Genomic DNA, 72089 nt, shown 5'->3' with positions numbered 1-72089 from the left:
GAGAGGAAGCAAGCAAAGGTATTGAAAGCTGAAATCCCTCTCTTTTCTTGCAATACATAAAATTCACCTCTATCCTATAGGCCATAATAAGTCCATTATTGTGTCTGTGATTACAAAGATGTTTATTTAAGTAATTAATACTGCCCACTGGTTCTGGTCAATTCATCATGGAAATAATACATAGAGAGGGACAATCATGGCAGTGTAATTATTAATACTATGGTAAACGAAACTGAACTAAACCCATGGAATGGTAGAATGTCCACTGGGTCATACAGACCTAGCAGATTCGTATTCTTTTTTGGTTGGTACATTATTATTAGATAAGAAAAAGAAAAAGGCCACCAAACTTTAAAAAAATGGGATTAGGATAAAGGATTGGCTAACAGACATTGTTTCTTTCCAATGATGATAATGATATATGATTGAGGAAGCTAACCAAAGCTTTTACGGCCGCCATTGACATTTGTAGTGTTTGATAAGGTGGATGAGTTGTATTCTATGCTTGATTCATGTCCATGCGGGTAACTTGTGTACTAAGTTAATGTATCTTCTTCCATACGACCCTTACCCCAGAATCAAGTTAGATAAGTCGGTTGGAATGGTTAGATTGGAAACTGGTAAGGAATAAAGAGTTTCTGGTTGAACCACGAACATATTGAACTGTGCGATTGAATTGGGCTTTTATTTTTTTACAGATTTTTTACTTAGTTAATAATTTATTCAATTGAATAAGACAAACTAGTTAGACTAGGAATAGGTGGTATAATTGGTTCAACCATCAATCTAGTTATGAAAATCTTATATTTAATCATAATTTAAACTAAATTATGTTGCACTGAAAATGTGAGTGAGAAAAATTATGTACTAAATATCTTCTATTGAAATAGTAAAATTAAAGGTTGAAAATTCATTGAGGGTATTTTAATCATTTTTCAACTAATTTAATTTGGTACTTGGTTGATTTACGTTATTAATTTAATTAGGAATTAAAATATAATATACATTTACGCTTCATATCATCAAAATGTTTTTAAATATGAAAATTTTCTATTAAAGTTTTAATTTAATAGTTCTAATTATTAGACTTGTTGATATTATTAAACTCTTTCAAATAATTTATTTCTTAATAGCAAATCTATAGTACAATTTTTAATAGTTTGATATTAAAATATTATGTTAAAATATTTTTCTATTAAATTATTTTTTCAATTTTAATTGGTACATCACCTATCGACCATATGCAATTCATGCATTTTGAGGAAGTGGTCAAGCTAATATATTCAATTATTCACTAATAACAGGAAACATTTTTATCATATTTAATATAAAATATAGTTTTACTTAATATAGTTAATATAAAGTGTTGTGCCTAAGGTATAATTCTTTGAGATTCAAGGCCAACACCTTGAAGGTCACTCGAACACCATTCCTCGAAGATTAGAACCCATCCTTTGGAGTAACCACATGCCTCAGAAAAGCTCCTCACGTGTCACCCCTCGGAACATCGAATAAGTGAAACTTTTCGACAGACCATATTATAAGAACACTTGAAACTAGACATATATGTACATAAGGCATGTGAGGGCCCTACTTAGTTGCCATTTATGACAACAATCGTCAGACATCAATCCCATTTGACATGATTGACAACCTATCCATTTGCCACCTAGTAATCACACCTAAGCTTAAGCCTGTCACAACTAGTCAGTTTATATAATCACCCCTGCTCACTAATAATGCTAGGGCATGTGGCACCTCAGGATTACAACTTGCTATATATAAATTAATATCAACTTCCATATTAGGAGACCGAATCTCTCTCTCTCTCTCTCTCTCTCTCTCTCTCTCTCTCTCTCTCACAATTTTACAATCACCTTTATCACTAACCTTTTTCTAACCATCGTTCACAATGGCTCTCTGCCTCGCCTTAAGCTAGGTGAATCGTCAATTATCGTCGTATGTTGGACCCCTGCATCAACAATCCATCATCACTGCCCTAAACACTAGTACCCCTCACCGTTCTCTTTTTACCAACTAAGAAGAGGATAATTGACAAAGAAACTTACCAAAATTAGAAGATCGTTTGGCTTTAGGAAAAATGAAGTAACATTCACTCAAGAGAAAGAAAGAAACAAAAATCAAACCAAAGAAACAAGAAGCAGGAAATTCGACTCAAAAACTACAACGGTAATAAAATATCCTTGGGGAAAAAAACAAAGACTTTATAAAGGTTTTTCAATCAAGGAAGCTTCTAGAATAAGCGGTAAAGCTTAACCAACCAACCACGGATACGTGTCTAACGAAACAACACATTGCAATAGAAACAGACTTTGTCAATTCCTGAGAATGACTTGTACCCCATGGCAATCAATGCAAGTGCATGCAAGCATAGATGGAGAAAAAATGTAGACCACACGTGTATTACATGCACCAAAGCCAAGACAATTCAAATTTAAGAATCTCAACGAGCACCCTAAACATGTTCAGCATGTGGCAATGTCTCAAGGAAGGTCACTTTATAACCTTCCTCAAAATTAGGGGGCAATTGTTATACCCTTAACCCCTTGGGCATAACTCCTCGAGAATCAGGACCAACACCTTGAGGAAGGCCCCTCGAACACCACTCATTGGAGACTAGGACCCACCATTTGAAGTAGCCACATGCCTAAAAAAACCCCTCACATGTCACCTTTCGAAGCATCGAATATGCAAAACTTCTTGCCAAATTCTTCGCTAGACCATGTCATGCGAACTTCTTGGGAACTCTTCGAACTAGACATATTTGTATATAGGGCATGTAAGAGCCCCACTTAACCGCCATTTATGACAACAGTCACTAGACACCTATCTTGTTTGACATGATTGACAGCCTACCCAAGCATCACTTTAGCAGTCATGTAATACCCCTACCCGTATTCATTGCCGGAATAGGGTACGAAGTATTACTGGAGTTTACGAATTAAATTTTTTTTTAACTCAATATAACCCCTTTATAGATATCTAACCTTCCCTGAAATTTTAAACCAAAAACAATCCACATCAACCAATCCAATTCAACATATTTTCAAGATAAATTCATGCATATTTTTAAAATAACGCCATCACATACCCAAAACCAGGTTTGTTAACCAAACTAATGGCTAACTTTACATTCATTTCACGTTAACATTTACTTTATTAGCTTATACATGCCATTGATTTCCAAAATAAAGTTTCTTTATATACCGAAATCCTGAGGTTGATAGTGTGATGTGTCTCCGACCAAATTCGACCTCCGAGCTCTTAACACTACAAAACAAGGGAAAATGAAACAGAGTAAGCACTTTGTGCTTAGTAAGCTCATGCAACAAGAATTATACTTACATAATATTTTCAATACAATACAATAAACATTCCTATATCCATTCAATGCATTATTACCCTAACATGCATAAACTCAACATTCAAGTTAGTACAATAATTTCCATGTACCAATAATATATATTATAATTGATGAGCTCATCAATACATGATTTCCATTTCCTTATATTTTTTTTTCATATTTATCCCGTTGAATTTCTTGGAATATTCGATGGATTTTCGAGGTACACTTTTAGTGTACATTCCGTCCGCTCAATTCACATTCATGTGCGACATTTCCATTTCGTAGAGCACACTCCATGAACCTCATCCTTACAAAGGGATTACCACCAAAGCTAAATCCTCAGAATATAAACTCATAGAGTATTGTCGGGATTACCACCAGGCTAAATCCTCGCAACGACAATTACTCTAATGAGCTTGGATCCAATTACTGCCTAGGCTAAATTCACCCTAATTTGAATTACCCGTCCGGCTAAATCTATTTTACACATATTCTTCTGGAAGGCTATATCAGATAGGATCACCCGTCCGGCTAGATCCTTTTACCATCAATTCCTTTTCGAGATCCATCAAATTTTCCTTTCATTCAAACGGATTTCTTCCCATTTTATCAAATATATCAATGTTTCATTAATTTTCATACAATGAACATTCAAATCATATTCACATCAATAACATACAATCTCAAGTAATTTAAGAATATAATTCAAGTTACACGAACTTACCTTGATACTTGTTTGTGTACAAAAATCTACTAATCCTGAACTTTTTCCTTTCCTCGATCTAGCTTCGTATTTGAATCTTCTAGATCTAAATAAATAAATTTAATTATCAATTTAATACATTTCATGTTCATATGCAACAATTTCTATAATTTTATTATTATTATTTCTAGTTTATTCAAAGTTGTTTATTTGAGTCATAGTCACTAAATTATTTATAACTCGAGCTACAGAACTCCAAACTAAGATCCGTTAATTTTACCTGAAACTAGACTCATATATCTTCTTACCATAAAATTTTCAGAATTTTTTGGTTTAGCCAATAAGTACAGTTTATTCTTTAAAGTCACCCCTGTTCTGCTGTCTGACAGTTCTGACCCTTCTTCACTAAAAATTAATTATCTCTTTATACAGAATTTGGATGATGTTCCCGTTTGTTTTTCTTGAAAATAGACTCATTCAGGATTCTAGAAATATAAATTTAAGCCCCTAATTATTCAATTTTTTATGATTTTTCAAAGTTAGAACAGGGGAACCCGAATTCATTCTGACCTTATCTCACAAAATTCATTATATCTCAAAATTTACAAATTCATTGGTTACACTATTTCTTCTATGAGAAACTAGACTCAATAAGCTTTAATTCCATATTTTGTTCATCTTCTAATTCGATTTATACAATTTAAGGTGATTTTTTAAAGTTAGTCTACTGCTGCTGTCCAAACTGTTTTAGTGCAAGCTGTTTATTACCATTTTTCCCCTAAGCTTTTAATAAATGATAATTTCGTCCCTACTCAATTAGCCTCTCAATTGAGCTGATTTTTCTCAATTAACATTTTATTCTATCACCTTAAACTAGTTTAAAACCTTTAGGAATCATAATTTCAGCAATAGACTTTAATTCCAAGCATTTTCACAATTAGGTCCTAAAAATCAATTTCTATTGAAATTACCTAATAAAATCATCTCATAAACAAATTAAAGCTTTAATTTCATTCTATTTCATCATAAACTTACAGCACTCAACCATGGTGACTTTCAATTTCATCCATGAAATCAAAAACTAATGAATTTAATAGTAGGAGCTAGTTGTAAAAGTATTAGAAACACAAAAATTACAAGAAAAAGGCAAGGATTAACTCACTTGGTGCAAAAATTATGAAATATCAGCTTAGAGAACCCTCCTATTGCATTTTTAGCTGCTGGAATTGAAGAGAAATGAAGAGAAATCTAGATATTTCCTATTTAGTCCTAGCTTTATTTAGTTAATTTTGCAATATTCCAATTTTGCCCTTAATTTATCAATTTTCCTGCTGATTTCATGCCCTTGACGTCGAGTCATAATAAATTTTGGGTCTAATTGCCTTTTAAATCCTTTCTCATTAGACTCTTAAGCTATTTAATCATTCTAGCAACTTTTACACCTATTACAATTTAGTCCTTTTCATTTAATTAACTACCCAAACATTAAAATTTCCTAACGAAATTTTAATACCACATTACTAACATTTCAAAAATATTTATAAAATTATTTTCAACTCGGTTTTACTAGATAGAGGTCCCGATACCTTGTTTTTATCCAATTTCTTTAATAATTTCTTTTTCTAACTAACCACTAAATCGGTAAAATTTTTCTATCAATATTTTCATACGATTTTCCTATCATATCAATTTTCATGAAATAATATTGAAATAAATTTCTCTTTAAATAGGATTTGTGATTACGAAACCACTGTTCCGATAACTTTGAATTTAGGCCATTACAAGTCACACCCAAGCCTATGCTTGTCATGCTAGGCTAGTTGATGTAATCACCCTCGATCACCAATAACGCCAAGGCACGTGGCACTTTGGGATTAAAACTCATTATATATAAACCGATATCAACTCCTATATCAGGGGATCGAATCTCTCTTTCTCTCTCTCTTACAATCACCACCATCATCAACTCCCATCAATACAAAGCAACATTATTCAAAATAATAATTAATAAAATAAATAACATATATCAATTATTTAAAATGATATATTATAAATTAAATTCTTCCTCTTCATTTATTCTTAACAAATTTTATTATTTGGAAATTTATATATGAAACACAAAGCTCTCTATTATATCAATAATTAAAACTTATTATTTAAAATCAATTCTTTTCTTTTTTCCTTTTGTTAATGGAAAATAATAATTTAAATACAAATTAATCCAACATAAATTTTTATTTATTATATAAATTCATTTAATAAAAATCACTTAGTTGAATCAAAATTTTATTTATGATAAACAATTTTATCAAGTAAATTTATTTAATCGAATATAAAATTCTTATTTATAAATGTGATAAAACTTATAAATAATAAAAATGTTTAAATAGAATATTTAGTAATACAATCAACAAACAATGACTATATTGACCGGTTTAATAGTTTTTTCAAATTCATATAATGACTATATTGACCGGTTTAATAGTATTTTCAAATTCATACTTTTATATATATTATAGAAAAGAAAATAATCATACAAGTATTTTAAATTTTTCTAAAAAATTATGGCACATGATGCTGGTGAAAATAATTATGTAACAAAGATATTTATTAAAAATTAATGTTATGATTAAATGAGGCCTTTGTTGAAATGATAAAATTAAGACTAGAAAATTGTGGTGTATTTCTGGGTTCAAACCCCATCAAGTGCATTTTTCTAGAAATTACATGATTTAAAATGATAAAAATACCCTCATAACAATATTTATTTTTTATAGAAGAAAGAAATTTTAGTAATTGCTCAATTGAATTAGGATTCGATTAATTTGTGATACTAACTTAATTACTCTTTTAAATATAGTATAGATAAGTATCTAACTAACAATGTTATAACTTCCACGTTCATTGTTCAAATATGGAGAGGGATCTACTTACACCCATGTAACTACATTTTTTCGTATCATTTTGTAAGATTAATAGTTTTAATTATCCAATTGTCATATTTCATATTCCATTAGTATAGAATATGCATTTTAAATTTGAAATAAATTAAAATATTTTAATTATGTATTTTATGTAAAAATAACTTTCAACCATTCAATAAACATTAATATACAGAACCATGCCAGGTGTTATCTTCTCAAAGGAATATATATATATATAGAAAGAGAAATAATTGTTTGAAACTGTGATTCCACGTTATTTTTATCTCTTTCCAATGGAATTATGATAAATCAGGAGGAAAAATCTAATTTATCACCCTCTCATTGAAAAAGAATAAGGATGACGTGGAATTACAATTTTATACAATCTCTTGTATATGTATATATATTTCATGTGTCATCTATGAAAGGAGTAAATTTTGATAACTTTGGTGGTTTCCACATTAGTGGTTTGCTTGTTATAGTGCGAGACAAAGTAGTCCTTCTAATTTACTGAGTCAATAAAAAGAGAGTATAATTGGTTAGGTTATGGAATTAAATGTGAAAAGGAAAGCTCTATCTTTCTTTTGCCCACTGTTACCAATTTTGTAGATTTGAAATTATACCATGGAAAGTGGATACAGATGGTTGAATATTTATTACCATTTGAGTAAACAGTAACATGGTAAAAATACTATAGAGAATCTCGTATTAAGAGTTAAATTTTATTTTACTCCATTTAAAAAAAGAAATAAATTAGTCTTTGTACATCAGATCAAAGAGCAAATCAGACTTTTTTATTAAAAATTTCATCTATTTTTACTGTTAAAAACTAGTGTAGCTAATGGAATAATCAGATAGTTACACGTGACCATGTGTACTTCATTCTGACGTATAGGAACTAGTTTTTAACAATAAAAATGGATAAAAATTTTAGTAAAAAGACTAATTTACTCTTTGATCTGATATATAAAAATTAAATTACTAATTTTTTTAATAAAAGAGACAAAATACAACCGAAACTCTCAATACTTTTACTGCACCACTAATATATTTTGTCTTATTTAATGGGTGATTTATTAGTACCACTTTCGATCTTTTACGAAGCTTGTGACATGTTCTTGGACGGAGATAACCTCATTCCCTTTATCCAAATCCGGGTAACATTGGTTCCTAGTTGTGTAATTGCAAGAGATGAGTATTGCTTCGGGTGTCATGTACTGTAGAACAGTGTTGGATAACTTTCATACTGGTAAACAAAACTCTTAAAATCAAATCATATTTTTAGATCCCCATAAATAAAATTTTTTAGCTTTTTGGTTTGAAATTATTTTATTATTTTCAATTAAAAAATCTAATATATTTTTACTTTGTAACATTATTTCTAAAATTGATGTTTTTTTTAAAAGCATATTTTGACAATAATAATAAATGCTGTCAAATTTTTAAAATTTTTGAACCTTGTTCAAAAATATTTTTCTATCTTAATGATAAACTAAGCGGTAAAAGTACCATGGAGGCTTCTGTACTATAAGTTAGATTATATTTTGTTCTCTTTACTAAAAAAATAGACAATATGTTAGATTAATGAGCAAATTGGTCTTATTCTATTAAAATTTTTATACATTTGTACTATTAAAAACTAGCGTGGGTAACAAAAAACTAGGCAGTGACACGTGATATGCCACATATATCTTATACTAATATACAATGACCAATTTTTAACAAAAAAAATTATTCTTTAATCTAAGGTACAAGAGTAACTTATCCATTTTCTGAGTAGTGAAAATAAAATGTAATCTAAATTCTAATATAAAAGCCTTCGTGATACTTCCATCCCACTAAAATTTGAATCTCAGCAGTAGAGCCATTTAGTGGATGTTCTGTTAGTTACCACTTTTAGTCCTCTATAAAGCCAGTGAAATAGATTGAGATAGCCTCCTCCCCTTGTATCCAAATCCAGGTAACATGGGTTCCTAGTTTTGTAATTGCAGGAGATAACAATGATTATTACCTGGGGTCTCAACAACTGCAGAACAATGTTGGATACTTGTATAGGTAGTTGGAACTTGGAGCTGGCAAGTAATATAGCCCATCAGCCAGTTCACATCCAAGGGACCCGGCAGGTTCGAAGTTGGTTGGACTCTTTAACATAAAAGCCAACCATGAAAGTAACATATTACTATTGTTGCTAAGCCTACAGTTTCAATTTTCAAGGAAAGATACCCCTGCAAAAATAGGTTCTTTTTTTGCTAGACACAGTTAATGGGTGGGACCATGATTTTGTAGTACAAAACAGTGAAATTTAGTGTTATATTGAAATTGTAACCTTGTCTATAGCGTTACAAGCAACTTAATCCACTGCCATACTTACCAACCAACCGCCATTACTCTCCTCAACACAAAGTCAAGCCAACACATGTGCTGAAAACAAAAATTTCATACAAATTTCCTTTGTCTAGGTACTTATAGTTAGCTCAATTCTAAAGTACAAATTATAGAAAATATAAAGGGACTAATATAATAACTTAAAGTTTTTTATCACTAATTGACCAAAGTGGTTCTACAATGCAGGCAAAGAGGAAGTATGAACAAGGGTTGAACCACGTAGGTCATTGTCTAGTCTTGGACTGCTTCCAGCACTGCTGTTAGAAACAGAACCGAAGGTAGTCTTTGTTAAGCTGCCGAGGACTATTGTTCCAATCATCGCATGTAATAAGGTTAAGTGCTGATGAGTTGGTGCTGTGCAATACCTCACCAAGGGGGCCACCCATGGAATTCTTCCAAGAGATGGGTATCCAATTTGCCTGCTTATGGTTTGGTTCATTAATAACACTGCCTACACCTAGTCCCATGTGCATAGGGTCAAATTCACGAGATAATCTGAGAGGTGATGAAGACAGTTTTTCATTGCTGGGAGAAGAAGTTGAGGACATGAAATCAGAGGCAGTCATTGGTATTGATATGGAAAGTTGAGTCATGTCTGATTGAACATCAACTTCAGGCCAGGAAATGGTTGATCGATCGGACTGGCTTTTAGGCCAATCATCCATGAACTCTCGAAGGGAATGTTGGGATACAGTTGCTTGACAAATAAGGTCTTGAGATGAACCAAAAGTTCTGCAGTTAATCAAGGAAGAGTCCTTATGGGAAGGGTTAAGGAGTGAGTCGGAAAAAACAACTCCGAACTCATTTCTCAAGTTTTCTTCATACGTGACCAGTTGCTGCATCGGCATCAAGAAAGGGTTTTCTTTGGATTTTAGATCCAGTGTACTTTCATGTAATCTTTCACCCAAAGTTTCTTTGTTCACAAGCAACCTGCAAAACGACAACAATCATGGAATGAGATAAGTAAATTCTACAATTACTATAAGTTATAAAGGAAAGCAGATGATTCCTATCACCTATTAACAGGAGCTGTCACTGGCTGCAAATTCTTAAACTGCTGCTGAGCAACAGTAAGGCTGTTGGACTCGCTGCAGCCACTGATTGGCGCTACCACTGACGCCAAAGTCGATGAGACAGTAGACATCACCTTGGTGGTAGTGGTGCTAGTGGCTCCAGCTGAATGGCCTGATTGACCTTCCACAGGCTTTCTTGAACGATGGCGGCCCCTATTCATGTGCCGCTCACAATACTTCTGGTCGGCAACTGCATCTCTCGAGCACCGCCATTTCTTTCCATCTGTTCTACGACACCGTCCGGGTTCAGGATCAGTGTTGTTCGAGAACCCAAGACGAAAAGCTCCCCATCCCACTATTAGAACATAAAAAACAAAAGTGAAAAATGAATGCCAAAGCACTTTCCTGTTAGATAATTTGTACATGGTACAAAATATTTAACTTTCTGCTTTAATTTTGGATGCTTATCTTGATAAAAACACATTGTTTGTTATACTTTAAAAAGGCTGAGACAAGTTGCCTCAACCATTGTAGGGACCAAAACAAAAGTGGCAATGTGCTAAAGTTAAAATTTTAAGTGGCATGATATTGATGCTTTTGTTTGAAACAGATTATGAAGCAAACAAGGCCTGTTTGGGATACTGTCTCACTCAACTCAACATTTGGTAAATGTACTAGGAACTGTATTGCATTTTGCCTCCTCTACTTAAAAAATGGGCAAATTAATTTTTACATATTAGATCAAAAAGCAAACTGGTCTTTCTAAAAATTTCACTTACTTTTGCTGTTAAAAACTAACTTCTGTACCATAGCATGAGGAATACATGGCATGTAGCGTATCTAAGTTTCTGATTATTCTACAAATGGAAGAAACATTTAATAGAAATGATCAATTTGCAATTTTATCCAACATATAGAGATTAACTAACCCATTTTTTGAGGGGTAAAATGCAATCAGACTCTTAGTACTTATTAGCCAATAAGAGAGAAAAATTAAAGCATAATCTCATTATCCGTGGAATGCAGCAAGAACACTGTTTGCTGCAACTTTAGCATCAACCATGGAAGTTTCATATAGACATTTTAAGTTAGAAAAAAAGAAGTGGGTCTTTTCTTGTTAGTCTAAGAAAAGACAACTTACATGTATTGGTTCTTAGGGGACCACCAGAAAAGCTAGAGAAATCAGTAGAACCAAGGGCTTTTCTTATAGGAATAAGAAGATTAGATGGTATAGGCACATTTGAATTTATGTATTTGTAGATCAAAGCTTGGTGTTCAAGTTCCATCCATTGAGATGGTGTAAATGGTCCTCTATCTCCTCCTAATACCCCATGCATGTTTTCACCATTGAATCCACCATTGTTGTAACCTTAAAAACATACAAAACCAAGACAAAAAGAAAAAAAAACAGATAAGGTTAAAAGAAGGCAAAGAAATTGAAGCCATAAAAGGGTTTGTAATAAAAAAGGGGAAAAAAGGGTTGTGGCAGTAACACAGAAACCATAACCTGTCTGCAACATTTAAGGTAGCTACAAGAATCATGGATCTGTTGTCTTTTGATACAACAACAAAACAAACACACACACACACATATAGTCACTGTTTGATCATTACCAAAAATGTTTCTCACCTAAAACAGGAAGTGATAAAATTTAAGAGGAAGAAAAAAATGGGAAACATAATGCATTGACAAGACATAAAAAACATTCCAAAATATGGAATTAAACCAAAGAACCAATAATAAAAACAAGTCTAATCCATACTACAAAACTCACAAGCATGACTTTAAACCAACAAACTACAGCCATTTTTTACAAAGTTAATGTCTTTCCTCCATGGCAAAAATGTTAGGACCTTAACATTCCTTCACACACACACACACACACACACACACACATGTATATATACCTGTATTTCTAGTAGAAGCAGGTGATGTGAGGTGGAAGTAAGGGAAAGTGACATTTTGGGAGCTTTTATCCAGTGAAAGAGCTCGGGATTTAGGTGCAGAAGAAAAGCTCAGCATTGCCTGAGAGGCTGAAACCCCATCAGAGAAGACAGAGGTAGCAGCATTAGCATTAGATCTCAATAAACTATTCTTGTGGTGGAGCAACAACGGCATTGCCTCGGAGGCTGAAACCCCCTCCGTTTTGGCCAGTTTTGAACTCCTCCACAACAACACATCTTCATTATTACCAGGTCTCTCTTGCTTAAGGAACCCAGATCCGTACAACTTAGGCTTTGTCTCAGGATCTGAAACAAGGGATGAAGTAACTACAGTCTCTGAACCCACAAACCCCTCTAAACCCACCACTACACCCCCAATATCCATATAGAAAAACCCACCAAAGCTACACAAACTCTGCACTCAAGAAATCAAGCATTGGGTTATTAGCAGTAATAAAGAAAGGAGCTTGTGAAGGTACAAAAAGGTTCATTTTTTTTCTAAGTGTTTGGTTACTATGGCTTAAGCTTTTTAGCTCACATACAAACCAGACTTGCTGTTTGTTTATAATAAAGATTTGATATTTGAGAAAGAAATATTTAAATAATTGGAGAGAGAGAAGAAGAAAGTTAGTAGTTAATGCTACCACTTTCACATACATACACATATAAATATATATATACATACATGAGTAAAAATATTACAAATTATATTTTGTATGTTTAATTTAAAATAAATAAATTAATTTTTATACTATTACATTATATAATTTTACTGAAAGATATAAACTTTATTTGACAAATACAACAGGGTTCTGTAATCTCAAAAGTCCCTCCATTTGCAAAACTTTTGGTTTTTTTAAGTACTACTTTATCCATATCCTGGTTAGGTAGTTGAACACCATAAAAATATATATTAATTAAAATTGAAAATTTATTTAGTACACCGTTAGTAAATTTTTAGTTTTAAAAATTCATAAATAATATTTTAAGGCGAACACATGTTAAATCCGTCAGTTTAGTTATGAAAATTTGTAAATTATAATCGATGAATTTATCATATAATTTTAATATATTTATATTATAGTCTCTCTTTAATTCATAAATAGGAGGATAATACGTTTCAGCACACTCAAATTCACGTTCTCTTATATTGATAATAATATCCATACCAATCGAACTGTGATTCAATCGACGAAAAAATAAATGTTGTAATCCAACAGACAAGAGCCAAGTGGTGACTAGTGATGTTAATGTAAATTTTCAATAAATAACCTGCTGAATTTGGTAAATGCAATAAATAATGGTCATTCAAGACAGTATCCTTTGTGACAACTTTAATAGTTTGTAATAAATATGTATTCACTAATTATGGCTTGCATTATTAATCCAAACATGTTTTTTATTCACTAATTATGGCTTGCATTATTAATCCAAACATGTTTTTTTACTTAAATTGGAATTTATATTTAAAGGGGCAAAAAACAGAACACTTTTTTAATTATAGCTTTGATAAATGGAAGTGAAACCTTTTTAATTATTGGTCATGCATTCAATCTCATAATTAATCATAAATGTTGATGCCCTTTCTTAGAATTTTAATTGATGAACTTGAAAGAATTGTGAAAAAGTAAGGTTAAATTCTAATATTGGCATCTCGTAAATTTATTCTTTTTATTTTAATTTAATCATTTTTAATTTTAAAATTTTAATTTTGATCAATTGGTAATCACTAATTTCGTTAAGTTAAATTTTGTTGTTTTTAAAATTTGATGTGGAAAACATATTATCATATATAAAACGTCATGTTAGTTCGCTATTTCTGTATATTTCTTACAAAATGATTAAAATGATCGAATTGAAAATATAGACTAATCTATAACTTTACACATAATATATTACTAATAGTAGAATTTAACCAAACTAACTTGACTACTACTGTTTGGTTAAGACTAAAATTTTAAGTACAGGAGTAAATTTGACTAATTCAAAAAGTACGAGATTAAAATTGACCAAATTAATGTATAAGGACTAATTCCACAAGTTACACAAAGTGCAGTAACTAATAGCAAAAATTAACCAAAAAATAAAATATATTGACACTATTCAATATAAAATAAAAATATTAATAAAAAATAGGGGCATCAAAGCTTGAGTAACGACGAAGAGAATTGAGGGAATGCGTTAATTGTGGGTAATCTATAAAAATAGTCACTTTTGTTTGCTTCAGGTTATATTTTAGTCACTTATGTTTAAAATGTTACGTTTTAGTCACTTATGTTTAAAATGTTACGTTTTAGTCACTTATGTTATTATTTTGTTACGAAGTGATCACTCTACAGTTAAGTTCCGTTATCTCTCTAACGGTAATCGTAGATGGCAGTATAATTAGATTTTAGGTGCCTACTTAGATTTCTAAATGGGATGAAAATAAATTTTTAATTAAAAAAATTAAATTAATTAAAATTTTCAAACCTAAACCTTAACAAAAAAAACTATTCATATCATCTTTTTAATTTTTCTTCTGTCTCTTATTTTTTCAATGAGTTTTTTTTTTCATTTGACTGGAAAAACTATTATTAAGATCAAAATAGTTGAAATCACCAATAAGAAAGAATAATCTGGAATACCCACAAAGAGATTGTGAACATACAAGTTGATTCAGATCAGAAAAAATTTGATTGAGAAACCAATTATTCAAGAACTATGAAAGAACTAGAAAATATAATAATTAGGAACAAGAACAGTGAAAGTAACATCCCTTTTCTGAAAATTTTAAAATTAGCTTGAATGAAACATGTTTTTGGTTGCATTCTATGGGATGTCTATTGACGCAAAATAAAATACATGTTTACAAACAATTTTAAAAAGTAGAAGAAAATATCAAGAATTTTAATTTAGGGTTTTCATTAAACAATAAAAAAATCTAATCTTTTGTTTTTCAGTACTGAATAAAAGAGATAGAGGAATACAAAGAAGACAACATACCTGAACCTTCCATTGAATCTATCTTTATGAAGCAGTCAATTTGATTTCAACTATTTTGATCTTAATAATAGTTTTTCCAGTTAAATAAGAAAAAAAAAACCCATTGAAAAAAAGAAGAGATGGAATAAAAATTAAAAAGATGATATGAACAGTTTTTTAGGTAAGGTTTAGGTTTAAAAAATTTAATTAATTAAAAATATATTTTTATCCCATTTAGAAATCTAAGTTGGCTCTTAAAATCTAGTTGGACTGCCACGTAAGATTACCGTTAGAGAGATAACGGAACTTAACGGTAGAGTGATCACTTCGTAACAAAATAATAACATAAGTGACTAAAACGTAACATTTTAAACATAAGTGACTAAAATGTAACTTGAGGCAAACAAAAGTGACTATTTTTGTAGATTACCCGTTAATTGTTGGATTAGTATATGCAATTATACACAATAATTTTTGGGGTTAAAGTACCTAAAAGGTCCATGTATTATGGGATCTGGATCAAATTAGTCCTTTTTTTATCATTAAATGGATGAATTTAGTGTTTATATTATTAAAATGATCAAATAAGTTCAATTTGTAACAGAGTTAATATCTAATGTATAAAAAAATTGCTTTTTTTTCAATTGTTGTTACAAATGATTTTATTCACGTAACTATAAGAACTTTAAAAATATTAAATTTTCTGAACAATAAATGATATTTTCTTAAACAAGAGATGTTAGCGCTATTTCAATTTAGCTTTATTTGATTCTTTTAATAGTACATAGATTAAATTAATCGATTTAATAACAAATGGACTAATTTGATAAAGCACCTATAATAAAAGGACTTCTAAAATACATACACCAAAATTTTGGATAGCATTCCAATAATAATATATTCATAATTATGATGTTAGGAGATTTGTTGACTTAAGGAATATTCATAAAATTCTTTCAAAATTTCGTGTTTCAAAATATGTTTTAACAATCTACGATTTTTGACACAATATTTAGAATTATTCACAATTCCTCTTCAACCCATAAATAGGAAGATAATACGTTTTAAGCATTCGAATCCATGTCTTCTTACATTGACAACAATACTCATACTAATCGAGTTAATACTCAATCGAATAAAGTGTTTGAATCTTAATTATAACTCAATTCAATTTAGATTTTTTAATTTAATAATCTCGAAACATTAATTTTCGTATTCAATAATCAAATTCACCCGTGAGAAGTATTTGAAGTAACATTCATATTTTTATAAATAAAAACTTTATGATTATGTAAATCACATAAAATCTTTCAAATTTATATTATTCATAAATTTATAATTTAATTTATGTATTTTATTTTAAAATTTTAGCTTTTTAATTTCAAAATTTAACTATTAATACTATTGAAATTATTTTATTAAAATTTAGTTCATTATAATGTCATTTTTTTAGTTAAACCTCAAGTGAGTTTTTTAATTTCAAAATGTCACGACAACAAATTTAAAAAAATTAACATTGCTAGCAATTGGACCTGAATTTTAAAATCTAAAAAGTAAAGAGACTAAATTTTAGAAATAAAATACATGAGCTAAATTCTAAATTTGTGAAGAGTATAGGACTTATGACATATTTTACCATTTATAAAACCACATCTTTCACTAGAATATTAATCAATCAAAATAAAAAATTATATCAATTAATTTAAATTTAAATCTATTCAACTTGATTTAATCATAAAAAAATACTGCAATACGAACTTGTCCAACCTAAATCCAAAATAACTCAAATTTGAAATGATCTAATAAGTAGTTCAAAATAACTTGAATGGGAGGTGACCTAATCGAAAAAAACTCAACAAGTAACCTTAAATGACTCATTATTCAAACCCAACTCAACCTCCAAAAAACTCGAAAATTTTGAAATTTATATTTAACTAATCTAAATTAATTTAATCCAAAACCAATTTAAGGTGAAAAATCTAAAGTGTTATAAAGAACTATTAGTTGGCATTCTTTTAAAAGAAAAGTATTGATCATTTAAATAAGTTTTTTTATAAAATGATTTAAAATTATTATTTAATAATAGAAGTATATATATTTTTAAAAATTTAAAATTTAAATTGTAATTCAATTTTTTTGGATATCCAAAATTAAACTCAAATTAAGTATCAATTTAAAGACTTGAAATGTTTCAACACTTATGTAGCTGTTTTTTTTTTTTCCTTTTGTCTTAAATTTTTGTATATGATAATTATATTGAAATCACAATTAAATTTGAAATCGAGTGGATAAAACATTTTCTAATAATAATTTATTTATTCATCAAAATATAAACCTAAAAGATAAGTGGATAACAAGCATTCATGTTGTTTGAAAATTGCATGTCTAATACTTAACAAGGTCCCATAATGAGCTGCCCTTGAAACTGAAAAGGAAACATCCCTTTAATTTCCATTAATTTTCTTAAAGTCTAAACAACAATGGCATTGATGTGACTTATAACATATCCAAATGCCAAATATATTTTAGAAAATCAATTATGGCCGAAAAGGATAATTAATGTCAAGTTTCCAAATAAAAAGCAAAAATAAGTCGAGACCAAAGGGCGCAAAAATAAGTGTATTAATGTTATGTTTGCATCAACTTAGGGGGGAAAACGACACTAACATTATATCTTCATTGACAAATATTGATGCTTATATATGGGTGTAAACCTACTTAATTTACATATTAAGTTTTTGATGATTTTGGCTCAATCAATTTAGGGTTTAATTAGAATGATTATGCTTGTTAGTGATCTTTGAAATTAGTTGATTACTTCAGTTTACATATGAAAACTAACTTTATTGACTTAAGAAATTATCAATGCCAGTTACACTGTGATGCGGTCATTGAGAGCACCAAAAATATCTTATAAAATATTAAAAATAATAGTAAAATAATAGTATAAGGGAAGTAGGGTCAAATCCTCAGGGACCGGATTTACACAATTGCTTGTTCCTCAAAATCTTGGTCAGAATCGTACCCAAGAAAACCTGTGTACCTGGAAAAAAAAAAACAGAATTAAAAGTTTTGATCTGGAAAAAATAAAATAAAAAAAATTAAAAATTTTGATTGAAATTCCGAAAGTTAAAATTAAAATAATAGAAATAAATAAAGTTGAGAAAAATGTGTTCTTATGGAGAGATTTCAGCCTCCAGTTGTCTCAATCTGCCTTGGGTTCAATTCTCGGCTTTTAGGTGATCATTCTCAAACAAAATAAGCCAGTTATAGTGGAAGAGAACGCCTACGACCACTAGCTCCAAGAATTTAGACTTACGATTTAGCGAAACCTGACTCTAGCCAACAATCGCTTCTGTGGAATTATCTTATGCTAGACCATCACTTTTCAATGGCAAATCCCACGCCATTTTGTCTTTTGGGCTCGCTAACCTCTGACGCAGTAAGCTAATGAACCGACTGTGCAACCTTCTCAAAACATACAAAGCGGCTGCCTTTGCACACGTTGAAAAGATCACCTTTTAAGGGACATGGACAGAAGCGTCAACCTTGTAATGCGAAGAAACGATGAATATTTGTCGAGAAGGCCAAGTATAGATTCTAAACCTCATTAACCCTTTTTGGGAAAAAGAAATAAATATAATGAAAAGCGAATTTTTATTGAAAAAATATGGAAAGAACAAATAGATTAAATTTATGGGAGAGAGAGTGTTTACAGAAAAAGAGATTTACAAATTGTGTCACACCATCCCCTATTTATAGTATTAAGAAACCTAGCCTATTCCTAATTAAATTCTAAAAGATAAATACAAATAAATAAAGATATTTAAAGATAATTAAAGATAAATGAAAATAAATCATAAAATTAAATCTAAATAATAATCCTTAATAATTATCTTAATATAATTAAACATTAAATAGAGTCTTGTGCTATAAAATCTCTTCTTTTGCACTTTTGCCCTTATGTCTTCTATACTTACATTTTTGACACCACTTTTTTCCCTATGTCGCATGTTGGCCCATTTTATCTTCAAATTTACACTTTTTGCATTTAAATTTCCTTTTGCCTCCAATTTAGTCCCTGAAAGATAAAAGACCATAAATAGCTCAAATTAGTAGGGTCATACTCGAAATAAACATGCAATTAGCACATAAAAATATGTCGTTCTAGAGTATTATTACACTGTCCAAATTGATCACTAGTTGTAACTTGAATTGTATTTGGATTACTACATAACTTGCCATATATGTGTTGGCATTTTTTGACCAAAAAAATTTGGACTATTTAAAGCATATAATAGCTATTCGTTGAAGTAAAACTTGAAGAAAATCAAGTCAAGTAATGACTCTTTAAAAATTTTCAATGTGCTCGGGTTTCATTAATTGAAGAGATTCAATATTTCTAAAAGATTATTCCTTGAAGATCTTAGTTATTTTATTCCATATTGAAGACATATTCAAGTACAATTCAAGAAGATTGAAGTTCGCGTTATTTATAGTTTTGACAAGCCAATATATGTCTATTTATGAAAGGATTGTTCGTTGTTTTTGGTATGACATTGAAAACACTTATCTTATTCATTGTGAGGAACTTATTTTAGTGTCTTGTTGTTGTAAATAAATTGTTCTCTTTATTCAATTGTGATTTAGTTTTTAAGGGAAAAGACTTAGTGGAGAGAGTGATCTAGTTAATGTATAAGAACAAAGTTGCAATTTGCTGAGTGAGATGAACTTAAATCACATGTTGTACTAAAGATTTATAGTGAATTACTATATAGGCAAGGCTCCATAAACATAGAAAGTTTTCAGATAATGTAACCAATTTTTTTGTCCATATTAGGTTTTTGCTTTTTTTAGTCAATAAAGTCAACTGCAACTAAACTTGCATTTAGAAGGCAAAATCAACAAACTCTATTTGGTATCAAAGATAGTCAATTGACGAATTAAGTGATCATGTTGTTGATTTGCTAAAGAGATGGATGGTACATCAATCTCGAGACCCCCTATGTTGGATGACACAAATTATGCCTACTAAAAGGCAATGATAAGAGAATTTATTAAGTTCATGCATGAGAGAACTTGACACTCAATACTAATTGGTGGGAAGCCTCCAATAGTTTATGTGTAACACCCTTAATCCGTACTCGTCGCCAGATTAGGGTTACGAGGCATTACTGAGCAAAAATAAAATTCCAAACATTCACATATTCATACAATTCATACTCATAAATATATAAAGCACATGGCTAATTAAATATTAAACATGCTTTATTTATCATATTGCATTTACGAATCATACCTCAAAATTTAACCGAATCTATACCTTTCAAATAATCACATTTTCATTAACAAATATAAACATACACATATACTTTCATTATATACCCAAACCATCATTCGAATTAACAATAAAAGTACATGTATATACGTACACATAATTATCAATTTTGCAAAATGCATATAATGCTCATGGTGTACTATTGCATAAAATTACTATTCAAATGGTCATTTATCAATGTCTCACTTACAAACATTATTAAACAATAAAATCTCAATAATTTACCATTAGTAAACTCAAAACTAATTATAGTACTTATACATTTTCTTTTTTCACGCAAACCGAACTACACTAATCTTTGCATATTCGAATATAGGCATGCCTCATATCATGCATTTCTAGTATACATTAAACATGCTAACACCTGAGCTCACGTTTATAAATGAATAAACATACATCAAAATCAAATCATCAAACCATTTTATTTATATTTAAACATATCAAAACCAAGCGACCAACCACAGCCAATTCCACTTATCATTTCAAGCTATTACCAACACATATAATACCATTCACATTTACTTTTCATTCACTTTACATATCATTATAATCAAAATGAGATAAACCATTGCCAAACATAGCCATATCCAAACTCTAAAGATAAGCCATATTCGCATGGCTTAATATATATACATGTTCAAAGTTGAACAAAATACATATTAGTCTATACATGCCATAAGTTCGAAATTAAACTTTTAATAGTACCGAAAGTTGACGATAGTGTGGATGACTTCGATAACGATCCCCGAGCTCATGACTTACAACCAAAATCTATAAAACAAAATAAACAAACACACAGAGTAAGCTAACTTAGCTTAGTAAGCTTTAAGCACAATAAACAACTCAATGAATAACCAAAACATTCAACTAACTGAATTATATCAATAATATTACACATTAACACATTAAGATACCGTAGCCGAATGTTCAAAGTCGAATACATATCACCATATATATATATATATTTCCTATATAGCCGATTATACAAGAACAAATATGTTATCACATTAGCACCTACATGTATGGCCGAATACACAAAATTATTAATGGACTCACATTTGGCCGAATATATAAAAGTTAAATAAAACATCACATGTAACCTATAGTTCAAATTCAATAGAACATCACATATAGCCGAATATGCACATTCAAGTTAACCTCACATATGACCGAATACACAAATTCAATATAAACTCACACGTAATCGAATATTCAAATTCAATATAACCTCACAAGCAGCCGAATATACAAGTTCAATATAAGCTTACATGTACTTACCTATGTGGCCGAACATAAACAAGGTAATTTATCTCAATTTCACTTGCTCAATATCCAGAATAATTTGAACTCTTATAATTACAGACTTGTAAACAAACCACCGGTATAAAACCTGCTAGGTATAAGCCTGAATCACACACCGGCACAAGGCCTGTTAGACCCAAGGTCTGATATTTATTCACTGGCATTAAGCCTGCTAGGCACAAAGCCCGATCAAAGTCAACAGCACAAGGCTTGCTAGGCTCAAAGCCCGAATATCACAAATATAGAACCATTCCACAACATTTCGTATATCGAATCATATAATATTCCATGTAACACGTACACATTTTCAGAGGTTTTAAATCAGTTGAATGAAACTCAACCACAATAATTCAATGATACATCACATTCGACTACTATACTAATAGATTATAAAATTCGAATCATCACAATAAAACATTCTATGTTCAAAATAAACCATGCTTAATTGCTTAAAGACTTACCTCAGATATCGACGGACGTTACAAATCGGCTATTCGACTATTTTTGTTTTTCCCCGATCCAAGTTTGATTTCCTTTGTTCTTGATCTATATAATTTCAAATTAAACTCATTTAAACACAATTTCGTTCAATTTAATCCAGCAACACATAAATAGGCAAATTACCATTTTACCCCTGATATTTCATACTTTTTACAAATTAGTCCTAATTGTATAAAACACAAAATACACAAAATCTCACAACAATATAGTTGGGCCGAATTTTCCATATAAACATACTAGTCCATATATTTCATCTATTTCACATTTTAATCCCTCAATTTATTATTTTTGCAATTTAGTCCTAATAACTCAAAACCATCAAAAACTCCAATACAAAACATGTTAATCTAAAACATATTTTTGATATTTCATCATCAAACATCACAAAACACAAATATTCATCAATGGCATAACACAAAATATTCACTGAAATAAAAAATTCGAGCATGAGTCTGGTAGTATTCAAAGCAACGATCACAAAAACGTAAAAATGATCAAAAATTGAAACAAAACATACCTTAAAATTGAACCAACAATGGCCGAATATACCAAGCTTTAGTTATTTTTCTTTCTTTTTAGTTTTGGTCACAATATGAGCTAAAATGCATGGCTTTCTTTTTTATTTTATGTAATAATATATCATATATGTCTTTTATTATTTTACAATTTTAACCTTAAAATTTTAATTATAAAACCATATAAATCATGCCTACAGCCGTCCACTCATATAGCCAATGGCATAATTACAACATAAGTACTTCCATTTTAAAAGACAATAACAATCCAGCCCTTATACATTAAACTATCAAGTTTTCATTTTATGCGATTAAACCCTTTTTATTTAATTAAGCACACAAACAATCAAATATTTATACGAAACTTTCACACATGTAAATTCACATATAATAAACACGAAAAATAATATTTAAATATTTTTTACATGGATTCGTGGTCCCGAAACTACCATTCCGATTAGGGTCTAAATCGGACTGTTACATGATGTGGATGGTGTAAAAACTCCAAACCTTGAAGTGTGACACCCTACACTTAACTCAGACACCAATCGAATGGAAGAAGTTACATTCGTCACCAAAGCAACTCAAACAAACACTTCAATATATCATCGAAGCTAAAGATAAAACCAATATGGCCAATATAATTTAAATATGTTATAAATGTAAGTTCACATATATTAATATGGGTCAAACATGGAGTCAAATTACAAATCATGGGTCAAACTAGCAAAAAGCAAGGATATGTCTCGAAACAGTGAAGCCATGTCTTAAGACATGCCCCATCTGTTTCATGATTTTAGCTTTGAAGTTTGAAGTCCCAAGATAATGGAACCATGTCTCGAGACCCTAGAACAAATTCTCACTAATTTAGCTTTGATGTTTTTGTCTTAAGACAATGGAACCATGTCTCGAGACATGTACCCAAAAAAACAAGAAATTCAATTTTTTGTTCTTGAGATCTAGAGACATGTTTTTGATGTCTCGAGACACATGTTAAAAAATGCAGAAAACAACATTACAAGTAATGCAATTGTGACCCTAAATGCACCTAAACATGCCTTTATCTGTCTGGTTGCCCTTTCCATCCATCCTCAAATAGAGAAAATTATTTGTTTTGATATATGGTAATTCTTACTATATTAGTAATATATATTTAGATTTGTCAACTGGACGAGTCAAATTGATTTTGGATTAAATTAATTTGGGTTTAAAATATTCGAATTTTTTAGACATTGAATCATTTCAAATTCGTATCATTTTGAGTTCAAATCAATCTAAATTTACCAATTAATCTAATCAAATTTTCAAATTTAAATCATAATTAACAAAATGTATTTTAAACATTCATTCCCTCCTCAAATTTCTAAGGTTAAAAAATGTCAATATATATTAAAAGTCTTGAGTATATTTTATGATTTTTTTGGAGAAATACAAGAGAATGACAAAAGCTTTAACAGGGACTCAACTAATTCAATTCAAACCTAAATTACACTTAAAACAATAAACATCCTGACCATCAAATTAACACATGAAATTTAATATTTTTTATGAATTTGTACTATATAAATAATAAATCATAAATACCCATATGTACATTAGCAACTTTGTGAAAGATTTTCTAGAAATAGGACGTTGAAACATCGTATCAAAATGGGCCATGTTACAGCATATTGTATAAAAATTTTTGCTTAAAATTAAAGTAAAAACAAAAATATTTCCTTTGGCTTATTAATTGCCTGCAATTTTTTTATTCAAAAAAAGTAGAGGAATTGGAAGTGGGCAAAAGTTTTGATGTTGGCATTTGAGAGGTTCGCCTCCCTCATTGCCGACACAGAGACACCCTCCACTTCACTCCATTTATTTATTTTCTGTTTTAATAGTATTTTTGTCCCACTTAATTTTAATTCAAAATTTGACTTTATAGTTATATAATTAATTATACAATATATCTCTAAATTATGATATTTATTTTAAATTGATGTTCAAATTTTAAAATATTTTAATTACAACCTCAAAAATATCAATCGGTTCTTTTATTAAATAACATGTAAAATTTTACGTGACATAATTTAAAATGAAAAGTTTAAAAAAGTAAAATGTTGCCACATAACTTTTAAAATTATAAGTAAAAATAAAGCAAAAAAAAAAGATAATGAATAGTAGTTTTGTATCAACTTCAAAACCTCAAAATCAAAATTTTTATAATATCTATTTTTATAATATATTTTTTTAATTTTCATTTTAATTTATGTCACATGAGATTTGATGTCTCGCTTAATGCTTAAATTAACGATTTTAGCAACAAAATAATCTTATTGATATAACATGTAATACTCAAAAATTTTTACAGAAGATATTATCCTTGATATAGTAAAATAAGGAAATAAGGTGACAAAAGGGAAATTTTGAGTTATGTCAATATTGAGAAGTATATTATGATATATTAATTCAAGAAAGGACTAAATTGTAAAAGTGAGAAAATTTTTGTTGCACAAGAGTAAATACTCAAAAATTGAGGGTTAAAATGTAAATATGAAAAATTTGAAGGACCAATAGTGTAAATATTTTAAGGGTGGAATGATCTAGAAACTAAGGAAAATGGATGAATTAGGACCAAATTGAATAGGTGAAGAACTATGAGGGACTAAATTGTAATTTTACCAAATTAAATGATGACTAAAGGATGAAATTTTAAAAGATAATAAAGGGCAAAATGGTCAATTGGAAGAGAGAGAAATCTAGAAAGTAATGATGATGTTAATGATATTTTATAATTATTTAATTAGATAAATATTATTTTAACGAGATATTTTATTATTATTTATTTAGTATAAAGGAGAAGGAAAGATGAAGAATTTTCATCATCTTTCCCATGCACTAACGTGAGAGGAAGAGAGAAAGAAAAAAAGTTTTGATTTCTTTACAATTTGATCCTTCTACCAAAAAATTTACCATTTTCACCCAAAAATCAAAAGAATTTCTATAGCTAGTAAGAGAGAAAAATGTTAAGGAGACTAGAGGAAGTTAGAATATCAAGTTGGATTCAAGAAATGGAAGCTGAAGGAGAGAGAAAATCAAGATGAAGATTGAAATCAATAAAACAACATGATTTCAATATATTTTTAAGTTTGATATTATTGAAAAAGCATGGGATTGATGTTAATGTAGTGTTTCTTTACATATGGTCCTATGTTCTTGATATGTTAGTGAAGAGAAAATAAGAGAAAGTAATGAGAAATAGTGTAGGAAAAGAAAATAAGGATGTTATAAACATGGTAATTAATATTTTGCACTAAAACAGTTTTGGATAGCAGTAGTGGTCTAACTTTGAAAAATCACCAAAAATTGTGGAAATCGAATTAGAAATTGAATAATATATGAATTTTCAGCTAGCAAGGCTTTTGATGGGTTTTTCACACAGGAAGAAAAACAGAACCAAGTTATCCGGATGAAATATGAAGCTCTTGTTGAAGCTAGAGCAACAAAGCAATAATTCCAGATAAAACATGAAGTAAGTTTGAGATTCAAGGACTTGAGAGTTGCAACCAAACGAACAGAAGCAAAGGGATGAGAAATTGAGAGAAGTATTTCATCCGGGTAACATACATACTGCTGTTTGTTGCCACCTTTAACAGGTTTACATTTAAAATGGATAATTTGTATGTTTTAAACTTAGGGACTAAATTGAATAAAAGAAGAACTATAGGGGTAATTTTGCAAAATGTCAAAAATGACCAAAATGAAGGACATGAATTATTTTATTGATTAAATTAATAAATTGAATGAAATTATTAATTTGGATCAAGATTGGGTGAAAATCGGGGAAAAGGAAAAATTTACCAAAATGTTCCTAATATTGATATTTCTGCAATTTCGCCAGGTATTTTCTTGTAACTTGAATTATCTTCTTAAATACTTGAAATGTATGTTATTGATGTGAATATGATTTAAATATTCATTGTATGAAAATTGATGAAACATTGAAATATTTGATAAAAAGGGGAAGAAATCCCAGTTGAGCGAAAAAGAATTGACGGTAAAAAGGATCTAGCCCGGACGGGTGATCCTATCCTGATATAGCCCTCCCGAAGAATACGAGTAAAATGGATTTAGCCCGAACTGGTAATTCAGATCCCGGACGGGTAATCCGAACTAAGGTCTGAATTTAGCCTAGACTGGTAATTCAGATCCAAGCTCATTAGAGTAATTGTCGTTGCAGTGGATTAGCCTGGACTGGTAATCCCGCTGTAAGGATGAGGTTCGCTAGAGTGTGCTTTATGAAATGAAATGTGTAAGACCATGGTTGAAAGATACCATGGCAACATGATATGAAATGTGTAAGACCACGGTTGAAAGATACCATGGTAACGTGACATGAAATGAACAAGACCATAGTTGAAAGATACCATGGCAACATGACGGGAAATGAATAAGTCCATGGTTGAAAGATACCATGGCAACATGACAGGAAATGAGTAAGACCATAGTTGAAAGACAATATGGCATCATGTCAAAGATAAATAAGACCGTGGATGGGAGACGCTATGACATCTGTTGAACAATTGATATTCAGGTAATATGTGTCAGATGACGAATGGTTATATGAAATGGTTGTGTGAAATCATTACAAGAACTGGTCATATGGAAATATATGTACAAAATAGTTGTATGAAATAATTATGAAGATAGATAAACGAAATAAGTATAGGTACATGGAATATAATTTATGTTAAGTTTGATGTAAACTAGTGCCGGAATAAATATACATAAAATATATGAAAATGATGGAGCATGAAATATTGATATAATGAAATGAATGATATATACTTATGAAGAAACGGTAAGAGAATGATATGTTTCATGACATATACATATATGATTATCTTTGATATGTTGATACAAGGAAATTATGTAAGTTGAGACAATTATTAAACTCAAGTGTGACATGTCGAGAAAAAAAGTATATCAATGTTGAATTTATATGAAATACATACTAGTATACTAACAATGTTTTTGTTTGATGCTTAAACAAGTGTCAAGCTGTTGATTGAATGGTAATATATGTATTTATATGATGCATTGAATCGGTAAGTATTTAATTGAAAATTTTTTAAATGATCTGCAAATTCTAGTAATGCTCCGAAACCCTGTTTTAGCGGCGGATACTGGTTAGGGGTGTTACATAACATTAATAGTTTGAGAAAGTAATTTGGATGTTTTAAAGTTAGAAGGCCAGTTTATAATAAGAATCATGGTTTGGTGGTTGAAGAAAAAGAAGAAGAAGAATAAGAAAAAGAAGAAGAAGTCGAAGAAGAAGAAGGTGATGGACTTTGAAGTGAATGTGCTATAAGTAGTAAAGGTCTTAATCATGGCAGGTTAACGATCTTCGAAATCTCGAACATGGGTTATACGAAGGTTAAAATATGTCATAAGTATTTATACTATTCATAGATTTAGAATTTAATCATCATATTTTTATTTTTAGGAATTTAGTCCATTTACTTTTCAGTTTTCAGAATTCAGGTCCAATTGTTTACACTGGTAAAGTTATTTTGTTAAATTCAGGTTCATTATAACATCATTTTTTTAGTGACATTGCTATCAAGTGAGCTTTTTATTATTATTTCAAAATATCAAACCAACAAATTTAATAAAAAAATAGCAATGATAACAATTAGATCTAAATTTTAAATTTTAAAAGTAAAGGGACTAAATTCTTAAAAATAAAAATATAAAAACTAAATTTCAATTTTGTGAAGGGTAAAAAGAAACATAGCATATTTAAACCTTATATGAAGTACCCTTGTCCATCACCAAATCTAATCATTTTATAAAGAGATTTTTTTTAAGAAAAAAATTCTTTTATATATTTTTGAATTTTTGAATAATTATAATTTTTATTGTTTTAAAGTTTTTTTGAAAATTATTATGAATTTTTAATTTTTTGTAATCAATATCAAATTGAGATGATGTGTAAACATTAATGATTTTTTTTTTAAATATAATTTGTAAATGTTGAATGCTAAATTTCTTATAACGCTAACTAGAAAACAACAATGCCATTCTTCATTTAGCCATTTAACTATTTAGTGACCAAAACCCATAATCTTAATAATTACCAAAATAAAAATTTACGATTAGTTGAGTGATCACTGATGTACTTTACCCTAACTTATATTATATCATTGCATTTTCACGTAATGGGCAAAAGTACTATGGAGGCCATTGTATTAGAAGTAGGATTGCGTTTTGCCCCTTCTACTTGAAAATTGGACAAATTAGTCTATGTACATTAGATTAAAGAGTCAACTAGCCATTTCATTAAAAATTCCATCCATTTCTACTGTTAAAAATCGGTCTATATGTATCAAAATGAGGTATATGTGACATATCACATGTAACTGTCTGATTATTCTGTCAGTAAAAATGAATAAATTTTTTAAAAGAACTAATCAACTTACTCATTAATCTAACGTACAAAAATTAATTTACTAATTTTTTAAATAAAAAAGACAAACTCGTAATACAAATATCTCCATAATACTTTGACTTAAAATTTCATACCAAACTTTTCATTTAAGAAAAAAAAGGTACGAAATTGCAAAAGGGTCCACAAACACTGATATTTGTGTCCTTATTGCGAGTTACCATCACTGCCTCCTGGATTTGAGCTGTATATTCATATTTTTATCTTTCTTTTTGTTTTTTTTTGGAAATAATTTTAAAATTTTTATTATAATTTCATTTTTGTCATTGTTTGGGAGGGAAACCTATTTTAAACCATTTTTTTTTTTGTTTTTGTTTTTCTGTTTATAGTGTATATCATTGTCAAATCCTTAAAAGCAACATGCTTGTGTAGATTTTTTCTTCCTTGCTGTATAAATATATATAAATGAAGGAAAACTAGAACAAACACGCAAATAAATGGCCTCCTCAAGAATTCGACCATGAACAGTCCAACTCAATAGTAATATGACTAAAACCCAACTCGCGGGCCATCTTAAAGAGTATCAACAATTAATGGCTAAGGACTCGGTGGAAGAAGCACCGAAGGCACACACCAGTTTGTGCGCATACCCGCGCGCACCATCTCTTCTGAGTCTCGAACAATCGCACCAAATGCTACCAGTCGCTCGCTAGCTCTCCAAGTCAAGTCTACGTTAATCATCAATTGCCTGTCACACGAAGGCTCTTATCAAACGACTCTCAACCTCTTAGGAGGTAAGGGTTCGTAAAAGATGTTATGGACCCTAAAGTCATGATGAAGAGTCCTAGCTAATTAATAAGAGTGTTCTAAGTACTTCTAATTAAGTTCTATTTCTAAATAATTAGGTTAAATTTAACAATAGATTCTGATTAGTGACATAATATAAATAATTATAATTTTTAAACAATAAAATTAAAATTAATTTAAAACAATTTTAAAAAAAAAAAATTGAAAACATAATAATTAAAAAGCAAATGAAAATTTTCTTGAATTACTATTGAGGTTATAAACATTTTTTAATGTTATACAATATTAATATAGTATTTTAAATTTTTATAATACATAGTGTTGGACTACAATGGTTTTACAGTATGTAAAATTATTATTTAAAATTTAAAACTTTTAAAAATAAAATAATTTTCATGAAAGAATACGTTTATTGTATGTAAATGAAGATTACCCAGGAATTTATAACCTCGACATTTTCAGAGTGTTACAATATTAATATAATTTATACTTGCCACCGAAATCTCTCAATATTGTGAAGCAATAATTACCGATATATGATCCTATAATGTGCCAACATTTTGATAAAAATAGCGGACATGCCATATATATATCTGATGCTTACGATTAAGCCTTACATGAATATTCTAATCATATTTTTTTAAATAATACCTAAAATTACTCATAGCTCCTCCTCAACTCATAAATATGAGGATAATATGTTTCAGTACACTCAGTAATACCTATGTTAATCGAGCTAAGACTCAATCAACGCCTTTATTAAAATTTTTAAACATACATACTTATAATTTTTAATATTATTAAACATACATATTTATATTTAATCATATAATAAATTATAATTGTATTATTAAATTCATTTAATATTACAACTTTTTTGTCAAATTTTAACCAAAGTAAAGGAAAATAAAATTTTAATTACGTGCCAATTCATCATTGGCGGAAGTGTTTTGTTTTAACAAAGATGAAGTCAACGCCCATAAGGGTTACAAAATTACAGTTTAAGTACCTGATTAGACAAAAAAAAAAGACTAAGTACAAAAATTAAACAAAAAGAATAATTTAAGGACTTATTATTAAATTAACCCTAAATTGAAATCCATAGAAGCATACACCCCTTCGTAAAACCCTTAAAAACTAGTCCAACTTCAACTTGGATTGTGTAAACTTAAAGCCCATTAAATTAGGTTTTCGTGTTCCCCAAATTTTTCAACCCATTTTCTTTTTCTTTTCAAACAAAGGTTAGATTTTTCACCTGTTTCGACTTTCGTCACGCGTTACAAACCTTACTGTTTTTTTTTTCCCATTTGTTCAGGTTAAAAAAGTTAAACATTTTGTTTTTTCGCTGTTCGTTGTCTCTTGCACAAATTTTTTTAGGGTTTATTGCTATAAACCCTAAAAATATTAGGTCAGAGTTTTTAGTATTCTGTTAAATTAGGGTTACATGTGACTGTGGATTTGGGGGAATTTTTTAAATTTCTGCTGGGTTTAAGGTTTCTAAGTCTCTTTATTTTCAATTCCAGTGGTATAATACTTCTAGGGTTGAATTAGGGTTATAGGTGACCGTCGATTGGGGGAATTTTTTTAATTTCTGTTAGTTTAGGGTTTCTAAGACTCTTTGTTTTCAATTCCAGTGGTATAATATTTCTAGGGTTTTAGAGCTGTTCTTACCCCTTTTTTTGCAAATTGATGTAATTCGTGTTTTTAGGGTTAGGGTGTCTATTGTTTTTACCGCAATTTCTTTTTTCTTGTGCAAATTAATGTAATTCGTGTGTTTTTGTTCAAATTGGGGGATTTTTATTTTTACTTTTTTGGTTTCAGTAGCTGGGGTTTTAGGGTTAAGATTGGAGCAAAAGAGTATGGAATCTGATCAAGCCAAACTGTTTGTGGGAGGGATATCTCGGGAGACAAGTGAAGCTATTCTCACGGATCATTTCAGCAAATACGGCAACGTCGTTAGCTCTGTCGTAGCTAAAGACAAGAACACCAAAAGCCCTCGTGGTTTCGGCTTTGTGTTGTTCTCTGAACCTTCTTCAGCTGATAAAGCTCTTCAAGCTACCCATGTAATTCTTGGTAGAACGGTCAGTTCAAAGCTTATCTTTCAGTTAATTTATATCTCTGTAATCTGTTAATTAATTTAGAGTAAAGTTTTTAATTTGTTTAGAGATAGGATAGCAAGGCATCTATGTTTTTTTTGGGTTGTTTGATTATGGTTATTGCTTGGGTTTTTTAGGTAGAAGTGAAAAAGGCAATACCCCGAAGCGAACAAAACCAAATTCAGCGACAACAGCACCACAATTCGAATGAACAGCCGAGTAGGAATGGTGGTAGTGAACCTGTTGATAGCAATAATCACTTTAGGACTAAAAAGATCTTCGTAGGGGGCTTATCTGCTAGTCTAACCGAGGAAGAGTTTAAGAATTACTTTGAAAGATTCGGTAGAATAACCGACGTAGTTGTGATGCATGACAGCTTGACTAATAGGCCTAGAGGATTCGGGTTTGTTACTTTCGAATCGGAAGAGGCTGTGGAGAATGTTATGCAGAAGAGTTTTCATGAGTTGAGTAATAGGCTTGTGGAAGTCAAACGTGCAGTGCCAAAAGAAGGGAATAATGGTGGTAACAATGGTTATAACATGAAGGCTGGTGTTGTACCGGTATCACCATATAATGGTTTTCAGCCTTTTGATTACGTTCCCAGTAGTCCTGGATATGGTATGTTCCCTGGTTATGCTCCTCTTATTGGGTATAATACCATTGATGGATATGTTTACGGAAGTGGTGTTTATGGCAATGGGTACCCAACCGTTGGATATGGTAGGATAGGTTATGGTGTCCCTTCAGTTACTCCGAGGGGCTCTTTTTATGCCCCTGTAATGCTTGGACCAAGACTTTGCCCGCCACCTTATGGAACTGCATCTGCCTATCCCCCTTGCATGAACAATGGGGTTGGTCTAGTGGGTACAGTGACTGGTGGGTTCAATGGGATTACTGGGAACGCAGTTGATGGAAAATCAAATCAAGTTAATGATGACTCTCGAGATCCACCTACAAATGCCATGCCACCTCAGACCGAAGGAGCAAACTATGATGGTGAGGGTTTAAAGGAATGCAACGCCGGTGCTTCTAGCGAACAGGATCAGAAACATCATGACGGAGAACTTGAGCCTTTATATGTTGATGCTTCAAGATGATCACTCGGCACATTTGGGGTTTCGAACTTTGAAGGGTTAGTGAATTTTTTTAACTAAACAGGCTTAGGAAAAGTTTAACCATGATTTGGTCCATTTCCACTTTTAGACGTAATGTTGTGCCATAACCATGCCCGGCAGTGCTCATATATATATATTGTGTTTAGATTATGATGATTTGTCCGTACAGAAATCAGGGTATCATGTAATTCTAATTTCTCTTTGTGCAGTTTCACTACTCTGTCAGGCAATGTTAATAATGAAGCTATGTTTTTTTTATTCAACTGGTTTTTATTGGTTGGCTCAATTTAAAAAACTAATTCAAATATAAAATACATGGTTTTGATATTGGTCGGCTTTTTCAATCCTTCTTGGGCCTTATTGTTAGGTGATCCGACTTAAAATGACTTGAAATTACTCATAATCAAAATGTTTTTGGTCCAAAATTACTTAGGTAAATGAAATAACCCAAATCTAACTCAAAATGGGAACTTAAAATTGGAACCTAAAATTATCAAAATCCAAAATAAAACAACTGGAATCCGATTTAGCCACAAAAACAATTGGAACTTGAAATGTTCCTTAATGAGACCAAGTGTCAACAAAAGGTAGGAGTGAAGAGCCATCAAAGATGAAAGAGAAGATAAAAAGGAAAGAGAAAGGAGAAAGGTGGAGAAGCCTGTGTTCTAGTATCCATCTCCTTCTCCTTTGTGCTATTGGGTTATATAGTCAGTCACTTATTGTTTCGTAGTGCCACGTGATGGGTCGCATTGGGAGGTTGGAGGTTAGATGCCAAACGAATATGACTGGTGTCATGGTATGTCTCGTGTAATCTTGTTTGCGTCCTAAGTTGTCCCAAGTTATTTTGTATTGACACTGTTATCCCTTGTTATGATGAGTGAGTCTGGTCGTCATACAGGTTATCAGTCGAGGGGTTCTTAACGAAGGCTATTAGCCTATGAATTTTCACGAGGGGTTCCCAACGAAAAATCTTCAGTCGAGAGGTGCCTTATGAAAGGTCTTCAGTTAAGAAGTTTCCAACAAAATACTGTCATAGTAGGCTTAAAGAAACTATAATAACAATTCCATTTGTATAACATTCCTAATCAATCCATTCCCAGTACCTTATCATTATTATCCCATTGGTTGAATTTGGATTTCTAGCTCTGGAAAGTAATGCTGCCATTTGTTAAAGAAAAAAAAAACCTTTTCCAAATGCTAAATCAAGCTTCTGGCTTGGAGGGATCTATATAGATTTCCTTTGATGGGTTTGGACCAATCAAACAGACGGCTGAGATAAAACGAAAAAAAACCGAGAAAAAAACAGAAAAATTATTTCTTCAATTTCAGCTCTCCAGAAAGTGGTGAGAAAATATCAACGCCAGCATTTTCCCTTGATTTTTTTTTTGTAATAAATTCCCTTTTTGGGAATCCAAAAAAGAACCCAACACAAAACCGAAAGAAGCTCAAACATGTTTCTGATAAGCTGTCCAAGCGGAGCATTGTCGGCTAAAAAATGTTCACTCAAATTCACTGTCCCAATTAAACCTTCAATTTCCAATTCCTCAATCCATAAAAGACCCAAATTCATCCCTTCAAGAAATCCACGAAAACCCCTTCAAATCACTCTCGCCAAGGCTGAAGGAGGCCTAGACTCTGCCCCTAAACAATCTTCCCCTCCTCCTCCTCCTTTCAACAATAGCGACGACACCGTTTTCGTTGGTCAAGATGATGTCCCTTTGGAAGGTGTTATCCAGTTCGAAAAACCCAGTTCTTCTTCTTCTCATCTTTCCAAATGGGGGTAACTAAAAGCTTTTTCTTTTTCCTTTTATTTTTAAAATTTATTTTTTTATTCTTTTAATTGTTTGGATTGTTATGTGACAGTCGAGTGGCTTTGCTTGCTGGTGGGGATGTGTTGGCTTTGCTTTTGTTTTCTGCAATCGGAAGATATAACCATGGTCTCCCCATTTTTGCAATGGATACAATACGTACAGCTGACCCTTTCTTGGCTGGTATTCTTTTAACTTTTACATTTCACTGTAATTTAATCATATTGGGCCAATTGAGTGTTAGCTCGGTTGCCTTTGGCAATCTTGCCCTTGCAAGAGGAAATGGGTTCAGGCTTGATCAAGGGTATCATGAGTAGTCCTAGACATTGTATAAAGAGTTATATTATAGGTATGGAGGCCCTTGTACTAGGATCCAAATTGCCAAATTGGTCCTTTCTGTAAAATATTCATTTATTTCTATTGTTAAAATTTTAATTTATTTTTACCGTATTGAAAAGCCTGAACGTTATAGATGGCATATTAAATGTATATCATTTTAGCATATAAGGACCAATTTTTTATATTAGAAATCGATATAATTTTTATAAGAAGGACCGATTTGCTCTTTGATCTAATGTATAAAGACTAATTTGCTAATTTTTTGAGTTGAGGGGGTAAAATAAAATCCATCTCCTAGTACAAGGGCCTCTATGATACTTTTACACATATTGTATTAATCAAAGACTAATTACCATTTAGGTTTTAATTGTCGGTTCATACTTGCCATGTGACATATGTAAAACATGTAAGATCTAATTGTAAATAAGTACGTATTAAGAAGACAAACAATATTGAAACAAATTTAAGAAGCTTATTTTTTTAACACATCAAATACAAGTTATACATGTTGTGGGTACACATTTATAATTTGATGTCTAAATATGCTTCATGTTAGACTTGAGTTGACACTTACTGATTTACACTCAAGCTAATAGCGAGACTGATGGAAGGACGTGATTGATATGGTACAGATACATTGAGGCCTCAATTAGAATATTTTGAAGTTTAAGATCCAATTTAGAATTTGGGTCATATTTTGAGAATGTTTAGTGCAATTCACCTCAAAGAAAAATAATAATAAGATTTTCATTATATAACTTATGTAAAAGTGGAATTGTGGATTGATAGGATGGTTTTTGAGTGCATACTTCCTTGGGGGCTATAGTGAGGATGGACGAGGAGCCAATGGTCTATCCCAAGCCCTTATTGCTGCTGCCAGATCTTGGGGTTTGGGAATTCCTGTAAGTTTCCATGTCTTGTTTTCCAAATTTCAACCATTCATATCACCATAAGTTCATAACAATTAGCATAAATTTGGGTTCATTTTTCTGTTTAACATTGGGAGAGGGTGATTTGAACTTGGGATCTCTACTATGATGAGAGGTGTGGCTACATGAACTTTACAATTATTCTTTCAGTTAAAGGTTCAATGTTGTACTTATAATACTTCTTAGAGAGCCTTAGAATATGTTTCATCATGTTGTTCTTTGGCTTGCTGCTCTAGTGATCCTCATATAATATTTTATCTTAGCCATGATTGTAAATCATAATTCTTCATCAAAGTATACCCAGTGAAGCTTTTTCTTTATCGTCTCCTTTCAAAGCTTTTTTTTATTGCCTTAGAATTTTTATGTTTGTCATGTTATTTATGACTTTCTGGTCTAGTGATCCTCATATAATTTTTTATCATAGCCTGGATTGTTAATCATACTCCTTCATTAAAGTATACTTTTTGAAGCATTTTCTTTATTGCCTTAGAATTTATATGTTCTATCATATTGTTTGACTTGCTGATCTAGTGTACCTCATATAATTTTTTTATCATAGCCAGGATTGTTAATCATACTCTGTCATCAAAGTATACCTTTTGAAGCTTTTTCTTTATTGACTCCTTTCGAAGCATTTCTTTATTGCCTTAGAATTTATATTTTCTATCATATTGTTTATGACTTGCTTGTCTAGTGAGCCACATATATAGAACCACATATATATATTTATCTTAATTCTTAGCTGGGATTGTCGATCATACTTCACCAAAGTATGCCTAATGGAGCTTTTCTTTATTGTCTCCTTTCAGAGTTAACTATAGACACACAGTCAACATATTGACAGATTACGGTTTACTAGTTACTTTTAAGTTGAATTCCCCCCCCCCCCTTCTTGTCTTTCTTTTCTAGTTGCATTGTGTAAATCTAGCTGGAAAGTGACAACTTATTTATGTAAATCATGTTTTGTTACTATTTTCTCTTTTGACAGTTGGGATTGATTATACGAGCTGCAACATCAGGCCATGTTCCGCCATATGCATTTGTTTTGGTAACAATGGGAAGCACTTCTGTTTTGCTTATTGGATGGAGAGCACTAATAGTAAGCATTTTCCCTGATGATACAAAAAAGAAGAATGATGTATATCGACGTGGCAGCCCATTTGAACTATTTGAGGTATGTGAACTTTTTCGTTATTCCCCATGTTCATGAAACAATTTTAAGCTTTGATCTTATGCTTGCAAGATCTTTGTAACACATTTGGTTATCTACTTTGGTTCAGAAACTGATAAATAACCTTAAAATTAGCAATGATCTCCTATATGATGGGACATATGTCATTCTAGAGCTTTCCATCTTTTTTCTTTGTTCGTTTTGGGTTTCAGGAAAATACTGAACCAAGGCGATATATATTTTGTTTTGAAAAGGAAAAACCTAAAAATCAAATCCAAACTGAAATGAGACCTTCTTTCTCATTAGTCTTCTTTGATTATGAACTGAAAGACAAAATGGTTTCAACTCCTGTTATCTAAATTTCAAGGATATACTCCTTTAGTATGGTCTTAAGTGCAATACTTTTACAATTTGAATTTACCATATGTACCTTTGAGTTGGTAGTACTCTTCTGCTCATACATGAAAAACACATTCTAAACTGAGATGTGATTACTATTTTAATTTTGCAGTTGCTCACATCATTGATACGAAGATGGTGATACCCGACAACCACCATGAGGTTGATCCTGTAAGTCATCAATTTTTACAATCTTCATGTATACATTTTGTACTAATCTGATGTAGTTCAAAGCTTCAACATTGTAGCACGATGATACAGTCCTGTGAATATCTGTGGTAATCGTCGTTAAAAGTGTAATAATAGTTCTATTCATGGAGAGTGTACTAACTCCCAGAACTGCTACCTTGCACTTGCATTATCATTTGTAAATCGGCTTTTCTTTTAAATGAATGTAGCAATATGATTTATCTTTCCATCCCCGCAGTTGACAAGCAATAAGAAATAACCAAGTTGGATGGTGATGCTACTATTCTTTATCACAAGGGAATGGTAGATGCTATTATTGTTGTTTGTTGAGTGAGAGATACAAGCAAGTAGCCTTCTTTTAGTTGTGCAAAAAGTACAAACAAAACAAAAAAAACTTTAGGTCATTCTTTGTTGTTTTAGTTGTACAATGCAGATTTGTCTACCACCGAAAGTCATATTGATGTTTTCCACCTTTTTTTCATTTTACTTCTCCAATAGAACATTGTTATTACTGTGAAATGCTGAAGAATGTTTCTCTGATTGCGTGCTTTATATATGCATGATAGTATAGGAATTCATTGAAAATCTGCTTATAGCCCCAAGTCCAGTGCCTGCATTGCTGGATACATATAGAGTGGGGCTTTTTAAGTTGAATGTTTGTGGTATTCGATTGTTTTGAGTTACTGGTAGGGATTTAACTATACTACACACTGTGTCTTGTTTCTTAATGCCATGATGGTTCAAAATATGAAGCCTTTGAGGATATTGCTAGAGGGCTTTATCTTTTTGTTTAATGTTGTAGGTTCCATGCTGATTCAGATCATTGAGACATTCATAAGGATTTATAACTACATGTCTTGGTGGGACATTCATTGACATCTCTTACAAATGCCAGTTAAAAGTTTTTGTTGTGTAATGAAACCACTAATGAGGGGAATTATAAACAAACCAAAACATCGTGTGTTACGTGATCCAGTTGGATCCTGTAAATTAAGAGTAAAAAAAGAGGCTTTGTCTGCATGAGGAAAGATACGTACCCACCATGTGTTTCAAAGGGAGATTCTTCAGCAGATAGGCATTAGCAACTTTGATGGATTTGACAAGGCCCTTTTCAGGTAGCAAATGGTATATAGGCAATATGGGGTTGGATAGGGATCATTTCATCGGCTATGGTGGTAAATACAATAGTGGAGCCAGTGAGTGGAGTCTCTAACATCTTTAAAAGATAAGCCGTCACAATGAAGAGGCCGTCTTATTTGGATACTTTGCTCCATGAGGAGTCCCATCAACATTAGAATATGTTATACATGACCAAAAACAGTGGGTTTTTTCATTGGTTTTCTTTTGTTTTTTCTCTCTAGGCAACTAATGGCCCGGCTCCAGACCCTCTTTGGGTATTTTTCTTTGACCATAATTCATTTCTTGATGTTCTATTTGGTTAACCCATCAGCTTATCACATCATCGTTCGGTGTTATGACTTTTGACCCTCCACTATCTCCATTGCCATCCACTTAAGTACACTGTATTAAGTTGTATTAACCCCTTTTTTAATACAAGAAATGCACTTTCATCTTCAATGCAAGTTTCCTTATTTCTACTTGGAACTGTTCTCTTGAATTTCCTTTTATTGAGTGTTTCTCTTTTGTCCGATTGTTTTCAATTCAGCTTAAGTTTGCTTGCCAATTACATAGAAATAAAAGGGTATCAAAATCACTAATTCATGATGAGTACGTAAAGGTAGCATGAAACATTATATTAAAAGTTAAATTATATTTTATCTGTTTTACTAAAAAAAAGGGCAACTGTGCTTGTTGGATCAACGAAAAATGATTTTTTTTTAAGAATTTTATCTATTTTTTTAAAAATTAGTCTATGTATGTTAGTATAAGGTATACATAAAATGGCATATGTAATTATCCGATTATTCCATTAATTTTAATAGTAGAAATGATGAAATTTTTAGTCTAAATAATCAGTTTACTTTTAAATTTAACAAACATGAACTAGTTTATTTATTTATTTAGTAAATGAGGGTAAAATGAAATATAACTTTAATATAGAGAATTATATAATACTTTTATCTAGTGAACGAGGGGTAATAAGTTTGATACTTTTTTAGTATGGTTTTGAGTTCTTTATCTTATGGATGAAAAAACATGTTGAGAAAGCTTGCACGTCAAAAGCTCGACTTTACACCCAGCCGAAGCTCTGGTGGCTATTAAACATAGGGTGTTAGACAAAAAGGAAAGGGTACCAAATCCAAAATCCAACAAATAAGTTGGAGAAGATGGGGGGGGGGGGGAGGGAGGGAAAGAAGTGGAAAAAACTAATAGCAATGGACAAAAGAGAGAGCTCTTAGCTTTAATTGACAATTAACTATGATCACGTGAAGAAGTTTTGAAATACTATGAAAAAAAGGGGAGGATGCTTTCCTTTTCTTCACATTCCTTGCAAGTCAAAAACATGTTTGGTCTTAAAAAACCAACATTACTACAAAAAGAAACATCCTTCATAGGTTTTCTGCCATTAACAAGCAGAAAGAGAGAGTAAAGGAAATAAGTTAACATTTCAAAACCCATATACCATTCAAAATAACAACATTAAAGGCACATGTGGGACTTATGGGGTATCTTGGAGAAGTTACTGCTGAAAAAGTAAGCCCCACATCCCCCATTCCCCATCCACCATTCTTTATTTCTCTTGTTTTTTATTTTGGAATTCTTCCATACCAAAAGTTATTAATTACCCCTCCCCTTCTTTTTTCACTCTTTTGGCAATTAATAGAGCCTAGAGAGGATGTCTTTAGGATATGGCTTGTTTAATTGATTTGTTTTGCTTGATTGAGGATTATAAATGATGAAGTTTCTTTTGGTTTGTTTAGGTAAAAGCTAGGTTGACAAAAAGAAGAAGCTAGTGGTCTATTTTTAAATATACATCAATGCCAAGCTGTCCCTCAACTTGCTTATCTCTCAAAAACTCTCCTGAGGAAACAAAGAAAAGAAGGAGAGAGAATCTAAGTTGATTACGACATGACATATGGACTTAGATCTTTGATATGTCACCACTGGTTTTTTTCAAAGGGAAGCTATAAAGTAAGTGACAAATAGGGAAAAGTGTATAGGAAGGTAAGGGTTTAAAAACAACTTTAAATTGTCAGGTTTGCAAAAGGGTCCTCTTAGTTAAGCCTTATAGAAGGATACATATGAGAGAGAGATAGAGGTATAGGATATTTAGCAGCTAAAATAAACAGCTAGCGAGTTACTGAGTCACAGCTGTTGCTGTCCTTGTGAAAATTTGGGGTATATCAATCCATCTATCTCTTAATCTCACTTTCCTTTTTCCTCTGTTGGCCCCTCTTATTGGCTATTGGCTCTTGTTGTGGATCTTTCATTAGATTTTGTTTGGATTTTGTGTGTTCTCACGTGATTCTCATAACTCCCTTTCCCCACATTTAAGTCTCAAAGTCTCAGCTACACCACCTCTTCCTCAGACAGGGTTTTAGCAGCACTAGTTCAATAAGTTAAACCATTAGTAAATGCATGAATTTCTCCAATTATCCTTGGGATTTTGGTTTGTCTCTAGAAGGATTTTCTTTTTTTCCCTAATGATCCTACATGGACGAACAACTACCAAGCAAAAAGCTCAAAGCTGGAAGCAGCCTGTCTTCCATATCTTGTTTTAAACATTTTGGTCAAATTATGTTTTGGTCATTCTACTATATTTAAATTGTGGGTTCAGTCCTTTGGTCTCTACTCTTACAATTTGATTCGAATCGAAATAGTTAACTACTCCATTTTAACTGCTAATATGAAATTTTCTTAAGAACCCATGTCAACATTAACATTTTAAACGGATGACAATTATTTGATCTAATCCATCGTAATTTACCAAATATTTTCAAATGCTACTTGGCTTGCCTTGTCTTGTCTTTGAGTCCGCAGTAATATTCTCTATGCATTATCTCTATTCTATAGGAACTAAGCTGAGGGAAAACTCATGTTTATTGCATTTTATTGTTTCTAATTGATGGTTGCTTTAGAACACATCTTTGCCCATGGATTTTGCTGAAAGCTGGTTCTGCAGAGAATTAGAACCACATGATTTGGTTATGATTATTACTTAGTACATCTGTTTTAGTAACTTGATACTATAATTGTGGTCTTTTATTTCTTTGACTAATTGGGTTTTATGTTTTGATAAATTTTTAGTTTTCTTTTTATTTTTTATCATAACTTTTCAAAAAGTTAAAGTTTTTGAAAAGTTATATCGATCAAATTACTCTCTTTATTATTAAATCAATTAATTTAATCTCTTATTTAATATATTTAATAATAGAGAAATTAATTTAATTAAATTTCTTTATATCACCTTTAAAAAACATTTAACTATCGATTTTTTATACCTTGAGTGGTAAAAGTGTAACGTCTTTTAAAATTTCAGATTCAAATTTTATGACTATAGAAAACACTTATTAAAAAACTTTAACCTTACTTTTTATTTAAAAATTTGACTCAAAATTTAATATAATTATCGAATACAAAAACACCCTTTATTTAGAAATTTGACTCGAAATTTAATATAACTATCGAATACAAATAGATATAGGAGTTTAATTGTTTCCTCAGTTTCAAATTCTATGTCACAAAGTCCATATTGTCCTTTGGAAACACAATAAAAAATGGACTGACTCCCACTGAGGATAAAAACATTTTCTAATGCAAACTGTTTTCTACTGTTTTTGTCTTTTGAAACAGTGATTTCTTTTTCTCTTTTTTTTTTTTTTCCCTTTTACTGCAGATTGTAAGGTCCACATCTCTGACTAAAATACAAACCCTGCATGCATATTCAACAATGGGACAAAATTGGTTCCTCTTATTGTTTGCTTTTTTTGTTGATTGTTTCCCTTAAATATATATACATATATTTATATATTACATTACATTTACAATTTTCTCAACCATTTCACTTAAATTAAGCCTTTGATAATGGAGAAGATTAACATGTGTTTCTTCTAGTTGTCTACTGTTCAATAATGGACTTCAATATATGCCTGTATAATTGTGTTGCAGTCAAATATTTGCTTATTTCTTCCATTTCACTATATATATATATATATATAGTGTTACTAGATCACAGTTACTGTTCAAAGTACTGCAAATAGTGAAGAACAATATAGATTGCAAATATAGGTTTTGGCTTTTGCTTCTCCATTTTTTTTTTCTATTTTCCTAGCAGATTGGTATTTGTTCATGTTATTCTTGTTGGTTAAAATTTTACATATCAATTTCATTGGGTACATTTCTTTGAAGCATTTAAAGGATTGCAGTTGGTTCATCTGATTAGTTGGATTAAAATATTGAAATTTTGATTTAGCCGATCAATTTCAACCTTGATTAACTGATCAAAACCGACAACTAAGCAATATAACCTATTATAATTTCCTACAAAACCATCACAATTAACTCGATTAAAAGACATTGATTAAGTTGGTTTGAACCGACTTTTACTTGCCCCTAAATTAAGAGCGACAATAGGGGCATGCAAGGGCTTTCATCTTTTAAAATGAATTTTTTTTTTAAATCTCTTTAAGTTCGTAAAATTATGATTTAATCTTTATAAAAACAATAATAAAATTACATTTTAACTCTTAAAAAATTAATAATTTAATTTTAACCTCAAAAAAATTCTAATTTCACCTCTACCTAAAAGCATCCATGTTTCTTGCATGCTCGAATATAAGTATAAACATACAAACTTCCAAATACTTTCTAAATACATTAAATGCTTAAAAATAAAAAAAGAATTACCCACTTTCCCTTGAAGTCGAGTAATGCATATGTATATCAAGGCACAATGCCATGGACCAGGGTGAGGTGGGGTTGAAGATAATAGTCTAGGTTTGCTTCTATATAACATGGAGTTATTTGAAGCATCCCTGTTCCACATCTATACCTATTGCATATTTAAATACGCAATACAAACCTCCAAAAAAACTTTTTTAATACATTAAGGGTAAATTACACCTATAGTTATTAAAATATTTAATAAATTTACGTTTTAGTCACTTAACTTCAGAAAGTTACATAGTTATCGAACTATTCAAAAATTTTTATTTAAGTTATTGATATGTTAAAATTGTTGATGTATAACCTTTGTTTCTATTGCCACACCAATCAAAAATTCTCATTCCACTTTTTTTCTGTAGTTTTTTTTATGAAACAACTTTATTGTCACGAATCTGCAAATCAGAATCCAAACCATTTTCTTATTCGATCCCTAGCACTGGTCGTCAAATCAAATTGGATCAAGGTTTGTTCTACTCACCAAATTGTCATTTAGAGCTCGCTAGTCAAACTTTAAAAGAAAATTTTAACAGCTTAGTGACTTAAATAAAAATTTTTAAATAATTCAATAACTATTTTATAATTTTTTTAAAATTGAATGACTTTGAGTGTAGTTTACAGGAACAGCAACTACCAACAACCCTACCACAATTGCTTCTCACTGAAAAGGTTGGTGGAAAATGAAAGAGAATTTATAAGAGAGAGTGGAGGCAGCTCTTTGCCAAAGGGCCCAAAGCCATTCATTAATTCATCAACGTTTACACAAAAAAAATAAAAAATAAAAAATAAAGTTCAGTGCTTTATATATTTTTTTCATGGCGATGTGTGGGTGTTGATGTATTCACTCATGATTGCAATATAATCAAAAGAATCAATCACTCATCTTTCCCTCCCACCTCTGTGCTCACAACTCAAACAACTCAGTCTTTCATTGAAGGGTTTCAAACCAAAATGATTTACATTTGAATATCTGTCTCCATGATTACCCCTTCTTCATGCACATCTCCCATGCATGAAAATATCCCCCACTTTCTCTTTGCTGCTTTTTATTTTTTATTTTTTAAAAATTAACCTTAGTAAATAACAAACCTAGATAAAATAAAATGAAACAAAATAAAATTGAATTAGAGGTTAGACCGATTGATTCACGAATCGTTTGAAACAGTTGATTAAGCCGATTAAATTAATAATTAAATTGAATTTTTTATTTTTATTTTTTAAAAATAATTTATTTAATTAAGCTAGACAAACTGATTGACCAGTTAACTATCAATCTAATTTCTAAAATTCTTGATTTTTTTCATACTAATTTTTCAACCCACAAACTAAAATTTCAAAAATTTACTTGAAATGCATAAAATTCATTACTACTATCCAACTCAAAGCTTTAAAAAGATAAAGAGTTGCTTTGCTTTTCTTTAGCCACTCCAAGAAATTCAAAAGGAAAGGTTGACCATCAAAAAGGGGGAAAAAAAAGCAACCCATTAATTAAAATTCAGCAACAAGAAAACCCTAAAGTTGATGGATAATTTTGTTTAATTTTGCCTAATTCATGATAAGTATAACATCATTGACCTTAATTAAAAGACTACTACTATAGCTTGTGCAATTAAGGAAATGGTTTGGTATCAATGACGAAAACACATTCTATTTCATAAAAACTTTGGAGGTTTGGCAAATATATCATAGAAGTCCCTGTATTTTATTTTAGATTACATTTTAATTTTCTTATTGAAAAAGTATGTAAATTGATTCTTATATATTAGATGAAGTAAAATGGTTCCTCTATTAAAATTATGTTGTTAAATGCCTATTTTATGTATTATACATATGTGATATAATAATAAATTTAGTCCTCAACATTTATATCTTTATTTAATTTGGTCTTACTATTTTATTTGGAGCGAATTGGCTCTAACATTGTATTATTGATGTAACATTATTTTGTTTTATATATCACATCAATAAATAATTTAAAAACATAAAAATATTAAAACAATGTAAAAATAATAAAATAAATTATAAAGGATTTTCACATTTTAAATAAAAAAATTTAAATATTTAAAAGGAATTTTTATATTTTAGAAGTTTAAATATTTAAATTTTTCCAAAAATCATATAATTTTTTTTCTATTCAAGTCCAATCCAACTAAAAGTAGAAGAAGAATTTTATGTTCATATAAGAAAAAAAGTTGTCCTAATTTCTACTTAAAAAGATAAAATTTTAACAATTTTAAATTACATGAAGACAAATATAGTGGAATTTACGTACTTTAGTTCCACAAATCCAAAGTTTAAACTACTAGCTGTGTAAATATTAAGTGTTTTCACCTTCTGAAGTACCGCTTGGTTTATACGTCCAATTTGGGAAGCAGAAATGTGTGGATGTCTATGAACCACCACCATTTTCTCCTAAACAAGCTTCAAAGGAAGCCATGCCACTTGATCCTTTAATTATTACATGGACAAATGCAACAATTTCATAAATTTCCAAGCAAACTCACAAGCTTAGTGGAATAACTACAGTACTTATGTTGAGTCTTATCTTTTTTGGCATGGGTTTTATTGTCAATGCAAGAGGATATGAGATCGAATCTACTTAAGTGCATTATATTCTTATTTATGGGTTGGGGTGAGACTATAAATAATTCTAGATATTGTATCAAAAAGAGCAGATATAATTAGAACCTATAATGAGATTGTTAAAACAAATACAGATTACCTTATACGATAATTATAAAATTTAAAAGAATAATAAAATCTTAAAGATTTAAAAAATTCATAATTTTGGAAAAATTAAAATTCTTTTGCAATTTTTAAAATAGATATTTTATTGAATTTTGAAAAACTTTTATAATTTTTGAATTTTATTTTTTAAAATTTTGAGATTTTTACATAATTTTGAGTTGTAATGTTTACTTTATTATTTTTAATAATTTTTAAATTAGTTACTAATATGATATACAAATTAAAATAATGTCACACCAACAATGAAAGAAAAAGGGTCAATTTGCTCCAAATAAAAGAGTCGAGGTCAAACTGAATAAAAGTGTAAAGATCAATGGATAAATTTGTTATTATACCTTATATATAAAACACCAAAACTAGCATTTAGTGGCACAGTTTTAACGGAGGGAGCATTTTGCTCATTCATTTAATGTACATGGACTAGTCTACTTATTTTTCTGTAGAATGACCAAAATGCAATATGAAGTATAGTTTAAGGATTGTTATAGCACTTTTACCTACTTAATTTGCAAGTTATTGTTTGTTGGGTAAACTACACTAGCAGCCACCCAACTATTGGTGAGTTTATTTTTGGTCACCCAATTACAAAAGCTTATAAAATGGTCACCTAACTATTTGATTTACTTTTTTTGGTCGCCAAGTGTTAAATGACTAATATAAAGTTGACATAGTAGTTTTTAAATTCGGCATGGTAATAACCTTTAACCCTCAACATTTATACATTGTGCCAATTTAGTCTTTAATCTAAAAAATTAAACCCTTAAATTTAAATATTGTGTAATTTGAACCTTTTTTCAGTTTTGCTTTTCTTTATGACCTTTTTCAACATTATCTCTACGTTTGATTCAATAAAAAAAATGAACAACAACAATAAATAAAAAACCCAAAAATTGAAAAAAGAATAGCAAATTCAATTGCTTGTTCTCGAAGGAATAGTCAAACATTGTTTTATCTTTCTTATTTGCATCTTATGGGCCATCTGATATGCTTATTTGGGGTCATTTGCTATAGGGTTGCTACTTTACAAAGTTCAATTATAGTTGGCTTTTGTTTAGGTCTATTGGTTTGAGGCTTCACCGATTCTTTTAATGGGCTATATGGAAACTTAAAACTCTTCCAAAAATTAGGTTGTTTGCTTGGTAAGTCGGTGATGCTCTGTTGCCTACAGCTATCAAGATTGCCTTAACCACGTTTATAAATGATGCCAATTGTAGTTTATGTAGGAGCCTACTGAATCTATCTTACAAGCGCTAGATGATTATCGGGTATCTCATCACACCCTTATTTTAGTCGGTATTCATAATGCTCATCTTAATAATGTGTCAACTTATGGAATTGATCGGCTTGAGAAAACTATGCAGTTTTTTGATAATGAGACCTTTACATGCTTATTAGTGTTGCTTTGGAATTTGTGGAATGAACGTAATAATGTTGTGATACACGATGTTTTCTCATCCCTTTAGCTTATACTAGCTCTGGCAAGAAAGTTACATGCAGATTTTAGGCTCCATAATTTTATTTGTCATCCATTACTATCACACCAGCCAAGATTTATACGTTGGGTACTACCCCTAGGGGGATATTGAAGGTTAATGTTGATGTTTCATTTATCTCCAACAATAATTGGGTGAGTGCTGGGGTGATGGTGCGAGACGAGGATGGGATGGTGCATGGGGGTCTAGCAAGTTATGTGCTTGATTATGATGATCTAGCTTGGGAGGAGATTCGGGCCACTACTTCTGTAACAGCTCGTTTTCAGTGAAATCAGAATAGTGGTTTTGGGACTACAAATCCGAGTCAGAAAGAAAATTTATTTTAATATTATTCCATGGTCTGCATTATGATAGGAAAGGCGTTTGAAAATTTCGATAAGAAAATTTTACTGATTTCATGTTTAATTATAGAAATGACCAAATTGCATAAAATGTAAAAGTTGAGTTCTAGTAGTATAGGTAATAAATAGCTATGGAATTTAGATATTGAGGTCCTTATATGGCAATTAAACCATTAAATGTAGTTAGTAGGTAATTATAATAACTCATCCATGGAAATTCAAGAAAAGAAAATGACTAAATTGGAAATTGAAATAATTAAAGATGATAAAAATCTAATATCATCTTATTTCATCATCTTCCCCAATTTACTTTTATGGAAACCCTAGCTAATAGAGAAGACATTAAGCAAGCTTAATTAAATCTGGGAAGATCAAATAAAGAGTTAGATCGTGGAAAAGAAAAAGTATCAGATTAGTAGATTTCCGCATACGAGCAAGTGACGAGGTAAGTTCATGTAACTAAATCATATATATTAATATGTTTGAATTGAAAGTTGTATATGTGTGAATTGTATAAATGTCTTATCTTATGTATGAAATTGATCACATGTCCGATAATGCCCGATAAGTAATAAGTCCCGTTTGAATAAATGAAACTCGATGGATACAATATTTCTCGTATTGGTTGTGATCCTGCATATGTTACGAACACAACGTAACTCGAAAGAGCATCCTGTTATAAGCCCTTTCGAGTTTCCCGTTACATGGTTCCTATGAGCATCTCGATCTGTATTAATCCTACATGTGTTGCGGACATACCGCAGCTCTTTGTGAGAGTCCTGTTATGTAATCGGTATGGATCCTACATATAATGTGAACATACCGCAACTCTTTATAAGCGTCCTGATATAGAATCTTTATGAGTTTCCTGATGTGGCCCGCTTGAACTTCCTGTTATATGGCTATCTGAAGCTCCCTAATAATAACTCTTTGGAGTTACCTGTTAAGCTCAATGAGCTTCCTGTTTTAAACTCTTATGAATTTCCTGTTATAGCTCGGATAAGCTTCCTGTTATATGGCTTACATGAGCTTCCTATTATATGGCTCGAGAGAGTGCTTCCTAATTATGTGCCCTAATGGGTACCCCTGAATATGAGTTGACGGATTACTGTTTTGTACACTTCTAGTGTACTATATATGTATCCATCAATATTTCAAATAAATTCAACAAGCAAGGTTCTGTCATGGTTAAACTGAGCTTAAGATGATTTGTCATGGAAATGCACATGTTATATGAAAATATGATATGAAAAGCATATGTATATGAAAGTTATTACATGATTAGTCATCATTGATTCTTGATGTTTACATGTAATACATGACTAACAAATTTCTTGAGATTATATGTGATTAGGAAAATTGTCAAATTTATTTGGATGAATTCTGTATGATTATCTTAAATGTAAATAATTGGTAAGTTCATTTTCCGTTATATGAACTTACTAAGCATAATATACTTACTCTGTTTTACTTCCTCTGTTTTATAGTACTCGGAAGCTCGTGAAGGTTGAAACTTGGTCGGAGACACATCATACTATCCCTTGGACTTCTTGGTATATAAAGCAAGCTAACTTTTGGTATAATGGCATATATAAGCTAAGTTAAGCATAAAGAATAAATATTTTGGTTGGAACTAGCCATTAGAATGGCTTGTAATAGTTATATTTTGAAGTAAATATATATAATTATGTGTAGCTTTATCATGCTTGGTATGTGTTTAAAATGGTTAAGTAATGCAAAGCATATCATCATGGTGATGGTTAAATTGAGTTAGCAAATTAAGTCCAATATACATATAGGCGATATTTCGTTATACTTAATACATGAATTTGGCTTGATTTGAATGGTTTGAATTGGTTGGTGAACATGTTTAAGTGTTTTTGTAGGTGGAAGGCAATTTGGGTGAGAAATAAGGCTTGGAAATGACCTTATTTTGTCCACACGGGCAAAGAAACAGATGTGTGTGACACAAGGCCATGCGCACGGGCATGTGGTTTTGCCGTGTGTCCCTTGCATCTTAAAATTTGATAAATAGAATGCTTCGAATTGCTCACACAGGTAGAGACATGGACGTGTGTCTTAGCCGTGTGTGTCACACGGCCTAACACATGGGCGTGACATGGCCGTATAATCCCTTCACCTAATTTTTTAAAATTAAATTGTCCACACGGCCTAGCACACGGGCGTGTGACTGGCCGTGTGACCCAAGTTAGAGAGTTATACAGGCATGGACACGAGCTGGGACACGACCGTGTGCCTCACATCGAATGCCCACAATGCTTGGGTCACGGACGTGTCACTTGGCTGTGTGCCCCCTGCACCTAAGAAAATTTTGAGATTTTGCAAAAAAAATTCTTGGAATGCTCGATTTAGTCCCGACTTGTTTCAAAGCATAAATTGGGTCTCAAGGGCCCATTCAATGGACATTATAATTGGATATGTTTGATTTCGGTTATGAATAGTAAATGATATGTGTAAACTTTTTTTAAATCTGTAAACTCCAGTAATGCTCCGTAACTCTGTTCTGGTGACGGATATGGGTTAGGGGTATTACAACTTCTGGGTTGAAATTGGCATCATATTCAAGCTTCTGTAACATTGTACTTGAAAGTGATTGTGCAATTGTGATAAATAAGTTAGAATTTGATTTGTTAGAATTTTCTATTTTAGGCCATTTTTTAAATGAGGCCAGAGTTTTGTTTGGTTTGTTTATATTTAAGTTCCATTGTTATACAATAGGATGGCAGATTTCCTTAGTCATTTTGGTTTGGATTGTGAGCATGAGCTCTCGTTTAGCTTGGATTATCCACCCTCTATACATTTGCTTATACTAAATGATATTTCTTAGTTGAATGAATTGCCCTTTATGGCCTTTTATAATTAAAAAAAAAACAAATCCAATTGCTTGAAAATAAAAATACTCGTTTCGCTAATTCAACCCAATTGTCAATCTAACAACTTAAAAAAAAAATTAACCTTTGATTTTCTTCATCAATGGTTGTTAGCACAAGCTAACAAAAAAGCAAATTAATTATCATTAAGAGATATCAAGTTATTAGTCATTTGAAGTATAAGGAAAACAATGTATACGAGGATTGTCTAGTTTAATAATAAATAAAATTTAATATATATTTGTTTTTATTTCTAATTTACACATTGTGTATTAAATTATAGGATAAACTACACCATTTGTAATAAACTATGGGTAAGTCTTCGTTTTGGTTAGTTAACTTTAAAAAGTTACAATTTGGTCACTAAACTAATCTAAAGTTTTCATTCAACTTGTAACACCCCAAACTCGGCCTAGACGTTATGGTTGAATCTGGCGAAGCCATATGGGATGGGATTTGAAATTGAGTTTGTCGAGTTGAAATCGTTCCAATTAATTAGCATTTATCTTAATTCTGAGTAAATTACACGTTCTTTATTTATGTCTAAAATAGTATCTTTTTAGCGAAAACTTTGGAAACGTTTATTTTTAGAAAACCATTTGTGTTGAAAGAAAATGTTGTTTTAAGCAAAATCAAGTTTTTACTGTTCTAGCCGTACTAAAACCGTAAAGCAGTTAAAAGTCCAAAGTTTAAAACCGAAACAGTCCAAAGTCCAAAAATTTACACAACAAATACCCAAAATAACATAAATTCAAAAATTGAGTCAAAGCAGTACAAAACAATGATAGTCACCGTCGAGTCCTCCGCTACACTGATCTATCTAAAATTGGGGATTACCTGTACAGATTAACAGAAAAATGGTGAGTTTTCGCAAACTCAGTGTGTAATCCCCACAGAAAATATGCATACAAATACACATCAGAATATAGTCAAAGATAGTCTGGACCTGAGCTCATTACAGATTCAGTTTGGGCATTAGCCCAATCAGATACAATTTTAGATATAAATCAGGGGCTTGACCCATCTCAGATACAATATGCAATAATAGAAATCAGAATCCTACCCACCAGCCTCTACATACCATCTTCGTCCATCCCTACCCATGTAGGGATTAAATCAACCAACCTATCCCTACACACCATGCTGTACCGAAATACGGCACATAATCAGAAATTTACAGCGGAGCTGCCAGGTAACAGGCTTAATAGCCTTTCAGATACTTCTTCAAATATCATCAATAACCTACCCCGATGCAATGCAACATACAAAAGATGTCATGCTATTATGCAATTTCAATCTATACATTCATATCAACACACATGCTCAGTTCAGATATCATACAGACAGTTCACTTAATAGGGGTCTAAGTAATGCTTACCGACCCTATAGTAGGTTTACAATTGACTTTGGTAACCTGTGCAACCTTAAGCAGCATTTCAGAAACATGGGCGTGTGGACCCACACGCCCGTGTGGCCTACACAGCCTAAATCAGTATAGCCTATGTGTCACACACAACCTACCTAGCCATCACACGACTGTGTCATACGCGCACAGCCTGGCTCGTCGGTCACACGCTCGTGTTCCGTTACACGGCCTACCATACGGGAGACCACATACCCGTGTGGTCTCGACAGCAAGCTTTTTCGACTTTTCGCTGAACCTCATTTTCTGCATTTCGGGTACACACTTAGTAACGTCTTGGTGCAAAAACACTCCCGAGATAACCAGTACCTAATAATTGATAGAACTAAACCCAGAATCAGCCTTAAGATTTGATTAAACCAAAATTCGAAACTTACCAACTCAAATTAAGCATTTAACACTTACCCCCAAAACTCCGAATGGCTCGATTACGAGACAACACGATGAGACCTCCGCTCCTCCGGATTCGCTGTGGTCAAAACATAAGTTCCCTATTAACAAATGATTCCACAGGCTTCAAACCAGTTAAGCAAAAGATTACCTATCCGATTAAAAAGAAAATACTTCCACTTACCAACTATCACAGCCACATGTTGAATAAGAGAAGGCAACACAGAAAAGAGATCAATAAGAAAAATGAAGACGAATGAGGAACAAAATTTGGCAGAGATGGGGAAAATGGCATTAGAATTTTGGAAGAAGAGAAAAGCCACAATTTTCGAGAAAAAAATAAAATAATATTTGATAACTCCTACCCATATCCCTCAAATATCTCCCACAATCCCACTAACCAACTACTACCCAAAAACTATCTCCAGCACAACTCTACACGAAAATTGAGCAAAAAGAACTCATTTTGTCCACGCTAAGATTCGAACACAAAACTTTCAACAATCTAACACTCCATTCCACCACTAGACCAACAAGCTAATTTTAATATGATACCACAAATATTTAAACTTAAACCTACTGAACAAGGTTATGGCTTATATCAGAAAAATAGAAAAATTTGCCAAATGAAAGGCTTGAACTTGGGACCTTTCACACACACTTAGAACATTTAACCACTAAAGCAAATACACAATTGTGTCAAAAATTTACAAAAGTAGAAAACAAATTTTTGGGGCGTGACACAAGTCATTGGACTATTCAAAAGCTTTTACTCAAGTTATTGGGTTGTTAAGTTTTATTCCAAAGTTCCACTAGCGATCTCCAAATGATGATTCAGTGATTGATTTGGTGGATCAATACACATCAATGAGTAGAAGAACATACCCTAAATCCAATTCAATCTGACGATCAGTTTTGGAAATCAGGGAAAAGATCTTTGAAATTTGGCTCATTGATTCGTGAATTCCAAAACAGTTTCTTAAAAAAATTTGAACTGTAGAAGAGAATGGCAAAGAAAGATTTCAATTGGTGCATGAGGTGTGAATAGAGAAAGCTTTATAGCATCGATTTTAATAACCCAATGATTTAAATAAAAACTTTTGAATAGTTCAGTGACCAATTGTAACTTTTTTAGTTAATTGACCAAAATAAAAACTTAGCCATAGTTTAGCAGCTAGTGGTGTAGTTTACCCTAAATTATATTTTTAGAAGGAAAAAATAGGATAAATTTAGGTCATGTGTAAACATTGAATTTTAATTTTTTTTTAAATTTAAGACTAAATTAACACGAGGTGTAAACATTGGGAGCTAAATTTTTTATAAGCCAATTTTAAAAGTTGCCACATCATTTTTACATTAACCATTTAACATCGGGTAACTAAAAAATAACCGTCAAATAATTAGGAGACCATTTTATAACTTTTCATAGTTGAGTAATAAAAAAAACTTAATAATAATTGGGTGGCTACCAATATAATTCACCCTTATTTGTTTTAGTTACAAGTATTAATTTAAATTTTTGTATAAATAATACAGAATTTTCAAATGTGAAATACCAAAGGAATGCATGTATCCCTTGAGGAAATGAAAAGCATGTATCTAATTTTGTACTATAATTTTATTAAAATATTTTTAAGGAAATTTCATTATTATATTATTTATTAAAATGTATTTTTAAGGATTATTTTGATACTCATGAGTGTTGAGGTCTACAATATTTTAATATTCGTGTGGAATTTATGTCAATTAATGTAGAGTAAAAGTGTATAAATACCACACTCCTATTTTTTTTTTCACACAAAACCTCAAAATTTTTAATCTCTTTTACTTTAACCTTGATTCCCTTGCTTTTACTGTATTTATTGAGGTTGCATAATGAACACATAAAATTACTCAAGATATCAATAAAATTTGTTAGCATTAAATTTATTCACAATTATTTTTTTTTATAAAATTTTGTTTAAACTATAGTAAAGTAATTTCCACAATTATTATTAGGCTTAATATAGAAATTTGAAGCCCCCTATGGTATGATTTTTAATGTACTAGATGACCAAATCAAAGACCATTTACAGAGGGCTCGTTTATATATAAATCTAAAATGATCCACTTCGGTACAATGTTAAAGTTGTTTGCTAAAAGATGGACGTCTAAGAGACATACTTTCCATTTTTCATGGGGTGAAGTGATAATAACACTGAAAGGTGTAACTCTAATAATGAACCTTTTAGTAAATGGAAAAGCAATAATAGGAGAAAGTATATAGATTTATTCTTGTTACTCCATAATTTTTTAGGCGCAATTCTTGAGGAATACAATAATTTCGAAGGGTGCCATGTTAACTTCACATGGTTGAAAAAATTGATCAACCTCCTCGAATATGAGTGTTGAACAAATCGATCGATGTGCAAGGCTTACATACTCTACATGATAGAAGGAATGTTGTTAGCAAACAAATATGGCAATACAATATATTGCATGTATTAGTAGTTTGATTTAGTCGAGACATTTAGTTGAAGGTTTACAGTTTTGGTATTCCTCTACAAGGTACATTGTAGGGTGACTCAAAATTTCATCAATTAAATAAACGATTGATGTTTATTTCTAGAAACACGGGCATGGAAATGGTGTTTTTAAAGAGATTATTAAATTTAAGAAATTATCATTTTCTTTGTCCAAAAGAGTTGTGGATTGATTATAAAGGCTACCAGATGAATCAATTATAAATTAAAATCAAGTTGTGGGAAAATTCTTAGTTAAGTCATTCTCTTGAGCTAAGACAGTTAAATCGTAGAATGACATCACTAGTTCCTAGCAATATAATAAGAAAAATTTACATGAGATGTGAGAATGGTTCAAGGACATGCAAGAAAAAATGTCCTCGCCATCAAGTTCCAGAATAACTTGTTAATGCAAACACCTTACACTAGGATAAATGAATCAATTAGAGATAATATGGATGAAGTGGTTAATGGAGCACTATTGAGTAAGTCACCTGAAGAACTTTTATGATAATTAAAGACACGACAGAAAATAATTTGCAATGGGTTTCAAGTAAAATAGTTGCGAGCTAAAAGAAAACTGTTGGAATAGTAGAGATTAATGTGTTGATAGCCTTCATTGCCAAAATGGCTACTTTGAAACGATATTTGCATGAGAAAATTGGGGTTAACAAAAGTAGATTGTCTATGCTATTTATGAATAGTGTGGAGATAATCATAATTCTTGGCAATGCACAACTGAGACATAATTGGTCAGATGTGTTGGAAATCTGGGATGATAACAACCTAACCTATTTGTGAACACCTAAAATTCAAGATTAAGAGATCATCAAAATTTTGGTTAGGGTACTAATCAAGGCAATTATTCTCAAGTTATACCATTTAGATCACCACGTTTCCCTTGGAACCAACATCAAAGGTAACAACCATAACAACCACGAGTAGTAGAGAAAACATTTGTCACTACAAAACCTTTTTAACAATTTATACATATAACTAATGTTGGATTGAAGGATTTAGAAACTCGAATGGCTCAACTAGATTAGGCAATCCATAATAGGCTACATGGAGTACTAAAATCAAATACTCAACCCCTTTCAAAACTAATAGTCCCAAAAATTTGGTTACGCAATTCAAATTCCTCCTACATTTGCGAGGCTTTCCTTAGAGAGCTAATCTACCATGTAGTAATGATTTAAGTCATACAACACACCATGTAGTAACCTCATACTCATACACAAATCTGGATCACTCGCCACTAATACTTTCTCCCTGAAATTTAGTTATGAATCAAGTGACTCAGTTGAGTTTACTTACAAAATGCACTCTAAACAAGTTCATTAGTAAACAAATGATAAGTTCTAACTCCCTTGTAGGTAGTAGTAAGTACAAGACTATCATATATAGGAGTTTTAAGCTTGCTATGATACATACAAATTATAATAAAAGTTTCTCACAAGTAACCTTACATAAAGGACCACAATTATCTTAATAAATACTAAGGTAAGTGCTGAGATCTTTAAAATATCTTCAAGTCATCACGGTCTGAACTAGATAAAATAGGGAACTCGAATTGCATTGAAACATTTGGATTCGATCATTTTGAGATTTGATTTCGCATAAGTTAACATAAAAAATGGGCCTAAGCAACTTCCACAATATCAACAAGCTCGTAGCCCAATAGGTTTTGTCTCAATAGATTGCCAACTCAAATAAGGCAAGTTATGGTCTAATTCTGTCACACTTCAAGTTGCAACAACTATTGTTGCTAGAACCATAAATTCTCCAACAGGCAAGTTTGCCTACTTGGGGAGGTTGGGCAACTTTGGTACACTATTGTAGATTTCTTCATTTGTTAGGTTGGGTAGCTTAGGCATGTGCTTTCCTAGGTTTCCTTTAGTAGCTCGTAGATGCTCATCATTCTCTAAACTAAAGATGTTGTATGGCTTAATAAGATATGATAGATTATTTACATTTTACTAGTTACTGTAAGCATTTGTTGGTATGAAAATTTCATTTATTCTCAACATCCACAACTTTATATTAAATAAAAGTGACCCAAAAGTTGATCCATTTGCTAAGAATATTATTCCAATAATGATTACTTCATATATGCAAATCAAACTCATTAAGTTTATCGATGTTTTATTGAATCTGATGGAATGTGTTAGATGATCTTGAACTATTGTAAAACTCAATTGATATGATACCACTTAACAATATAAAAACATATAAACGTCGTACTTATTTTAGACATGAGATTGTGTGTGAAGGTTTTTGTAGTAGAACCACCATAACATTATCAACCTAGCAAGGCATTTGTACACAGCTTAAGCATTTGATGTAAATATAGTTAAATTCATTGTTAGTGATAATTATATGAATTAAATGTGAAAATACCAACAATTTATTAGATCTTTTGCATATTTATCTATTTTTATTGTAACCAAGTCAAGTCATTTGTATGAGTTGTATAGTCTAAACTACTAATGCTTTATTTGTTAGAATATTAAATGTAAGTATTGTTTTCATATATTATTAGTGTAATAAGTTCTATAACACAATATATTAAGCATGCATATATTTTTACCTTATAAGAAGAAATATATGTGGTGCGAAAATGATGGGCACTAATGAAAATAACTCATACCATTATTACGCTTATAGAAGTTGAAAGCAACCATTTATTTCATTCACATCCATTTGTGCACCTTATGAAAAATCTTAGGAAGGCAAAAGTTCTAACTATCTTCAAACTATATGTTTTTAGTAGTTTTGAAGTCCACTAATAATTGGAGATATATGTTATGAGTTAAATTGCTAACCTTATCTGGCATCAACATTTCTGCAATCATTTGAATAGTGAAAGCTCTAACATTTTGAGTGATTTGAAATGGCGTTATATCTTGTGGGAGTTCATCGTATTGTCTCTACAACCATGTAAATTTCACTAGTTTCCTGTCCACATCTGATTTCTCCACAGGGTTTGTGCTTAGCAATTCAACGAGTTATTTCAAAAGCATAAATTACTTCTCATTTACAGTGTCAGCATTGACTGGATATGTATAAGCCCATTTTTGATCTCCAGCGTTCGTCAAGAATAGGAACAAACTTTAACACTAAGTTCAAGTTGGTCATTTGACTAATGATATAGAAACTAGCATCCGTTAAGTGATTGTTGATTTTCACATCTGGCAAGCCTAGCTTCTTATTTTTCCTAACCATGAAACACTCTCTCTTGATCCATTGTGGTGTGCCCGCGCACGTATGTGTGTGTTTTGCAATATTAAAATGGAGGAGGTTATTTTAATATTTTTAATTTCAAGTTTAGAAGTAATTTTAGAAGTAAATTATATTATATGTATATTGTAATATCTTGGGCTTGAAAAAGGAAATGTTAGAATTTTCTATTAGTCTCTATACTTTGTGAAAGTTGTGACTTTAGTCTTTGTACTATAATTTGATCACTTATAGTCAATGTACTTTTCAAATTTTAAAATTTTAGTCCTCACCAAACAATTATTATTAATTCATTAAGTTGAGTTCGTATTTTCAAAATATGATGCACAAAAAATATTAATATATATGTAATGTCATATCACTTGTTGTTTCTACATAATACTCACTAAAAATTCAATTAATGGATGAACAACATTTATTTGCATCAATATTGAAATTTCAAAATTAAAAAAAAGTTCTTATAATGATCCAATTAGATAATATGGACCAAACCTACAATTATATGTATAGTAAAATACTAATAATTGAGTTTAACCAAACAAATTTAGCTACTATTGTTAGGGCCAGGACTAAATTTTCAAAATTAAAATAATATAAATACTAAAATTGATGGATTCAAAAGTATAAAAACTAAATTTACAACTTTTACAAAGTATAAGAACAATAGCAGGATTTACCAAAAAAACAAAACATAGGAGATGTAGTATTTATAGGATTTTGGACTAAGTTCTTTTAAGAGTACAATCTACAAAATCATTTTTAGATGAAAGAAAGGATTAGAGTTTAATTAGAAATGTAGAACATTAGTTAAAGTTTTATTATTATTTAATTTAATATTTTAATAAAAATGGGGTCCCTTTGCTCATCATTTCAGGAATATTTCAAGTTGATTAGAGTCCCACATCTCACTTTTGGTCTGAAGCAGGTATTGACTATCAATTTTCTTCAATAAAAATTAAAAAAGATTTTAATTAAATTTATAATAAATTAAAATCCTTTCATAAATATATTTATTTGCTCCTTTTACCTATAAAACGTGTTCATTATTAAGTCATTGATTAAGTTTCAAAATAATAGATAAACGTAAAATGGCATTAACATGAGATAATATTAATATAATATATAACAGTTGAATATAATTTTAATAAAAAATAAAATAACACTTAACTAGATTAATATAAAATTATTATTAATATAGAAAGATATGAATTAAAAAGAGATTATGAGTAAATTTAAGTATTATATAAAAAATATTATCAAAATTTATAATAATATTTATTTAAATTTTCTTTTATTTATTTTTCCGCGGAAGACAAACTAATTTTCTTATCTCTTGCTCGTTGATAAAATAAAATAAAATAAATTATGTAATTAAAAAATAAAAATAAAAGTTGGTGTTTCCCTGTCACCCTAGCATCACAGCCAAGTTCATTACTGTCAGATGAATAAAGCACAAATTCAGCAGAGGTCACGTCAGAAGACCCACTCAAATACACCTTTCATTTATCAAAATAAAAGATCTTACGGCGGGTGGTAGGCTGTGACCTATTAGTGGTCACAGTTAGAAATATCCAAATATATTTGAGACTTCTAAATGTTAATAGTAATTTGGGTTAAGTATGAATACGTTTTGATTATTAATCCGATAGTGCTTTATAATAATTAATTTTAATTATATTTGTTTGGATTTTTTAACTTACATACCTTATATTAGAATATATATAATTTATAATTTAATTTAATGATAATTAAAATTTTTATAAATAAATAATTTTTATGATTTTAATTAAAAATGATTGAAATGAGTTAATAGATTTTATTAAACCTTAAAAGAGATATAAATGAGTAATTACATGAGATAAATGAATTTTTCATTAAATTTTAGGGTTTAAGTATTTTTCCTATTTAATAATTTGACATAATTTAATGTTATTACTATCACTAATATTAAGTATGTTTTAATTTAATATATATTTTTTGGTGAATTATAAGAGGAGGTAAAGTCACAACAATAATGTGACTAACGTAACTTAAATTCAGGTTGCACCTAGAACGATGAACATCTTTACTATCTCATAGAATTCATCTTAATTCTTCTACTATTAAAAGTAATACATTGGTGTTTAAACTTTTGAAAAGTTGACATTTTAATTATGACACGGAAATTTTATTGTTACTAAAATAGTATGGCTTAATAGTGATTAGCGAAACCTTAAATTAAATATTAAATTAAATTAAAATACTAAACAATAATTTTGAAAAATAAAAGAGATAAAAAAACTGATTTTACTTTTACTTCCATATTATTTTAGATTCTATTTGTTTTGGTACATAATTGGGGTGTTTAAATTATTTACAATTTAGTCTACATTAATCACCATTAAATCACGCCATTTCACTTGTTATTAATTATTTTAATTTAATTTAATATCACATTAGTTATTGTTAAAATGAATTCAAAGTCTAAAACTACAAACTATAAATTATGTCATTTAAATGATGAAACTATTATTATAAAAAAATTATACTTATTCTTCATTTAGAAAATATTTTCAGCTTAATCTCAAGACTTTAGACTATTTTATTTAATTTCAAATTAAAATTTCTTTTAATAATTTAGGTTAAAACATAACATTACTTAAAATTTCAACTTATTTAAACAAAATATATTCCTCTTTTTTTCAATTTCAATGGTAAGTAAATTGATTTCTTTTAAAAAATCGAGCAATTTAATTCATGTTAATTTCAAAAGTGAATAATTAAAGGACAATCAATTACGATATTAATATTTTTTGTCAATTGTACATAATTTTAATTGGTATAATAACAAATTTAGCATTCAAAGTTTATACATTCGATAAATTTTCCTAATTTAAGAAATTTAGCTGCAACATTTATATAATTATGTAAATATTGAGGCTAAATTTGTAGATCTTTAGAATTAAGACCAATTTGACAAAATATATAAATATCAACAACTAAATTTATTATTATACCAATAAAAATTATGTACAATTGATGAAAGACAATAATGTTTGTGATTAAATATCCTTAGTTGCTAACTTAAAAATTCACCATATTAGATTGCTTTGTTTTTTTTTTGAAAGGAATCAATTTGCTCAATTTAGAAATCGATAGAGATTGGAGAGATATTTTTACCAAATATTTTTAAATGAAAGTTGGGAACGAATATATCATCTAAGGGTGAAATTATTTTGAAGGCTTTTATATTAAGAGTCAAAATATATTTTGCCCATCTATTTATATTAGATTAAAGAATAAATTGATAATTTTATTAAAATTTTTATCTATTTTAACTATTAAAATTAATTTTATATATCAATATAAGCTATACGTGATACATCACTGTTAATATCTAATTATTTCACCGTTCATGCCATTTTTAAACAATATGATTGAGAAAAAAAATTAATATAAAAGACAATGTGTACTAAGATTAGATTATTATTACAGAGCTGGGTGATAGTTTTACCATTAGTTAATAAGTTACGAAAGAAAAGGAAAAACATATATAGATTTTAAATTGGATCCTCTTTTGAATTTGCAGGTTGTTTACAGTACTGTGAACATGAAGTGACTGGATAGGCAGTGTCCTGCACGTCAAATCTATCACCCCCCTCTGTGAACTGTAAAATATTAAAGCAAAATCCCAGACCCCTCTCCTCTCTCCTCTATCTCACTTCCCTCCTCTAATATTTTTAAAGCTTCTCTCATTAAGTTTATAATTAAATTATTTCTGGGTTTTTCTTGTTTTTTCATTAAAAAAAACTGAAGCAAACAACGTTTTTGGGTTTCTTCTGTTTGTTTCTGGGTTTTTTGTAGGGTTTATTAAGTGTGTGTGTGTGGTGTTGTGTTTTGAAAAAACAAAAAACAAAAAGAAAACAAAGGTAAGGGGACGTGGTCGTCTTTCTCATATATATATATACACAGATCCCTATGGAATAAAAGGGACACCCCTCCCTCTTCTCTTCCAACATTGCTTTGCTTGAAATTTTAGTTCTTTTTGTTTAGTTTTAAAAGAGAGACAAAGTGAGAGAAGGAAAGAGAAGGGATTCAATTTTAAAAAATGTGAGTTTTTCTTTTCTGTTTACTAGACAACAAAAGACCCAAGTTTTCTCAGATGGGGAAACAAGCAAAAACAGATTTGGGGTATGATTAGTTTTTTTATTTTTAAAATTTCACCTTCAATGATTGAGTTTTGCTTTGCAGCTTGGGGGGTTGTAAATATATATAAGTGATATATAAGTGTGTGAAAGAAAGAAAAAAGTTAGAAATAAGATGAAGACTATGAGTGACAATGGCAGTGGTAGTAATAATAACTGGTTGGGGTTTTCCCTTTCACCTCATATGAAAATGGAGGTAACTAATGATCCTCATCACCGTCATGATCATCATCATCATTTTCATCATCATAGTCAAGCTTCAGCGGCTGGTACTGCTGTTAATGTTGTTCCTACAAGCTTCTATGGTTCTGGTATTTGTTTTGGTGTTGGTGAAAGTGAAGGCTTTCATGCTCCTCCTTTATCTGTTATGCCTCTTAAATCAGACGGTTCTCTTTGTATCATGGAAGCTCTCAGTAGATCACAATCTGAAGGTATATATCTTCATTTTTCTGCGTTTTCTTTTGGCATTTTCAGATTGTTTTGTACTTTATATTAAAACCCTTTTTTTTATATCAAGGGATTGTACCAACTTCATCTCCAAAACTAGAGGACTTTCTAGGTGGTGCAACAATGGAAACTCATCAATATGGAAGCCATGAAAGGGAAACAATGGCTTTAAGCTTAGATAGTATGTACTATCAACAAAATGCAGACCATGAAACCAACTTTGCTGTTCAAACACATCCATACTATTCAGGTCTGGCTTTACAAGGCATGTATCAATCACCATCGTTGGAAGAAGAAGCTAAGGATGGTCAACTTGCAGACTGTGATACAATGCCATGTTTTAAAAATTGGGTAGCTAGGCAACAGTACTCCACTCATAGTTCACTTGAACAACAAATGACAACTAGTATAGTTGATGATGGAGCAGGTTCAGTACCTGCAATAGGTTGTGGGGATTTACAGTCATTAAGCTTATCAATGAGTCCTGGTTCTCATTCAAGTTGTGTTACAGCTCAAAGACAGATCTCACCTACTGCCACTACTGAATGTGTGGCCATTGAAACAAAGAAGAGGGGGCCTGGTAAAGTGAGTCAAAAGCAAACTGTTCATAGGAAGTCCATTGACACATTTGGACAAAGAACATCTCAGTATAGAGGTGTTACAAGGTCTGTTCATTCATGTTCTTGTTTTTCCACAGTTTGTTTACTGTTTTTTCTCACATTATTATATTTTGAAATGTATTTTTTTCCCACCAGACATAGATGGACAGGTAGATATGAAGCTCATCTATGGGATAACAGTTGCAAGAAAGAAGGGCAAACAAGGAAAGGAAGGCAAGGTTAGTGTCCTCAAAAGCAAAAAGCCAAAAAATACAGTATCCATTTGGAAGTATTCCTTCTTTTGACTGCAATTCATGGTCCATCTGTCTTTAATGACCTGACTTGTGTTCATTAATTCCTTGTTGTCATGTTGGTGCTTCTCATGGATGCCATTTCAATCAACTCATGCAAATTTTCAGTTTATCTTGGTAAGCTTTATCTTTAATCAGTATTGAAATTAATAAATCTTGTTTTAAATCTTTGTTAATCTCTAGTTTTTCAAATGAATCCTCAGGGGGTTATGACATGGAAGAGAAAGCTGCTAGAGCTTATGATCTTGCTGCTCTTAAATATTGGGGTCCCTCCACTCATATAAATTTCCCAGTAAGGCAACAACTTTTGTTTGATCTTTTTAACAAAGAATACCATATGATTAATTGAGATTCTATTGATTTTGGGTCTTTTCCAGCTTGAAAATTATAGAGAAGAATTAGAGGAAATGAAGAACATGAACCGCCAAGAATATGTTGCTCATCTAAGAAGGAAAAGTAGTGGATTTTCTAGGGGGGCTTCAATTTACAGAGGAGTAACAAGGTTAGTATATTGAAATTCATCAACCCTTTTTTTTATATTATTTTGTAAGATTTCATATATTGATTCTTTTATATATGCATGTATATATATGTGTATATATAGACATCATCAGCATGGAAGATGGCAAGCTCGCATTGGAAGAGTTGCAGGAAACAAGGATCTTTATCTTGGAACATTTAGTAAGTTCTTTTTATTTGAATCTCTTGCATGACCTAAAGAACTTTTTAAAGTGTTTATTTTTATGGCATATATAGTGGTATGCTTTTTTGTATGGCTGATATGATGACAGTTTGCTTTAAAAACTGTACAATATTCTGATTTCAGTCTCAATGAACTTTTTTAAAGGCTGTTTTTTTTAGGCACCCAATAGGGGGAAAAATTCTTAATCAAAAGCTTGATTTTTTTATTTATTTTTTGTTTATTAATGGTTCAATCTTCATTTTAGGCACTCAAGAGGAAGCAGCTGAAGCATATGATATTGCTGCTATAAAGTTTCGAGGTGTTAATGCGGTGACCAACTTCGACATTACAAGATATGATGTTGAAAGGATTATGGCCAGTAGTACCCTACTTGCCGGTGAGTTAGCTAGGCGAAACAAAGAGATGGATTCTAACAATGATACTATCGAAACCAACGGAGAGACCATTCAACATGGCCATGTTTCACAGCAACAACTGACTGTTTGTGCTGCTGAGTCTCTTGAACCGAAGACTACAAATACCGGAAACTATCGAAACCCAAGTTTCTCCATGGCTTTACAAGATCTAATTGGAGTTGATTTAGTGAGTTCTACACAAGCAATGGTGGATGAATCGTGTAAGCTAGGGACTCACTATTCCAACCCATCGTCGTTGGTAACCAGCGTAAGCAACTCAAGAGATGGTAGCCCTGATAAAACAGGCTCGACAATGGTTTTCGCGAAACCACCCTTGGCATCTAAGTTCATTACTCCTACTAATGGTGTTAATTGGTTCCCATCATCAACAGCAACTCAGCTAAGGCCAGCTACTGCCATTTCAATGGCTCACTTACCCCTTTTTGCTGCTTGGAATGACACTTAGAAACCCCTTTTTTTTTTACTCCTATTACTGAAAGAAACACATGAAAGTTTTGCATGAAGAAAGCCAGTGGGAGTTAGTGGAAAAAAGGCAAAGTCTTGATTATGTCTACTAAAAGTGCAGTTAATGGGAGGGAATTTGGGATCAATGAAAAGACAATGGTGGGGGACCTAATTGTAGGAAACTTTTTTTCCTTTTTTTTTTTTTTCTCAAGCTGTAATCTTTTGGCTTCATATTAGAATATGAAGATTTTACAAAATGGAGGGAAAGTATGGGATTAAGTTGATATGGGGGCCTTAATGATTATATTCCACGAAATGATGTAATTCAATGTTTCAATGGTTGTTATATAATTGAATCTACTTTTCTACTTTTTTTTTATTCATAGTTGCTGCCAAGTACAAAACCAGCTCAATGTTTCCCAATAATGCAAAAAGTTGAGCTTATTTTTGAACACTAAGTCTTTGCATTAACACCATTATGTCAATAAAGGGTGCAAGATATTCTCGAAAGGAAACAACATAACAAAGCTTCATACTATAAGATTTAATGCTCATAATTAGTTATGACTTTGTCTGCAAGTAAATTATTATTTGAGGTCTGAAATTTACAATTTTTATCACGGATATAATTTTTTATTTTTTTAAAATTTGAACTTGACAATTATTTTTACGTTAAAACTTGAATTAGGAGATTGTTTTTACCTTGGGACTTAAATTTGTTTTGTCGTCTTTGAACTTGGCAATTATTTTTATATTGGGGCCTGATTTTCAATGACTAACTTGAAAAAAAAGTTCAAGCTCTAACGTGGGAATAATTATTAAGTTTAGGATTTAACTTAGATAAAAAAATTTAAAGTCCTAATTTGAGAATATTTACCAAATTTAAGGTCTAATTTGGATAAAAAAAATTCAAGCTTTAGGCTCTAAAAATTGATTTATATTAAGTATGTAAAGGTGCTTTAACTTTTTCTTCTTAATTCCATATGATGTAAACTAAAGATTTATAAAAAGGGATCCCATATCTTGGTGTGGACTATGGAAAAAGAGATGATGGCATGGAATGTGCCTAAATTGAGAGATTTATATCATATCCCACATTTTCTGCTACTTTGTTTGCATGTCTGAGGTGGATAGCAATCTTAAAATTTTAGATTTGTTAAAAGAATTTTGATAGGTTGACAATGAGGAATATGTGCCGTAAAAGCTGGATTTTTGAAGAACTCTATCCACATTTATTATTTTAACTACTAAAAGTTTATAGTTCAGACAACATGCAAGAAATTATCCACTTCAAACTGTCGTTAACTTGTTCCAATCTATCTATTTACACTTATATGATAAAAAAGAAATCATCAATTCATTTGATAAAAAAGGGAAAATTACTAGGTAGGTCCTTTTATCTTGTAGGACAGGGTCTCATTATCCAATAATATTATGTTATGTAAGGGTTTTTTTTTTTTTTACACATAAACCTTCTTTGTAGTTTGACTCAAATTTATCCCATGTCTTAAAGAAGGTGATAAGCCAAAAACATGTGAAGATGAATCTTGTTGAGACAAGTTTTGGAAGTAGTGACTCAAGTAATGCCCATTGCACTTAGCACCGAGTAAATCATATAACTTGACTTACTTATTGGCATATTTGATCAAAATATCTTAGATATTTGCTTGCATGTTTTTATCAATTTGTACAACCAATCTCATGACTATAATCAGAGAAGATCAAATAGGATTATTTTTAATGAATTTTAATGTGATCTATCATATACAGAGATATGTAATCCAAGAAGATATGTACTGACTTTATAACTATTTGTCTCAATTCTTTGTATCCTTATATTGAGGATATTTGATTTGATGAGATTTAAGATGTTATAATTGATGTCGATAATGACGATAGAATGATTGCGAAGCAATAAGAAAAGGAAAAATAAGAACACATGGATTTTACGTGAAAAACCCTTTCGAAAAATACCACGGGCAAGGGAGGAGAAATTCACTTATGTTCAAAACCAAATGATACAAGAGAAAAATCGATTACATCTATTTAAGGGTTGAAAAATTTTGTTCTAATCAAAGTTAAGTAGAAGAAGAATAGTTCTATACAGATTTAACTTGTGCAACTGTATTTATATCTTCAACAAGTGACGGGATTCGAGTGACACAATCTCTAACATGTGCAAATCAGGATGGATTAAAGGTTATTTTGTGAAGCTGGATTTACGCTCAAAATATGAAAGCCTTATTTAACCTTGAAAGAGGTAATTGTGGCGACAATTATGAGAGCAATGACAATCTTTTGCAACAAAATCTTTGGGCTGTGAATTGTGCTAATATTGTGGAATATGATAGTCCATCTATGAAGAATAGTTCATTTGAAGCAACATATCTTAAAGATTGAATCAGATCGAGTCAAGCAATCAAATCCCTTGAAATATAAGATTGAATCGTGATTGCATTGAAGACTTATCTCAAATTATTCTACTTTATCTTGGACTTTATTATTATATTGTATATGTTATTTATGTTGTAATTTTATAGGAGAGTTTATTATAATTGATCTAATATTTTATCAAGTCTCATAACTCTTATATATTTTAAGAGACTTGTATAGATTTTGTATCGAAAATTTGTAGCACTTATTTGTTAATTGAGGAACCTGTTATTTGAGAGTGCATTGAGAGTTTAAACAAGTTTATTAGAGGTGAGTGATCTAGGCCTCGCAGACGTAGAAAAACTAGATGCATAAACAACTCATTTGTGTTTTTCTTTTTTCTTGTCGCAGTGCCATCTTCAGTGGGCACTGCGGTTGACACTTCCATTTGCACAAGTTATTTTCTTTGCAATTATTGATTGTAGATTCCAACAATTGGTATCAGATCTTCCTACTTAACTTAGCTAGTGATGTTTCCGAATGTTAGTAATCACTAGAAATGGAAGGGTCTTCAGTGCCACATCCCTCTATGTTGAATGCTTCCAACTACGCTTATTGGAAGGTAGTATGAAAGAGCTTGACATGCGGTACTTATTGGTATCACCAGTTATTGAGATTGAAGCAAGAACTCCCAAATTTAGGCATGGAGTACTGATGAAAATTGACTTGCAATTGACAATTCCAAAGCACTTAATGCTATATTTTGTGGAATGGACGGTTAGGAGTTCAAGAGAATCTTGAAGTGCACCATTGTCAAGGAGGCATGAGATATCCTTGAGATTGCTCATGAAGGCACTAATACAGTGAAGTAGTCAAAGATGGAAATGTTGACTACAAAGTTCGAAACTCTTAGGATGTAGGACAATGAAACAATAGGTGACTATTATTCTAAACTTTGTAATTTTTCCAACCAGACATTTGCACTTGGAGATGAAATCTTCTAACTCTAAATTGGTTAGAAAAGTCTTGAGATCCATGCCTAAGAGGTTTTTATTGCCATTGAGGAAGCCGATGATATAAATTGTATGATGATTGATGAACTTATTAGATCCTTATAGGTGTTTGAATTGAACCTTGATGAATCTAGACGTAGTAGATCCAAATGTGAAAACAGTATTGTTTTGCAAGTGACAGATGCAGTGACTAATACAGGGTCCACTGTGATTGAAGATTTTTAAGAACAATTTGTTTTGCTTACACAGAACTTCAACAAAGCTTTCAAAAAGCAGTCTAGAAGATTCAAAAAGTTTCACCAAGAGCTTTCCAAAGATTAAAGCCAAAGGAGTAGCTTTCAAATAAGGTGAGAAAGAGGAGGAGGAATCCAATGCTAAGAATGTCAAGAATTTAGACACATCTAAGCTGAGTGTGCGAATACTCTGAAGAAGAAGAAAAAAAAATCCTTGTTGTTAGAGTGAATGGTTGTCTATAGAACATATTGGTATGGGTGGATTGAGGAACCACCTATTAAAGGATCACCATTGAATGTCTTTTATAAGTGCAATACTTGTATATGTATTATATTATTTGAGGATATTCAACTTTAGTGGGAGATTTCAATTTTTTTTTTTTTGTTATATACTCATTTAAGTTATTTCACTTTACACACACATTAAGGTTATTTTCCAAAGAAATAAACTTTCTTTTGGTTTATTCACACTTTAATTTTGGTATGTTTTGATCTCATTAAGGTTTAAAGAGAATCGTTACAAATATATATGTTTAGATCCAGGGGCGAAGCTAGAAAAAAATTTTTGGGGGGGCCGAAATTTTAATTTTTTATAGTCTATATATTTATAATTTTTAAAGAATTAAATTGAATTTTTATAATTTTAGGGGGGCCAAAGTACAATTTTACCTTTACTAATTTAAAATTTTAAAAAAATCTAAAGGTCCTAAATGAAAATTTCCCATTTTAGGGGGGGGCGGGGCCCATGCCTGTCCCCGCTGGTTTCGCCCCTGTTTAGATCACATTGCATGTAATTTTCATGCAATACATCTTAACTTATTTTATGTCATTTAATTGTGTTAATACACACGATCATTGTTGAATTTAGTTACAATATACGCAGTGAAAGTCACCTTAGTTTCTATATTAACATAATTACTGAATGTGATTATTCAAAATATCTTTTGATTATTGTTATACCTCCACCCCTTGAAAACACTCCTCGAAAAATTCCTCGAGAATAACCCCTTACAGCCAATCCTCAATCACACAACCATGTAGGTCCCATGTATTAATCGCCACCTCTAACGTAAACCAACCACATCTTGTCTAAAATGATTGACGATGTATCCAATCGCCACCCTACTTAAATTGTTGAAATGTAAACCACATCATGTTATCGCCACCTTATTTGATATATTATAACATATACTTATGATTGAAGTCAGAGATTGTTGAATAATTCATCAGCATTGTGTTTTGTTTAAAAAATGAAAAAAATAAAGAACCTCAATAATGTCGAAATAAATACCAACCATAGAAAGGAATCACGTTGTAAGAAAGTAGGGTTTGGTCATTGCCAGTTGGTTTGAAGATATTGTCAATAATTTTTCGTGATTTACATTTGGATTTTTGGCCAAAAGCATGCCCTACACCCATTGCATCACAAGGAAAATATAATCTTCCTTTACTTTTTTGAAGAAAAGGGTTGAAAAATTACATGTCTAAGAGGAATTAAATCAAAAGGTTTGATTAGACAAGAAATAAAGAGGCTTATTATAAAAGGATTTATAACAAACCTAAGAAAAGTTCACTGTTTGTGTAAGATTTTGGTTCCGAATAACAAAAATCGAAAATCGATTTAAATCGAAGTATTTGGACGATTATAAAATATATATTAAAATATTATTGTTATCAGAATCGAACTGGAACTTTTTATGATATACAGAATAAATATTTTAATTAAATTTTAAATTTGATTGGATTTGAATGTGAGTATGAAATTTTAAATGAATAAGAAAGTGACAGTAAAGGAGATTGATGGTCAAAAAGATTGATATTCTTTGTGGAGGAAAGTTTTATTTTTATTTTTAATGCAAAATAGTGAATATATAAGCATTATCGGGTGAAAGATTTCAAAAAGACAAAAACCCTCCTTTAAGTTCAGTCAACAAATATGATTACAAAGGGGTGATTGTTGATGACAGCTTGGGAGTGGTGAAAACAAAGCTTGTGGCTTTGAGGTTAGTCGTAGGACACTACATTGGAAAAGTAATAATAATGGATTAATCTTAGTTGCACACGACCTGGATTCACCCCATTTTGCTTATTATCATCATTCATTTTTATGTTTTTGAATGATTTCCGATCTTCATGTGCCTTCGATTTTCTTGTTTACTAGTAGTGTTTTTGGATGTGCAATGTATTATATTTTTAGTAAAGGTTAAAAATATCGATGACGGTGAATTATAAAATAAAAGATTCCATCACATTATAACT

General features: G+C 30.9%; 3 protein-coding genes and 1 pseudogene across 9 annotated transcripts; 3 read left to right on the top strand and 1 right to left on the bottom strand.

The window, feature by feature from the left end:
• Nucleotides 1-9272: 9272 nt before the first annotated feature.
• Nucleotides 9273-12985, bottom strand: LOC108484213 (growth-regulating factor 1-like; annotated as a pseudogene).
• Nucleotides 12986-31335: 18350 nt separating this feature from the next.
• Nucleotides 31336-33664, top strand: LOC108484141 (RNA-binding protein 1). Of its 7 annotated transcripts, none has more exons than XM_017787820.2 (3): nucleotides 31336-31505; nucleotides 32015-32271; nucleotides 32424-33664. In XM_017787820.2, the coding sequence occupies exons 2-3, from the start codon at nucleotides 32050-32052 to the stop codon at nucleotides 33381-33383; spliced, it is 1182 nt and encodes a 393-aa protein (XP_017643309.1). In that variant the 5' UTR covers nucleotides 31336-31505; nucleotides 32015-32049; the 3' UTR covers nucleotides 33384-33664. The 7 variants fall into 7 exon arrangements, with proteins under 7 accessions (XP_017643309.1, XP_017643308.1, XP_052885654.1 ...); XM_017787819.2 differs by having other exon boundaries at nucleotides 32012-32271; XM_053029694.1 differs by having other exon boundaries at nucleotides 31336-31598.
• A 349-nt stretch (nucleotides 33665-34013) lies between these two features.
• Nucleotides 34014-38465, top strand: LOC108485194 (uncharacterized). The gene is made up of 6 exons (XM_053029696.1): nucleotides 34014-34197; nucleotides 34300-35181; nucleotides 35265-35392; nucleotides 36338-36450; nucleotides 37466-37651; nucleotides 38160-38465. The coding sequence occupies exons 2-6, from the start codon at nucleotides 34853-34855 to the stop codon at nucleotides 38187-38189; spliced, it is 786 nt and encodes a 261-aa protein (XP_052885656.1). The 5' UTR covers nucleotides 34014-34197; nucleotides 34300-34852; the 3' UTR covers nucleotides 38190-38465.
• A 24151-nt stretch (nucleotides 38466-62616) lies between these two features.
• On the top strand, nucleotides 62617-66590 carry LOC108484128 (AP2-like ethylene-responsive transcription factor ANT). Its single transcript, XM_017787800.2, has 8 exons — nucleotides 62617-63722; nucleotides 63809-64403; nucleotides 64494-64576; nucleotides 64757-64765; nucleotides 64852-64940; nucleotides 65026-65150; nucleotides 65253-65329; nucleotides 65596-66590. Exons 1-8 carry the CDS (start codon nucleotides 63407-63409, stop codon nucleotides 66210-66212), a joined length of 1911 nt encoding a protein of 636 aa, XP_017643289.1. The 5' UTR covers nucleotides 62617-63406; the 3' UTR covers nucleotides 66213-66590.
• The last annotated feature ends 5499 nt before the right edge of the window (nucleotides 66591-72089 follow it).

The sequence above is a fragment of the Gossypium arboreum genome, chromosome 6 (genome assembly GCF_025698485.1).
Source record: "Gossypium arboreum isolate Shixiya-1 chromosome 6, ASM2569848v2, whole genome shotgun sequence".
Lineage (NCBI taxonomy): Eukaryota > Viridiplantae > Streptophyta > Magnoliopsida > Malvales > Malvaceae > Gossypium > Gossypium arboreum.
Note: the sequence above shows the minus strand (reverse complement) of the source record. Positions and strands in the feature narration are given on the sequence as shown.

Excerpts from the sequence above, each read along its gene's own strand:
- LOC108484141 (XM_017787820.2), top strand. The coding sequence starts at position 32,050 with ATGGAATCTGATCAAGCCAAACTGTTTGTGGGAGGGATATCTCGGGAG. Across the intron at positions 32,272-32,423 it reads ATGTAATTCTTGGTAGAACG|GTAGAAGTGAAAAAGGCAAT; the intron begins GTCAGTTCAAAG and ends TGGGTTTTTTAG.
- LOC108485194 (XM_053029696.1), top strand. The coding sequence starts at position 34,853 with ATGTTTCTGATAAGCTGTCCAAGCGGAGCATTGTCGGCTAAAAAATGT. Across the intron at positions 35,182-35,264 it reads TCTCATCTTTCCAAATGGGG|TCGAGTGGCTTTGCTTGCTG; the intron begins GTAACTAAAAGC and ends GTTATGTGACAG. Across the intron at positions 36,451-37,465 it reads CTTGGGGTTTGGGAATTCCT|TTGGGATTGATTATACGAGC; the intron begins GTAAGTTTCCAT and ends CTCTTTTGACAG.
- LOC108484128 (XM_017787800.2), top strand. The coding sequence starts at position 63,407 with ATGAAGACTATGAGTGACAATGGCAGTGGTAGTAATAATAACTGGTTG. Across the intron at positions 64,404-64,493 it reads CAGTATAGAGGTGTTACAAG|ACATAGATGGACAGGTAGAT; the intron begins GTCTGTTCATTC and ends TTTTCCCACCAG. Across the intron at positions 64,941-65,025 it reads CCACTCATATAAATTTCCCA|CTTGAAAATTATAGAGAAGA; the intron begins GTAAGGCAACAA and ends GGTCTTTTCCAG.